General features: G+C 46.7%; 1 long non-coding RNA gene across 2 annotated transcripts; it reads left to right on the forward strand.

Annotated features, from left to right (window-relative positions):
• The first annotated feature begins 23,813 nt into the window (after positions 1 to 23,813).
• On the forward strand, positions 23,814 to 27,874 carry LOC135362282 (uncharacterized). Of its 2 annotated transcripts, none has more exons than XR_010406799.1 (3): positions 23,814 to 24,062; positions 24,929 to 25,068; positions 26,375 to 27,874. It is a non-coding gene; the product is annotated as an uncharacterized LOC135362282 (long non-coding RNA). The 2 variants fall into 2 exon arrangements; XR_010406793.1 differs by having other exon boundaries at positions 26,507 to 27,873.
• The last annotated feature ends 25,361 nt before the right edge of the window (positions 27,875 to 53,235 follow it).

Consider the following 53,235-nt stretch of genomic DNA (forward strand, 5'->3'; position numbering starts at 1 on the left):
AGCCTCCTGCTATGCCCAGGGAGTGGCGGGGAGTGAGGAGCATGTCCTGTGGCTGGCAGATTCCTGGGAGGTACTGTCAGTTGTGTTTCACTCTCAGACTTCCTCCGGCCTGTGTGGGAGGCTTGGCCATGCCAGTCAACATGTGTGGCACGGCGGACTGGGTTGCAAAATATATCCGGCATGGCAGTTGGTGAAAGAGTTATGCAATCGCCACCAACTTACGGAAACCACCGTGAGATGCTTTCTGGGAGGAGAGATGCCTGGTTTTGCCACCCTGGCCACAGGCTGGGGTTCCACGCTGGGGGTCTGGAGTGGCCCAGCCTGTGGGGTGTCAAGAACTGTGACAGATCTTCCCTGAAGCCACCTGGGAGCATGTGAGCCACAAGACCCAGCATCACTGGCATCTTCTCCTCTGAAGGGCTCCAGTCCACTCTCTGCTTCACACTCTACAAACTGCAGAGAACAGTCTAATTTGGCTATCAGCTGCCCCTCAGACCCCCAGATCTTCCGCAGGAGGTCCCACCTTACAAAGGGACCGGGCCAACCTTGGGAGGGAGTCTGGAGGGGATGTTTTTGGAGGGAATGGGGAGGAGAATGGAGACCCCATCCTGTAAGGAGTTGAAGTGGCTCACTGTGGACAAGGGGATCTAGCCAGTGACTCTAAGGCTCTGCAGGGCTGTCCCAAGGGGGGAAGCAGGTGGCATTCAGGGGCATCGATGACAAAGCTAGGGCCCATGAGGAAGTCAGAGGGAGACAGAGCTAAATTCCCTATCAAAAAGGACTTCCTCCTGTTCAGAGCTCTCCATGGATGGGATGGAATGACCAAAGGGAGTGGACTCATCATCATGGAAGGAACTAGAGAACCAACTGCCAGATGTCACAAAAGTAGGCTAAGCAGCATCTCTATCCCGTCTTGGAGGTGCCACTCCCCTGCACAGGGCCATCATCGGCCATTCCTGAGAAGTAGAGTAATGGAAGGAATTTTGCAAATCAAGCAGGGAACCGGGTGAGGAGTAGACCCCACAAAACCCCTCCTGCTCCCCTGGGCCCCCACATCTCCCTCCATGGAGAAATGACTGAGAATGGGCTTTGAAGTCGAACCCACCTGAATATGAATCTCAGATCCATTATTTACCCTCTGTGTAACCCCAGGGAAGTCATTTACCTTCTCCAAGCCTGCAGTTGCTCCTGGAGCCTGCAGTTACCCCTCGGATGATTATGTGGGATGAAGGACAGGAGGGCCCTTGGCACGCACACAGTTAGTGTTCAAAAAAAGGAAAGTTGGTTTTATTTCAATCTTACCACCTGGCTGCCTTAAATCCTCAAACTGAAACCATGTTCTTAAGGATCACCACCTCCAAGGATGGCAAAAATTGACATCAGGTTGGAATGTATCCTTCTAGACATTTTCATATGTCCTATGTACATATGTATGTATACTCAGTGAGGAGGGGTTATGTGATAGAAGTTGTATGCTTTGCATATTATTCTGCACCTTGCTTTTTTCACTCAACAATATATCTTGGAGGCATCTTCATGCTACTGAATATAGATCTACCCGGTTCTCCTTAACTGCCTTATTTAGGGAATGATTATAACATGGTTTATTTAGCTCTTCCTCTGTGAATGGACACTGAGTTTACTTCTATTTTTTCACCCTTACAAACAGTAAACATCTTCACTGATGTCTTCTAGGTTATATAAACAAAGGTTCCATTTCCAAAGAAGTGGAACCCTGATGTCGGAGAGTATGTGCATTTGTAATTTTAATATATATGGACGGGTGAAAATTCATTAATAAATGAACACAATTTTCAATTCAGTTACTTTAACCCCAGAGACAAATTTCAGGCATTGTGATTTTTCTTACATATTTAAATTGCAGTTAAAAGTTGTATACAAAAGGAATACATGCTTCTTGTAAAATAGATACCCAGGTGTGGGTTTTTTTGTTTCATTTTGTTTTTTTGTTTGTTTGTTTGTTTTTTAAGTGCAAGTCCCTTTCCTCCCTATCCCATCCCTTCTCCCAATTGTGAATAGCTGGTATATATACTTCAGATCATTTGTTTTGCATTTACAAACACACAAGCAGCACAAACAGCACAAAAAAACAGACTTTTTTTTATATGAATGAGATATAGATAGACAGATGGATATACAACTTGATTTTCCACTTTACTGACATATCTTGGACATCTTTCCATGTCAGCATATGCATATCTGGATCTTTACTTTTAATGGTTGCATAGAATTTTATTGTAAGAGGCATCATAATAAACTTACCTCGTCCCCAATTGATGGACATTTTGGTTGTTTTCAGTCATTTGCTATCATAAATGAAGCTGTAGTGAATACCCTGGTACACACATCTTTGTGTGCTCTGAAAATACATTGAACTAAAATAAGCAAAATTAATCTTAGAAGTGTTTGAAGACAGGTGTTAGAAGACAGGAAATTGGTTACCCTTGGCAAAGGCCAGTGGCTAGAAAGGGACACAAGAGTTTCCAGGGTGCTGGCAATGTTCAGTTCCTTGATCTGGGTGCTAGTTGCACGCGTGGAACTGTTCAGTTTGTGAAAATTCAGCAAGATGTACATTAATGGGGCACCTGGGTGGCACAGTCAGTTAAGCAACCCACTCGGTTTCAGCTTAGGTCATGATCTCAGGGTCGTGAGATCCAGCCTCGCATTGGGCTCTGTGATCAGCTCAGAGTCTGCTTAAGACTCTTTTTGCCCCTCCCCAATATGCACACTCGTTTTCTCTCTCTCTAAAATTAAAAAAAATGTACACTTACAAGTCATCCGTTTTTCGGTATGTTATACTACAACTTAAAATTTTACTTTAAAAATAAGTGAAAAAAGGATATATTTATGTTTTGCTTAGAAAAGCAAGATAGGACTGAAGCTCTGTCACAAGTTAAATCCTAATTTGTGCATAACTTGCAAACTGAACACAGTGAAATAATTTGCTTACAGATGTTGGACAAGTAATTAGGAGATGCATAGGCTGAGATGGGGCTGAATTTTTCCAGGGATTTAAGAAGCCCAGGGGGTTAAGAAAAGCTTTCCCGAGAAAGTTATGTTTAAACTGAACCCTGAAGGATAATGAGATGTTACTACTGTCTGTTTTTTCTCTTGGGTTTTCAGTCACCTGTATTCTCATATGTCTGGCAATTTTTAATTGAGTGCCAGACATTGCATGTGAAAAATCATAGATAATATAAGGTTCTGGGTGACATTATTCTTCTTCAGAAAGAATTTGCATTTGCTTCTGGAGAACAGCTAGGAACACTTCCAATCCCAGATCATCTTAATCCAACCATGGAGATGATTCAAAACTAAGCATCAGTCCCTGTGAAGGATGGTCTATTTCTGGTTCACTCATTTTTTTTTTAATATTTTACTTATTTATTTGAGAGAGAGAGAGCAAACAAGAACACAAGAGCAGGGGGAGGGAGAAGCAGACTCCCCGCTGAGCAGGGAACCTGATGCGGGGTTCAATCCCAGGACCCTGGGATCATGACCTGAGCCAAAGGCAGCCACTTAACCAACTGAGCCACCTAGGTGCCCCTGGGTCACTCTTATTTTTAACAGCATTTCAGTTGAGATATAATTCACGTATCACACAGTTTGCCCATTCAAAGTGTAAAAGTCAATGTTTTTTAGAGTATTCACGCATACATGCAATCATCAGTACAGTTTTAGAACATTCTCACAGCCCCTAAAGAAATCCCAAAGGATTTAGCTATCACCTCTCTTATTACTCCTACTCCCCCCAGCCCTAAGCAACTACTAATCTACTGTCTCCATAGATTTACCTATTTGGATATTTGATATGAATGGAACTATATTATGTATGATCTCCTTTCTTTCACTTAGCACAAATGTTTTCGAGGTTCATTTGTGTTGTAACATGTATCAGTACTTCATTCTTTTTTATGGCTGAATGCTATTCCATTGTATGGATAGACCACGTTTTATTTATTCATTCATCAGTTAATGAATACCTGGATTGTTTCTACCTTTTGGCTATTATAAGTAGTGCTTCTATAAACATTTGTATTCAAGTTTTTTGTGTGAATATGTACTTTCATTTCTCTTGGGTAGATACCTAAGAGTAGAATTTCTGAGTCGTATGGTATTTAACCATTTGAAGAACTGTTAGACTGTTTTCCATTTTATATCCACATCAGCAGTGTATGAGAGTTTCCACTCTCCACATGCTATTGTCTGATTTTTTTTTTATTATAGCCATCCTAATGGGGGTGAGGTGGTATCTCGTCATTTTAATTTGCATTTCCCTGGTGACCAATAATGTTGAACATCTTATTGGACATTGGTATAGCTTCTTGGGAAAAATGCCTACTCAAATCCTTTGATCATTTTTTTAATGGGTTGTCTTTTTACTAACAAGTTATAAGATTTCTTTATATATTCTAGATACAAATTCCTAATCAGATACATGATTTGTAAATATTTTCTCCCATCCTATGGGTTGTCTTTTCACTTTCTTGATAGTGTACTTCAAAACATAAAATTTTTAAATTTTGATGAGTTCAATATAAATGGTTTTTGTTTTCACCATCGCTCATGTTTTTGGTGTCACATCTTAGAATCTATTGCCAAATGTGGAGCCATGAAGATTTATCCATATGTTTCTTCTAATAGTTTTCTTGTTTTAAGTCTTATATTTAGGTTGTTGATTGATTTTGAGTTGGTTTTTGCATATGGTGTGATATAAGGGTCCAAATTCATTCTTTTACATGTGGCTATCCAGTTGTTTAGTACCATTTGTTGAAAAAACTATTCTTTTTCCACTTTGGCAACCTTGTCTGAAAACAATTAAGCATAGACACATGGGTTCAATTCTAGACTCTCAATTCTTTTTTTTAAATTTTTTTATTGTTATGTTAATCCCCATACATTACATCATTAGTTTTAGATGTAGTGTTCCATGATTCATTGTTTGTGCATAACACCCAGTGCTCCATGCAGAATGTGCCCTCCTCCATACCCATCACCAGGAGAACCCATAGACTCTCAATTCTACTCCACTGCTCTATATGCACCTATCCTTATGCCACTACTACACTGTCTTGATTACTATTGCTTTGTAGTAAGTTTTGAAATCAGAAAATGAGTCCTCCTACTTTGTTCTTACTTTTCAGGATTATTTTGGCTATTCTTGATCCCTTGCAATTCCATATGAATTTTAGAATCGGTTTTTCAATTTTTACCAAGAAGTCTTCTGAGATTCTGATGGGGATTGCATTGAATCTGTAGATCAGTTTAGAGTATTGTCATCTAAATAATATTAAGTCTTCCAATCCATGAGCATGAAATGTCTCTCCATTTACTTGGAATTTACTTATTGTCTTTCAAAATGTTTTGTAGTTTTCAAGGCATAATTTCTTACTTCTTTTGTTAAATTTATGACTGAGTATTTTATTCTGTTTGGTGGTATTGTCAATTGAATTGTTTTCTTCATTACATTTTCATATTGTTCTTTGCAAGTGTATAGAAATACAATTGATTTTTATATATTAATCTCACATCCTGCAACCATGCTGAATTTGTTTATTATCTCTAATAGTCTTTTAGTGCTTTCCTTAGGGTTTTCTATATAAAATGTCATATCTGTGAATAGAAATAATTTTCCTTCTTCCTTTCCAATATAAGTGCATTTTATTTCTTTTAATTATCTAATTGCTCTGGCTAGAACCTCTAGAACAATCTTGAATAGAAGTGGCAATAGTGGACATTCTTGTCTTGTTCTTATCCCCAGAGGGAAAGTATCCAGTCTTTCACTATCACGTATTATGTTAGTGATGGGGTTTTTGTAGATGCCCTTTATCAGGTTCACAAAGTACTTTTCTATTCCAAGGTTGTTTAGTGTTTTTATCATAAAATGGTGTTGCATTTTGTCAAGTGATTTTTCTGCATCTATTGAGAGGATTGTGTGTATTTTATCCCTCATTCTATTGATAAGTTTTATTACACTGATTGATTATCAGATGTTAAACCAAATTTGCATTCTTGGATAAATCCCACATGATCTGGTACATAATTCTTTTATACATGTTGCTGGATTCTGTTTGTTAGCATTTTGCTTAGGATGCTTGCACTGATATTCATAAGAGATATTGGTCTGTAGTTTTGTTTTCATGTATTGTTTTTCATTTTGATATTATGCTGGCCTCATAGAGTGAGTTGGAGAGTATTCCCTCCTCTTCTACTTTTTGGAAGACTTTGTAAGGAAGGGGCACTAATTTTCTAAATGTTTGGTAGAATTCACCAGTGAAACCATCGGGCCCTGGCTGCTTTTTTTTGTGGGTAGTTGTTTTAATTACTAATTCAATCTCTTCGCTTATTAGAGATCTATTCAGATGGTCTATTCCTTCTTGAGTCAGTTTTGGTGCTTTGTGTCTTTCTAGAAATTTGTTCATCTAAGTTGTCTTATTAGCATGAAATTGCTCATCATATGCCTTTATAATCCTTTTTATTTTTGTAAGGTCAGTAGTAATGTCACTTTCATTTCTGATTCTAGTCATTTGAGTCTTCTCTCATTTTTTCTCTTGGTCAATCTAGTTAAAAGTTTGCTAGTTTTCTTGATCTTTTCAAAAAACCAGGTTTTGGTTTTGCTGATAGTCTATTGTTTTTCTATTCTTCATTTTCTTAATTTCTACTTTAATCTTCATTATATCATTCCTTTTTCTTTTTTTAGAAGATTTTATTTATTTATTTGAGAGAGAGAGAGAGTGCACAAGCAGGGGGGAGAGGTGGAGGGAGAAGCAGACTCCCTGCCAAGCAGGGAGCCCAATGTGGGACTCGATCCCAGGACACTGGGATCATGACCTGAGCCTAAGGCAGACACCTCCTCATTCCTTTTTCTTGATTTAGGTTTCATTACCTTTATTTTCCCAGTGTCTTAAGATGGCAGGTTAGATTATTGATTTGAGATCTTTCTTCTTTTTTGATATAGGTATTTTTGAGATAACATATATTTCCCTCTAAGACTACTTTGGCTGTCTTGATATGCTGTGTCTTTGTTTTTCTTCATCTAAAAATATTTTCTAATTTCTCTTTGATTTCTTCTTTGTCCCATTGGTGATAGAGGAGAGTAGTGCTTAAATTCCACATATTTGTGAGTTTCTTAAATTATTTTCTGCTATTGATTTCTAACTTCATTCCACTGTGGCTTACTTCATGTTATTTCTATCCTTTAAAATTTACTGAAGTTTGTTTTATGACCTAGCATATGGGCTCTACTGAAGGATGTTCATGTGCACTTGAGAAGAATGTGTATTCTGCTGTTTGGGGGAGTATTCTATAGATGTGTTTTAGGTTTAGTTGGTGTATAGTGTTGTTGTCTTCTGGGCTTTTTGTTTATCTTCTGCCTAGTTGTTTTATCCACTATTGATAGTGGGATATTGAAATCTCTAATAACCATTATTGTTGAATTGCTTACAACTCCCTTCATTTATGTCAGTGTCTCTTCCTGATGGATTGACCCTTTTACTGTTATAAAATGTCCCTCTCTATCTTTAGGAACTTCTTTTGTTCTAAGTCTATTTTGTCTGATATTTGACAGTGCAGAGCCAGTGCAGATTTCTTGTGGTTGCTGTCTGCATGATACATCTTTTTCCATCCTTGTGCTTTCAATCTATCTGTATCTCCAAATCTAAAGCGTGTCTCCTGTAGACAGCATAGAGTTGGAGCTTGGGTTTTTTTTTTTTTAATTCAATCTGATAATCTCTGCCTTTTACTGGATTGTTTAATTCATTCACACTTAATGTTATTACTAATATAGCCAGATTCACATCTACCATTTTACTTTTTATTTTCTGTGTCTCATATCTTTTTGTTCCTGTATTCTTCCTGCTTTTGTTTGCATTAACAATATTTCCTAAGGTAACATTTAAATTTCTTTAGTGACATTTTTACTATATGTTTTTGAGATATTTCCTTAGTGGTTGCTCTAGGACTTACCATCAGCTTTTGATTTATACTAACTTAATTCCAGTGAGATATAGAAATGTTAATTTCTATAAAATACTATTCCCTTTTCCTTCTTTTTTGGTATTATGTTACATATTATATCTATAAAGTTTCTAAACTCAACATTACCTTGTTATAATTATTACTTTATACAATGTCATGTCTCTTAAAGAAACTGAGAAGAGGGGCGCCTGGCTGGCTCAGTTGTTAAGCGTCTGCCTTTGGCTCGGTTCATGATCTCGGGGTCCTGGGATCGAGCCCCGCATCAGGTTCCCTGCTCTGTAGGAGGTCTGCCTCTCCCTCTCCCAATTCCCCTGCTTGTGTTCCCTCTCTTGCTGTGTCTTTCTCTGTCAAATAAATAAACAAAAATTTAAAAAAAAAAAAAAAGAAACTGAGAAGAAAGATCAAATATATATTTATAGGTTTAGTTGCATTACTCTTCTTATTTATCATTTCTAGCTCCCTTTTTTTGTTCCTGTGGATTAAGTTACCATCTGGAGGCATTGCCTTACCCCAAATATAGCTTTGTTCCACCCATCTTCTTTGTGCTATATATTATATTTTAAGATGATATAGGCCCAACAATACATTATTATATACATATTGTTTTATACAATAGCTTTTTAAATAAGAGAAGAAAAAGAAGAAATCTCATTTATACTGTTTCTTATAATTACATAATTATTTTTGTCAGTGATCTTTGTTTTTTGTGTGGATTCAAAATATTATCCAGGGTAACTTGCTTTCAGTCTCAAGAAGCTCCTTTAGTATTTCTTTCTTTTTTTTTTTTTTTTAATTTATTTATTTGACACAGAGAGAGACAGAGATAGAGCACAAGCAGGGGGAGCGGCAGAGGGAGAGGAAGAAGAAGGCTCTCTGCTGAGCAGGGAGCCCAAAGCGGGGCTCGATCCCGGGACCCTGGGATCATGACCTGAGCTGAAGGCAGACACTCAACCAACTGAGCTACCCAGGCATCCCTCCTTTAGTATTTCTTGTAAAGCAGGTCTACTGGCAAAAAAAAATTCTGATTTTGTTTATCTGATAACGTCTTTACCTCATTTTTACTTTCAAAAGATAGCTTTGCTGGATATAGGATTCTTGGTTAACAATTTTTTCTCTGTCAGTTTGAATATGTTATCCCACTGCCTTCTGGCCTCCTTTGATGAGAAACCAGACGTTATTCTTATTGGGATTCCTTTGTAAGTGATGTCATTTTTCTCTTGCTGCTTTCAAGGCTTTCTCCTTGTCTTCAACTTTTTTTTCAGGCTTATTTATCTTTTTTAGTAATCTCTACACCCAAGGTGGCGCTTGAACTCATGACCCTGAGATCAAGAGCCACACACTCTTCTGACTGAGCCAGCCAGGCACCCCATCCTTGTCTTTGACTTTCAACATTTTTGCTGTATAATATGTCTGTTGTAGATCTCTGCATTTTCCTACTTGGAGTTTGTTGAGCTTCCTGGACATATAGATTAATATATTTTCAATAAATACGGGAAGTTTTCAACCCTTACTTCTTCAAATATTTTTTTCTGCTCCTTTCTCTCTCCCCTCCCCATCTGGTACTCCCATTATATGCATGTTGGTGTGCTTACATGGTTTTTCTGAGCTCTGTTTATTTTTCTTCATTCTTTTTTCTCCCTGTTCATTAGATCACATTATCTCTTTCAATCTATCCTCATGTTCACTGATTCTTTCTTCTGCCAGTTCAAATCTATTATTGAGTTCTTGTGAATTTTTTCATCTTATTTGTACTTTTCTCCAGAATTTTACTCTTTTACTCCAGAATTTTCATTTATTTTTTAAAAATTATTTCTCTTTATTGATATCCTCTACTTAATGCAACATGCAACATTATCATCATAATTTCCTTTACTTCTTTAATCATGGTTTTCTTTAGTTTCACGAACATACTTATAATGGACCCTTTGAAATCTTTGTTAAATCCAATATCTGATGACTTTCACAGGTAGTTTCTGTTGCTTTCCTTTTTCCTAGTGTATGGGTCATATTTTCTTGTTTCTTTGCATGAGTCATAATTTTTTGTTGGAAACTTGACATTTTAGATGATATATTACAGCAATTCTGGGTACTGGTCTCTGTGTACTGGTCTCCCTACTGTCCCAGACTTGATATTGTTATTCATCTGTTTTTTGGAGTTTGTTTTGTTTTGTTTTTTGGGGGTGAGGTTGTTTTGTTTTTGTTTTTGTGTTTGTGTTTTTAGTGTTGGGCTGAATTATATTAGTGAAGTCATCTCTTACCGCCATCCTGCAGCGTGAGGCCTCTGATGTTGCTCCTCAGGGGTTGCAGCCTTGAGGATACCCACAGTCACCCTGGGATAAAAATCATGTGGGCAGATTTCATTTTGATTGTTTCTTTCCCTCACCACATCCAGCTGTCAAGCTTCACTAATTGGGGTTGATTGTTTTATTGTTTCCATCAATGCCTTGGGGCATAATTGCTCCACAAATTGATCCAATCAAATGCAACCTTCTTTGAAGGAAATAATGTGTAGTAAAGAATTTAACTACTTGCCCCAAAATACATCTGGCCTTTAGCTCCAACCTCTCGGAGAATCAATTATTGCCTTGACAAGGAAATGGAGCCAAATTCCAGACAGACTTCTCTGGGTGTCCCTTCTCTCCCATATTTTAACTCTGCAATCCCTCATTGCCATGGTAACTCTTCAGAGAGATGGTTTTTAGATACTTAGTTCATATTTTCTAGCTATTCTCAGAGGAAGGGTTGGTCTGGAACAATATAATCTACCAGTGATAGAAACTTAAACTGCAGTGGTTAACAATGAAGATGGAGAGGAAAATGTGAGGGGAAGAATCATTTAGGAGGTAGGATCAATAGGACCTATTGATTGGTTGATTGGATTTGAGAAGAGGGAAGAGATCAGGACAATATGGGTGTTTCTGGATCTAGTAATTTCATGGTTGGTGGGGCCCTTCACAGAGACAGGACAGGGATCCAGGAAGAGGAACCATATGATGAAAAGGGGAGATAATGAATTCAATATTGGTATTCTGAATTTAAAATGCTTGTGTGACATTCTAATGTCCAGGAGGCAATGCAATATTGAGGTCTGAAGTGCAAGACAGAAGCCTAGTGGGGACAGAGAGATTTGAAAGTTATCAACAAAGAGGTGAGAACTGAAACCATGGGAGTGGAGAAGAGGGTCAAAAGAGAAGAGGAATCAGGGAAGATCCTTGGAAGACTTTTCAGTGATGGAAGGAACAGTCGGCTCAGAGAATGAACAGCCAAAAAATCAGAAGGAATTTAGAAGAGTACAGGGGATAGAAAAGAATCAAAGGAGGAGGGAAGGATCCACACATCAGATGGTCCAAGCAAATGAGAGAGGTATTTTCTTTTTTTTTTTTTTTTTTTTTTTTTTTTAAGGTTTTATTTATTTATTTGACAGAGAGAGAGAGATAGCGAGAGCAGGAACACAAGCAGGGGGAGTGGGAGAGGGAGAAGCAGGCTTCCCGCCGAGCAGGGAGCCCGATGTGGGACTCGATCCCAGGACCCTGGGATCATGACCTGAGCTGAAGGCAGACGCTTAACGACTGAGCCACCCAGGCGCCCGAGAGAGGTATTTTCCAAAGAAGTCTCAGTGATAGTGGAGGCAGAAGCCAGATTTCTAAGGCTCAGGGAGTAAGCAGGTAGTAAAGAAGTGGAAGACAGAAGTGTAGACAACTCTTTTCAGAAGTTCCTAAGAGGTGTTTGTTGAAGATCTCTATTCTGCTGGGTCTACCTAATGTAGAAAGTGTGTGTGCAGCATTCCTGCAGTCTACACTGGCTGTTTTGGCTCTCCCACCTCCCATTGCCCTATTAGGCCCTTGAGAGAATTTCCATGATGATGGCCTCATTGTTGAATCCAACATTTGTTTTTTTCCCTCAATGTACCTATTCATTCAGCATCATCTAACACTGTTAATCATTCATCTCTACCTCTGGTCCAAGATAACATTTGTGGTGGTTTTAAAATATGAGTGCACATCCTTTGACACTCTCCCCCTTAACCCTTTCCCCAGGAGTATGGGAAGGCTTTTGGCCAGTTCTATTAATAGATACTATGGAATCTTAAATGCTAGGTCATAAAAGGTCATACAGCTTTCTGCCTTGTTGCTGGAACCCTTGGTCCCAGAGCCCTGAGCCACCATGTAAGAAGTCCAACCATCCTGAGAAGTCCAACTATCTCTCTGCCACACTGGAGAGGCCATGTATAGATGATCTAGTAGACAATCATACCTGAGCCCATATTTCAGTCTTTTCAGCCCAGGTGCAAGACGCATGAATGAAAAAACCCTCTGGGAAATGGATCCTCCAGCCCCAACTGTTCCAGCCCTGCAGCTGTCAGAGTTACCCCCCAGCCATTCAAGTCATCCCAATTGAGGACCTAGATATCCAGAAGCAGAAAAGGCCCACTGTGCCTATCCAAATGCAAATGCATGGCCCACAACATCCATGTGCATAGTAGAATAGTTGTTTCACATTACTATATTTTGGGATGGTTTGTTACACAGCAATAAATAACTGGAACACCATTTTTTTCTCCTTTCTGTTCTTCTATTCATTCTTTTTCTCCTAATCCTACACACCTACACAGATTATGTTCCCATCAGCCAGAGTGGGAAGTTCTCCCAACTCAGTAATGGAGCCTAATTAGCCCTAGACTAAAGGCTGTTCTGAACCTAACAAAGCTTAAAAACGTGCCTCAAAAGAACTAAATTCTATCCCAAACAAAGCTCCAAAATATTTAAAGAAATACAAAATAAACAAAATCAAATACTCAAGAACATAATATTTACAATGCCTGTCATCCAGTCAAAAATTACCAGGCACACAAAGAAGCAAAAAAAAAAAATAATAATAATAATAAGGAGAAAAAGTAATCAATAAAAACAGACCCAGAAATAACACAGATGACAGAATGATTTGACAATGGCATTAATAGGATATTGAGGGGTGCCTGGGTGGCTCAGTTGGTTAAGCATCTGCCTTTGGCTCAGGTCATGATCCCAGGCTCCTGGGATCAAGCCCCGCATCCGGGAGGCTGCTGCTTCTTCTTCCTCTGCCCCCCTCCCCCACTCGTGCTCTCTTTCTCTCTCAAATAAATAAATAAGTAATCTTTTTAAAAAACAAAATATTTATAATAGTTGACTACTATAAATATACTCAATATATTCAAGAAGGGAGAGGAAAACATGAACATGATGTAGATAGAAATTAATATAAAAAAGACCAAAGTCGGGAGGCCTGGGTGGTGCAGTCAGCTAACATCTAACTCTTGATTGCAGCTCCAGTCATGATCTCTCGGTCGTGAGATTGAGCCCTGCATTGGGCTCTACACTCAGCTCAGAGTCTGCTTGAAGATTCTCTCTCTCCATCTGCCCCTCCCCCTGCCTGTGTTCGCTCTCTCTCTCTCCCATACAAATAAATAAATAAATAAAATCCTTTTTAAAGAAACCAAAATCAAACTTCTATGAATGAACAATATCCTGGATAGGATTAACAGCACATTAGACACTGCAGAAGAAAAAGAAGGCAGGAAAAGAAGATAAGTGAATGAAAAGCAGATGAGACAGATAGAAATCAACTAAACTATGTATGGTGATTAACATAACATAATAAAATAAAATTTTTTAAAAAAAATCTTAGATTTAAATTCAGCCATGTCAATAATCATATTAAATGTAAACATTTTACATTCTAATTAGAAGGCAAAGATTATCAGATTGGGTAAAAAGGCAAGACCTAGGTCCTCTATAAGTAGCCCACTTTAAATATAAAAGCCATGAATAGATGCAAAGTAAAAGAATGGAAATATATATATACACAACACTCACACACACTTTTTTGAAAAGCTGGGTGGTTATACTAATATCATACAAAGTAGATTTCAGAACAAAGACTATTATCAGAAATTCAAAAGAAGATTTCATAATGACAAAGGGGTTAATTGATCAAAAAAACATAAAGATCCTAAATGTTAATGCACCTAATAACACAGCTTCAAAATACATGAAGCAAAAATCGATGAGCTAAAAGGAGAAAATGACAAATCCACAGTTATGGTTGCAGATTTCAACATACTTCTCTCAATAACTGATAGAACAAGGTGGACAGAAAATCAGTATGGATATGGAACAGGGGTCAGCAAACAGATCAGCCTCACTTTTGTAAATAAAGTTTTCTTGGAATACAGCCATGCACGTTTATTTACAGACAGTTGATAACTGCTTTCATGCTACGATGGCAAAGTCGAGTAGTTGCAACAGAGATGGTATGGCCTGCAAGACCAAAAACATTACATCTCCTGATATAAAAGACTTGAATGACATTACCAAATTGACCTAATTAACATTTTTAGAACATTCCACACAAGGACATCTGAATACACATTTTTTTCCAAGTACACATGGAACATTTACTGAAACAGATTTATTCTGCATGATAATACAAGTCTTAATACATTTACAAGGATTCAAATATTTTCTCTGCCCACAATAGAATTAAATTAGAAGTCAATAACTAACTAAACAATACACTTCCAAATAACCCAGGAGTCAAAGAAGAAACTACAAAGGAAATTAGAAAATATTTGAATAACAGAAATGAAAATATGACGTATCAGAATTTGAGGCATGCAGATCAAATAAGACTTTCCTAGGCTGCTCGTGTATTTTAGCTCAGGGACACCATGATCACTTAGCCACCACTAAAGATTTCTATGGGCCAAGCATCCTGCTTATTGCTCTGGCCCAGCTGCCCACCTTATCTCTGGTGTTTAGGTGCCACCATCCCTACTCTCCTGCTTCCTTGAATCATTCAACTTCCCCAAAACTTAGTGGCTTAAACACCAACCTTTCACTTTGCTCACAATTCTGTGATCAGCTGAGTAGTTCTTGTGGTCTGAGTGGGCTCGCTGAGCCTTTCATGTGCCTGTAGTCAGCTGGTGGCTGGATGACCTAGGACATCCTCACTCACATATCTGGCAATTGGCTGGCTGTTGGCCAGAGAGACAGGGACAAATGGGCCACATGTCTCTCATCATTCAGCAGGCTAGCCCAGAATTTTTAACCAGAGGCCAGGTTCCAAAGCAGGAGGAAAGGGCAGACAAGCTCCAAAGTGCATTTTTCAAGCTCCGGCTTGGGCCACCCTTATTACTGTTCCATTGTCCAAAGCAGATTAAACACTGGAACCCAGATACAAGATGTAGAGAACCAGACTTCCACCTGGGAAGAGCTGCAGAGTGCTGTGGATATAGTGGGAAGAATTTGTGGCCATTTCTACAATCCATGCAGGGAGCTCATTTCAAAGGGGATGTCTCCCACTGTCATCACCATCCTGCAGAGAATAACCATGACACGGCCTTTCAAAATTCTGATGCTCCCCTCACCAATGTATTACTCAAAGCCCTGGTCAAGAAAATGTCCTGTGGACACCCCTCCCCAGGGATCATTGTTAGGGGCCAGATGAGTATTTGCTGAAATCTCAATCATTGCCACACAGCTCTAGCTTCAAAGGAGTCTGGAAAAGGTTCTTTTCTCGCTTCCCAACCTCTGCAGTATAGGAAAGGATGCCAGAAGGTGGATGCTCAACACAGATGTTGAGCATCAGTCCCTCATACCCACTCATGCCAAGGTGCCTCATGAGGAGGGACAGCTCCTACCCCTTGGCCTCGAATTCCAGCTCCTTTAAGCCATATCACCAGAGGCCTCCCACCTTCTGGCTCAGGCCAGCCACAGCTATAGCCCAAACCAACCCCAACAGGGGCAAGGCAGCCCCCATGCCTTGGCCAGACCCCTCCACCCCCCCCCCACCCCAGCACACACTCCTGAGGCCCAGAACCTACAATAATAATCACCTTAGTCACCAGCCCTACTGCATGCCTGGGACTGTGCTCTGCACTCTAGATATATCATCTCCCTCAATCCCCAAAACCCCCTCAGGTGGGGGGAACACTCCATTTTATAGGGGATAAAGCCAAGGCTCAAAGGGATGAAGTCACTTCCTCAAAGTCACCTATGATAGAGTAAGCAAGCTGGGATTTGAACCCAAATCAAAGAGATATGAAAGCCTCCCCACTGCACTGCACAGCTTACCTGGCTTGCATTTCCTACCTCTGCAGTCCCTACACAGAGGACCAGGACGTCAAGGGAGGACCATGCTGACCCACTGCCTCAGTGCCCAAGCCATGGATGCCTTCGCTGGGTCCTGTAATCAGCCCTCTGCAGAGGCCCTACCAAACCCCCCTCTGCTGCCCACAAACATGCCTTGGGTGAGAGGGACACATTCCTCCCTCCAAATTCCTAGAGGAAAAACAAGTGTGTAATGGTTGGAAATATGCTATAACAACCAGACATCCCTGTAGTCAGCTATATAAATGTGGGGACATTGCCAGTTCTATTTCCCCTCGCTTGCAGAACAGACTTTTCCTAAGGAGAATCCCTTAGGATAGAAGGGGGAGGGGGGCTGACGTCACCCCTCACACCAGCACCAAGACTATATCATGTGACCCATGCCTGGCCAATCAAAGTTCACATGACTGGTTCAGAGGTGGACATATGACCCAATCTGAGCCAATGGTCAGTCATCCCTGTGTTGTTGGGTTTTTTTCTGGAACTAATGGGAAGAGGAAGTTTTCATTCCACTGGAATTGCTGAGCTTGTTCATGATGAGCCTAAAGCCACTGGAACTATCTGGCTGATATAAGGAGAAAGCCTCCAGGGAAAGAAGCCAACACAGAGGCCCTGGAGCCAGCCATTCCTGAAACTGGAAAAGTTTTCTTTTTTCTTTCTTTTCTTTTCTTTTTTTTTAAAGATTTTATTTATTTATTCATTAGAGACAGAGAGAGAGAGAGAGGCAGAGGAAGAAGCAGGCTCCCAAGGAGCAGGGAGCCCGATGCGGGACTCGATCCCAGGACCCTGAGATCATGACCTGAGCCGAAGGCAGACGCTTAACCATCTGAGCCACCCAGGCGCCCTCTTTTTTCTTTTTCTTTTTTTTAAAGGAATGAGTTATATCTCCAATGTTACTTGTCCTGAAATTTTTAAAAAGATTTTATTTATTTATTTGACAGAGAGAAAGAGAGCGAGAGTGCACAAGCAGGGAGAGCGGCAGGCAGACGTAGAGGGAGAAGCAGGCTCCCCACTGAGCAGGGAGCACAATGCGGGGCTCGATCCCAGGATCCTGGGATCATGACCTGAGCTGAAGGCAGCTGCTTAAGTGACTGAGCCACCCAAGTGCCCCTGGAAGAGTTTTCAATTACATAAATCAATAATTTCTCTTTTTTCCTTAAGGCATTGCATTGAGTTGGGCTTCGGTCACATGCAGTCAAATGATCCTGTTGAACACAATAAACTATGAAAGTCAAGTCAGGCTTCCATTTGTTTTGCAAGGCATAAACTTGGCCCCTTTCTCATCAAGTAAGCAAATAAAATCCTCCATACCCAGAACCATCATTCCAGTCATTCTGGCGCCTTCCCAGGGCCTTGCCCAACCTTTTCCTGACCTGAGCACCCCCCCCCAACACACACACACAACATGGCAGTTCCCCAGCAGCAATGCTGGCCCCGCCCACCTCCCTTGATACCCAGTCTGGCGCTGGCGTTGCCCTTCCATGAAGACCAGGTCTCCCTGAAGAGGGACACAGGCTTAGGGTGTGGGGCTGAGCACAAATAGCCTTAGGCTGATGGTCACCAAACTGTGGATCATGCACCTATCTGGAAAACACTTTCTTTTTTTTTTTTTTTTTTAAAGATTTTTATTTATTTATTGAGAGAGAGAGAGAGAGAGAATGATAGAGAGAGAGCATGAGAGGGAGGAGGGTCAGAGGGAGAAGCAGACTCCCTGCCGAGCAGGGAGCCCGATGCGGGACTCGATCCCAGGACTCCAGGATCATGACCTGAGCTGAAGGCAGTCGCTTAACCAACTGAGCCACCCAGGCGCCCCTGGAAAACACTTTCAAGCAAGCATCCCAACATCTATATGTTTATTTACATATTGTGCAACACTATTCGCATTTTATGTATTAATAAAGCTTCACTAATTCCTCATTTTAGATGACATTTAAATAAAAATTCTCCAATTCTCTTCCCTTGTCTTTCACCCCCTCTTTGGAGACCTCAGGAGGAGGGGGTGCTGGCCGGATTCTCCTTCCCATCCCCCAAGTTGTTTTCCAAACTTTCAATATTGTGAGTAAAAGGAGGGGCCCTGCCAGGGGAGGGCTGGCTGAATTACCCCATGGAAATATTGGCGCCCTGGGCTGGGGGCAGGGTGGGCCCAGTTTCCAGGAAGGGTTTGGGCAGGAAGCCAGGCAGGAAGGGGCTGGGAGTTTCTGGAAGGGCAGCCTGGAGAGGCCTGGCAGGCTAGCCCATGGGCCTCACTGCACAGCATTTTCAGAGATGGGGAATCCTTGGCACTTCCGGGCACATGCCAGGGCACCACAGGTGGGGGAGGGAGGGCAGGAGAGTTCCTGCTTGAGAACAGAGACAGAGGTCATAGGTGCCTCCTCAGTGGGCTTCCAGGGGGGGTGGCCATGGACAGACAGGAGAAGGTGGGCAGACTCGGAGGGGCAGTGACAGGGGGCACTTGGGTCTCCTTCTGAGCCTGGCCCCACCCACCCACAGCCTGGGTGGGATCCTTATAAGACATGTACTTTCGGCCAAGAGGGTCCTTGGAGCAGAAGGGGACAGAGAGGAGGGCCAGAGGGGCTTTAATTGGTTAGGGGAGGGGGGTGGGAGGGTGGCGTTGTCAGGGTGGAAAGATCCCCAAAGAATCCTGTTGTTGGGTGGGGAAGAAGCTCCTCCATGGGGGGTCCCTCTCTCATATTTCTTGGTCCTCGTGACATCCAGCCCAGGAGGTACCTCCTTGATATATTAGTTAGGTTATAGGACAGAAACCCAAAGTAAGAATGGCATTAACAATATAGAAGTTTGTTACTCTGTCATTACTAGTCTGGGCAGAGCCTTTCTGGGCTGATGTGGCAGCTCCATGGTGTCAGAGGCCCAGGCTCCCTCTGCCTTATCGTTCCACTGTCCCTGCGTGGTCCCAGATGGACCATCTCCACAGCGGCCTTCCAGGCAGCAGGATGGAGGGAGGGCAGAAGATAGTTCACAGCCTATCCCGTGAGCACACCCAGCTAAAGGGATGTGGGGATGTGACTTCAGAAGGTGGTCACGCGCCTCACCGAGAGCTCTGTGACCATGGAAAGAGGAAAGAAGATACCGGCAGCCTACCCCATGTACCTACAATACTCGAGGTCACATAGGAACAAACTTCTTCCACAGTGTCCTCCAAGCAAGAATTTCGTTTACCTCTGAGGGGAAGCAAACACAGGGATGGTCCTTACAGGACCACATGCAGGGTGCAGAAAGAGCCCCCCAGTTTCCCCAGCACGGGCCTATCTGCCCACGAGAGGAAACAACTCCCCAGCAGACCCTTTGGCCTCTTGTCCCCGGGCCTGGCCCCCCCACGCCAGCCCCAAGCACAAGGAACACCAGATATAAGCCTCTGGAATCCATCTCCTCTTAGCATCTGAGGCTGAGTGGCCCCCGTGTTCCATTCTTCATCCAGTTGTTCATGCGACATCTACTGAGCACCTCCCAAGCCCCGGTCTGCCTTCAGGGGTCCCACCACTCCCAGACCCTGTGCTCCCCACCCCCACCCCACAGCAACTGGTTTAGGGTAGAAACCTAGCCAAGCTGCTCCAACCAGGGCAAAGATCAGGACTTTGGCAGGCAATGCTCAGACAAAGACTTGAACCCGGGAGGACAAGAGCCCTGGAGGGGCTGGGGCCGATCGTTACACTGTGGGAAACACGTTCCTGAGGGGCGCCCCCATGGAGAAGAAAACAGAGGCATGATGTCTGAGCCCCTTGAAGCAAGGGCTCCCCCAGACAGGAATATCCAAGTAAGTCAGCTGTTGCCTGCAGCCCGAGCGTGCCGGCTGGCAGAGAAAGCACAGAAGGTGACCGGTAAGAGGAAGGAGAAGAGCAAAAGTAGTCTGGGGCAGGCTGCCGGCTGCAGTCTCGGGAACAACCTCAGCCCTTGCACCGCTTCTCCCCTCTCCTCATCATCGGCGACTCCCCACAGGGAAGCAGACACTTCTCTACTTCAGGCCGAGAGCCTCCATCAGAGCCACCAGGGTGGCAGGGGCATGGGTCGGGGCGGGGGGGGGGTACGGTGTGATAGGACACAGGTCAGGGTCCTTGTTCAGGCCTCGAGGTCCAGGCCACCTCAGTGGGCAGCCTGGCAGGTGTCCCCTCCTTACACCTTCTCCTTGGAGTTTAAGCTGACCTCTCGTCCAGGAGAGGTCCTCCCTCTCAGCTGCAGGAAAGAGGGCTGATGCCCCAGTGGCAGGAAGCAGTTCAAAATAGCCTGGGGGAGCAGTTGGAAAGGCTGTCCAAGCAGGAAATGCTTCGGGAGTGGGGAGGAGGGCTGCGGGTTCCCTCGGCAACGTGGTCCTCTTGGAGGCCCTTCCCCGGGCCCAAGGGGCCCCTGCGTCATGGGCACACAGTCCCACACAAGGACAGGTTCGTCGGTGACCGCGCACACTCATCAGTAGGAACTGCGGTGTGCACTCTGAGAAAAAGCTCAGGCTGTCACTAGGGCATATGAGAGGGGCCCGGGCCGACACAGCAGTGGGGACGCCTCCCTGAGCCGGGCCCAAAGGCCCTGGGGTCAGGGGTCGTTGCGGCAGACACCACGCGGTGCGTCCCCACGGTCTGTTCCCACCTGCTCTGTGGCCCACACTGTAAACACGGATGTTGGCACCTAAGAACTGCATTTCCCAGACTCCCTTACAGCGAGGGTCAAATTAGATTCCACCAATCAGGGGCACTCATGTGTGATTGGGAAGGCGAACAGGCCTTTGGGGTTTTCTGCTGGTAAGTGTGGTCGCGGAGATGTTGGGTCTCTGCAGTGATGCTCCAGGCTCCAGCTTCATGGGGCTCGACCAGCAGCTGTAGCAGCTGAAGCGGCTTCTGATTCCTGGAGCACAGCTGAAAGGCTCTGTTCCAGTGGTAGTTATGGTCGCCTATTCCACGATGGTAGCACAGCTGGGGCCGGGTTCTGCCCCGTGTTTTTCTGAGATCATCCTGGAGGCTCCACCAGCTTCTCCAAAGTAGCACCCAAGTCCCTGTATTAAATCTCCTCTCCTGCTTAAAATACCTAAAGTGACTTCTGTATCTATAACTGAGACACTAGGCAGGGAACAAAAGAATGGTCCAGATGAAGTGCCTGCCACGAGTGGGGCAGCCTTCTGCAGACAGAGAAGGGAAGTGGAGAGGCAGGGGGCCTAGATAGGAGCTACTACACGGTGTGACAAGAGCCTGAACTAAGGCAGGGACGGTGGGATGGAGCAGAAGGGAAGGGGAGGGGTGAAGAATAAGCCAGACTTAGTAACTGTGGGCATGAAGGTCTCTCCTTGGACCAATGAGATTCCATGACTCTTAGGAAGCAAATAAAGCAGTATGGTGCCACGGGGAGAGCATGGGCCTTGGGGACGCCAGGTAAGACAGCTAAAGACCCCCGACCTCATGTGGCTTATCTTCCGGCAAGGGACACAGATCAACAAGTGGATAAAATTATTTCCAAAAGTGACAAGTGCTGCCAAAAAGAGGGTAGCACTGGAATAAAAAGGGACAGGTTGGTGAAGAGAGGCCTCTCAGAGGAGGTGACAACTGGGTTGATAACTGAAGGATGAGGAGGCAGCCATGGGAGGATCTGAAGGAAGGACCGTCCAAGCAAAGGGAATAGGCAGTGCAAAGTTCTCAGCTCAGGAAGGGACATGACATGTCCAGGGAGCACACAGAGGCAGGACGGCTATGATAGATAAGCAAGAGAAAAAGGAGGAGACGGGGTCCCAGAGGAAGGCTGGAGAGGACATGAAAACTCTCAGTCAACCAGAACCTTTCATTAACCAGAATGTCCCACCCTCCACGTTCAAGCATTAATTTGGCAAATGAGTGAGTAATGTGTTAAAACTCGGATGTCCTAAGTTCTGGCTCCCTCAAGGGCCACCAGGAACCAGACAAATAGTAAGAAAGATGTGCAGTAGAGGAGGGGACCAAAATCAAATAAAGAACTACTGGCTACCAAACACCAGACAGAGAGGGCTAAACATCTCTCTCAGATGGAAGGAAGAAAAGGGACGGATGGGGGTGAAGGGAGAAATCTTCCAGAGGATTCCAGGTCAGATGCCAGATGAAGCAGGACTTTTCTGGTGGCAGGTGATGACCTAACCTCAACTGGCCTAACTAAAACGAGCATTATTGACATAAGTAGCTGAAAAACCCAGATGTGGATTAAGCCCAAATTTCTAAACACCATCACTGTTCCCAGTTCTTTCAGCTTAGCTCACCTTCTCTGGTGGCTTCACTCTCCTTCTGGTGGAGAGATGGCTGCCGTAGTTCCAGCCCCTACATCTATCTGCTCAGCCTACAGGCCATCAGAACCAGGAATGTCTCCGGTTGACTTGGATCAGGACCATCTCTGAGCCTATTGCGGTGGGCAGGGGAATGCAGGGCACTGGCTAGCCATGGCTGGGGGGGCCCACCCCAGAGCCAGCAGGCGGCAGCCCTAGGCAATCACATGGGCCCAGAGTGGGGGAGGGGAGGGTTCATTCCTAGGGTGAATGGGGTGAATTATCGAAAGAAGAGGGAATGGATGCTGGTCCACCAAGGACTTCCAACAAGAGCCACCAAAACTACACTACTACTACTACTACTACTACTAATCATCATCATCATCATCCTTACCCACTGAGCACTGGCTCCGCCTCTGAACCAGCCGAGTACTTTACATATATTACCTCAGGCAGTGCTCACAACCCCTTAAGGCAGGTGCTCTTCATTCCCTCAGCAAGAGTTGCTTATCAAGCACCTTCTAATGACCTTGCCTCCGTCCCAGGTGTCAGGGACACGGCCGTGAACAAAGCAGCAAGCCTCCCCACCTTCAACCTTCCATGCTGACATTCTAGCAAGAAGGAGCTACATAAGCAAAGTTCATGAAGGCTGGAAATGCCTGGGAGACACTGAAGCAGGAAGGGAAGCGGGGAGGGTTTAAACAAAGAAGGTGACATTTGAGGAGAACCTCAAAGGATGTGAGGAAGCAAACCTGGGTGGTACCTGAGGGGAGCACCTCCCAAGAAGAGGCAGCAACCATTGCAAGGGCCCTGGGGCAGGCCTGTGCCTGTGTGTATGAGGAGCAGGAAGAAGCCCCTGTGGAGGCGGGGTAGTGAGGGTGAATGGTAGGAAAGAAGAGAAAGGAGGAGAGGAGAAAGGACGGGAGGCTTTCCCTCTGGATGACACAGGAGCCTTGGGAGAGTTTTGAGCAAAGGGGAGACTGATTAAAGTGGGATCCTGCCACCTGCTGTGGGGAGAAGAGGTTGTGGTTGGAACACAAGGGACCCGTAGGCGGGAGGTGGGGACCCCAGGGAGGGCTGGGACTGGGTGGCAGCAAGGGGTCAGGCAAAGAGGCCAGATTTCATGCACTGTGAAGGCAGAGTGGGCAGGGGTTGTGGGCAGATTGGATAAGGGGGTGAGCGAAAGAGATGCCCATATACAGATGAGAAAACCGGAATAGGAGCTTAAGAAACTTGATCTGGGCTCTGAGTCCACCTTCGCAGGCTATGTGCAATCAGGGCACCTGCCTGGCTGTGGGGGCACCCAGAGGAAGGGGCTGCCTATTTCTAATTAGCTGGCAGTAGCCCTGTCTGCCTGTGAGAGGCAGGGTCCTGCGGCCTGACCCCACCGAGGACAGCAGCCTGCTCACAGGCAACCACTGACTATTCCTTTTGTCCCTTCTGGCTGGTGGTCCAGGCGGGCTGGGCCCAGCGGGGAGCCAAGGAGTAGAGGTTGCCCAGGCTCTCTGGAGAGAAACAGAGGGACAGAAAGCAGGGGCTGGTGTGTTTTTCAGGAAGGAAATCTTCGCTGCTGTAACAGTCTGGGAGTCTCGGCTCAGCCCAGCAGTCCAGCCCCGCCAGGAAGCGCCCCCTCCCGCCACGCTCGCTGGTCCCAGGCAAACACTTTAGAGGACAGGAAGGGGAGAGGTGAGGTGAGTATCAAAGCAGCTGTGGAATTCGGGGGCGGGCCGAGCAAGGGGGTCCTTGCCATCTTAAGTGCTGATGGTGACTTCCAAGACCCCAGACCGTGAGCAGCCTGTGGGCTGGGGATGGGTGGGGGGTGGGGCGGCCGGTCCCAGGGCCTGGCCCCACAATGCATCGCATTACCCCGGCCGGAATTCCTGCAGGACGCTTTGTTCTAGATGGCAGCCCTGCTAGGGCCATCAGGCCTGGGCCGTGGCCTGGGTGGCAGGCCAGAAAGAGGCCTCAGGAAGCCCTCAGCCGGTTATGGGGCTGGGCACTGCCCCACGGTCCTGCCAGCCCTTCTCCAGGCACCCTCCACCCCACCGGCGCCACAGCCCCCCTGGACCCCCCGCCCTGGAGCCGCCTGGAAACTGGGCCTGTTCCAGCCGGACAGGCTGTATTAACTCCAGCTGGGGGGCTTCGCTGAGGCCACCCCAGTTTCCTGCGGCATGCCCGCTGTCTACGACCGAGTCCACCCGTCCTGCTTCCCCATCCTCACCAAGCCTCCCCCTCTTCCTGCCCTGCCCCCCTCTCCCCCATGGCAACCTGCCCTGTGAGCATTCCCTGGATGGTTCACAGTGGAAAGTCTGCAGAACTGCTCCAGGCTGTGTGACATCAGGAAAGCAACTTAACCTCTCTGTGCTTCAGCTTCCTCTGCTTTACAGAAGGCTACAGGCTCCCGTGTAGATGCAGTAAAGCAGGGGCATCCAGGGGAGGAGAAACACTCAGCTTTGGGGAACTGATTCAGAATTATGCAATCAGAAAAATCCCGGGGAAAAGCATGTTAATTTCAGCCCTGAGTTTCAGCGTTACTTTGATTTGTGGCATTTTTTAGAACAAACATACACGGCACTTACTCAGTGCCGGGCACCGTTCTAAGCTCTTCGCCCGGACCGAGCTACCAGCAATGGCCGCAGCTTCACGCTTTGATGAGGAGGAGACTGAAGCACAGACGGGTGGACAAGAAGCCCAGAGGTGGGAAGTTGCAGAATTAGGATTCAACCGTGGTGTCCTGGCTCCAGGCCCGTGCTCATGAACAACACTTCGTACCCCCAAGTTCTTAGGGCCACGGAGGCCTCAAGCCTTCCCTTCCGCTGCCAACCGCAGAGGAGTAAAGCCCCCATGTTTGCAGAGAGAGAAGGTTACTCTTCAGAACTGTGTAAGGCGGAGGGGGGGGGGTGTAAAGGTGCCTGAGTGACAGTGTGTGTAGGTGAGTGCACGTGTGAGTGTGTGTGCGTTTGAGTGGGTTGTGGGTAGAAGTGTGTGGCGTGAGTGTGAGTGTGTGGTGTGTGTATGGGTGGATGTATGGACGTGCGGACATGTGGGTGTGCGTAGATGTGTGAGCGAGTATATTGTGCGCGCACCACGCATGTGTGCACGGCAGCCTGGGGAGCTCCTGAGAAGAGCTGGCGAGGAAAGAGGGAGTAGGGCAGGGGTGAGACTTTGGATGTGCCTGAGAAAATTAAAGAGCGATTAGTCAAAGCTGAATTGTTTTTCTAAACTCCTAATGCAAACAACATGTGGGGCAGCGCCCAGATGGTGCCCGGGAGCCCCTGACAGGGTCCTCAGGAAACAGGTGCTCTTGGAATGTTTCCTGCCGCTGGGCTGGGGCGGGCGACTGAGGTCGCCATGTTCTTTATTACCGTCAGGCAGGGCCCAGCTGCAGGCCCGTCCAGCTGGGTGGAAACCCACGGCCGCCGGTCACAACAATGCAGGCCTCAGCTGGGATGGGCCCCCCAGCTCTGCCAGGCCCGGCGTTGCCAGCCCGTATGAGGTGTGTCCTGGGCCAGGGTGATGGGGTGCGGGAGCCATGCTCTCTTGACTCCACGCAATTGCTTGCGAGACAGTGTGAGCATCTTTAATCTGGAAAGCTATTGCCAATTATTCGCTCTAAGTGTTGTACCAATGCATAGTACCAGCAGCAGTGAATGCTAGGAACTGTTTTCCTACACCTTCTACAAGCCTGGAGTATTCTCAATCTTTTTCATTCTTGTTAGTCTGATAGAGCAGGATGATATCTCCCAAGAAGAGGGGCACAATGATGCCTGTGTTTTAGCAAGATCATTAGGGGTGGCTAAATTGATGATAGACTGGGGTATAACTAGGATCCTGTTCAGTCTCACACACCACACAGCATATACTTCAGTGACTTAAATAAGGGTTTATTTATCTTACATAAGGAGAAATCCAAATGCTGTTGTTCAATGGCTGGAGCATGCCTGGGCTGAAATCTCTGTGAATCTCTTTCCTTATGGTCACAAGATGGATGCTGTCATTCCAGCCATTAGAACCACATTCAAGACAAGCAGAGCGAAGAACAAGGACGGGTTGAAGCTGAGTCCATCTCTCTTTATCAGGAAAGAAAAGCCCTCCTCAAAGCTACCCCAGCCAATTATCTGCTTCTATATCATAGGCAGAGGATGGGGATGGATGTTGGGCAACTGACCACTAGTGTCTGCCACGATGGATGCCAGCACCCCGGCTGCCAGACGTTGTTGCCGTGGGTCAGCCTGGGCCCAGCCCCACCTGGCCCCACTCAAGTGAGCCTCCAGCCACCCACCCACAGCCGTGGTTGGTCCTGCAACCAGCGAGAGTTCAGCCTGGAATGATACCAAGAGCTTTCTTCCAGCTCAAGGCAGGCCTCAAAAATTGTCTCCAAGCTTCTGGTGAGGGATACAAGGCAACTTCCTGCCCTGTGTGGGAGCCAGTTGGTTTGGTCTCAGGCTTCTAGAACATTCCATCTGCCTTGATCTCTGACATGGAAAGGAAGTCTAACCCTGTGTCCAGGAGACACACTGGCTCCCACCAGCCCTTTCCCAGTGTGGAATCCTGCCTTGAGCACCCATCCTGGCTGCACCACCTGGCTAACAAGCTTCTTCTCCGACCATCTGCTCTGCCTGTCCATCCCTCTCTCTTTCACGTGGCTTCCTGATACTTCCTGGACAGGTGTTGGCCATTCTGCCCTGGATATGGCTGTCTGCATGAGCTGGGGCTATCTTGCCATTGCCCCAAGCCTCTGGGCCCAGCCACACAGTCCCAGAATGCCATCATTCTTTCAGAAATATTTTTTAATCAGAAGAGTACGGGGGCACCTGGTGGCTCAGTTGGTTAAGCATCCAACTCTTGATTTCAGCTCAGGTCATGACCTCAGGGTCGTGAGATCAAGCCCCACATTAGCCTCCATGCTGAGTGTGAAGGCTGCTTAAGATTCTCTCTCCCTCTCTTTCTGCCCCTCCCCCACCCACTCACCTGCTTGTGCTCTCTCTCTCTCTCTCAAAACAAAAAACGAGTACAGGGGTGCCTGGGTGGCTCAGTCGTTAAGCATCTGCCTTCGGCTCAAGTCATGATCCCAGGGTCCTGGGATCAGGCCCTGCATCGGGCTCCCTGCTCGGTGGGAAGCCTGCTTCTCCCTCTCCCACTCCCCCTGCTTGTGTTCCCTCTCTCGCTGTGTCTCTCTCTGTCAAATAAGTAAATAAAAACTTTTAAAAAAAGAGTACATGGTGGGGAGAGGTGCCTGGCTGGCTCAGTCAGTGGAGTGTGTGACTCTTGATCTCAGGGTCATGAGTTCAAGCCCATGTTGGGTGTAGAGCCTACTTAAAAATAAAAGAGTACATGGGAATTCCATTTTTAGCAAAATGACAGTGAGCGATAGGCAGTCATCATTCTAATAATAGCCGACACTTACATAGCACTTACTACATCTGGACACCATTCTAAACATTTTATATGTTTGTTCACAGTTACCCTCTGTGGTGGGAATATCAGTCTTCCATTTTTCAGATGAGAAAACTGAGGCACAGAAAGGTTAAGTAGGCTGCTCAAGTCACACAGTTATGAGTAGCCTAGTATTTCCTAGAATTGGTTAAAGTATAATAAACATTCCTTTCAATGCACTGCAGATCTTGCAGGAAGAAAAAAAAGAAGGGGGGGAGGGAGGAAGGAAGGAAGGAAGGGAAATTCCTAAGGGTCAAAAGGGAAGGAGCATCAAAAAAGTGAAGTAAAACTCCCACCTCTTCAGTGTGGACTGTGCCCAGTGACTTCCTTCCAAAGAGTTCAGTGTGGGAAGGGGGAGAAAGAGTAACTTCACAGTGAAGACACCTAACGAGCATGACCTCAGCCAGGTGCTCAAGGTCAGGCACCGAGAGCGATATGTTACGTTTTGACGCATGCACCTGTGATACGATGTGATGATAAAGGCACTCCCTCGGTGGTCTTCCTCCCCAAACCTCTAACGCCAGTTAAACCACGGGCAAAACGTCAGACAAATCCCAACTGAGAGACGCCTTATGAAACACCTGACCAGGACCCGACAAAACTCTCAAGGTCACCAAAAAACAAGGAAAATCTGAGTGACTGTCATCGTCTAGAGGAGCTTCAGGAGACATGATAACTAAATGTCATAATCTCCTGGATGGGGTCCTGAGACAGAAAAAGGACATTAGATAAAAACTAAATAGATCTGAATAAAGTACAGGTTTTAGTCAATAATAATATGTCAACATTGGTTCATTCATCATGACAAATGTACCACACCAATGTCATATGTTAACTGTAGGGGAAACTGGGACTCCTTGTCACTTTTCTGTAAGTCTCAAGTTACTCTAAAATAAAAAGTTGATCTAAAAATAGGGACATCTGGATGGCTCAGTCGGTCAAGCATCTGACTCTTGATTTCAGCTCAGGTCATGAGCTCAGGGTCGTGAGATCGAGCCCCACATTAGGCTTCATGCTAGGCATGGAGCCTGCTTAAGATTCTCTCTCTCCCTCTCCCTCTGCACCCCCACCCCTGCTCTCTCTCTCAATAATAATAATAATAATAATAATAATAATAATAATAATAATAAATGAAGGGGCAACTGGAAAAGAACACAGTACTCAGAAATTCTGCAGGGACAGATGATGGCCAGAGCTGTCAATCTAACCAAAGCTTGGGTCCTCACAGCCCCGCGGGGACAGCCTGTGGGGGTCAGGAGGTGACAATGGAATCCCCAACCCTCTCTGGGACCCTTGAAGAGCTCCCACCTCAATGAAATGATGATGGCTGGTAGAAAAGTCCCCTGAGTGACAAAGGTAACCAAGAGAATTGCTATCAGTGTCAGGACCCTAAACAGAAAACATCTTTCCACGAGAATTCTAACCACCTTTCCAGCAACACTAGAGTTAGGGGTTAAAGTTTAGTCAACTCTCCCCAGGCCAATCAATTAATATAAAAAGCAGTCCTGGGCTGGTAATGTTCTTCAGGCAGAAGCAACACAGTATCTTCCAAGAGAGACCCACTCCCAACCTAGGCTGTGCAGATACCACGGATACAAGTCAGCCAAGGATGCACCTCTAACCCCAGTTCCAAAACACACGGGGAACCGGCTATCAGAAGACGCAATAGACGACAGGACTAGAGTCCTAAAACTGCAGAGAGAATCATCAGACCCAAACTGTGATGGCATGTTGCAAACCAAGTTATAAAAGAAGTAATCTGAAATATAAGAGGAAAAGAAACTATTTTTTCAAAAAAGTACATTTGAAAAAGAACCAAGTAGAACCCCAAAACATTAAAAATAAAATATTTGCAATGAAAAAAATGGAGGGATGAGAGTCAAACAGGACGCAGAGACGCAGATTAGAGAAGGACAAACAGAGCTGATGAGGCGTCCAGGCGCTGGCTCAGAGGCCAGGAGATGGAAGCTACGGGAAAGAGGGCGAGGGTCAGAGGAGAGAATGAAATGCCCAACACACAACATAGGAGTGCCAGGGAGAGAGACAAGAGACCTGGGGGGAGGAAGCATTCAGAGAGATGATGGCTAAGAATCGTCCAGGATTGATGGAAAACATGAATTCTCAACATCGACAAGCAGAAGTCCTGAACAGGAGAAATGAAAGGAAAGCAACTGCTGGATGCACGGTCGCAAAACTGCAGAACACTGCAGACAGAGGCGGTGTCCGACCCTAGGACACGAGGGACACTTGTTCCCCAGCTGCCCAGAGGGCTGGGCTGGCCGCTGAGGGCGCACAGCTGGGTCCCTCTCTAGGAATTGCTGTCAGCCTCGTGGTGCTGCCTCCTCCCCTAAGGCCCCCTTCCTGCCCCAGGACCCCGGTGGCCTGGAATGACTGGTGCCCAGCGCCAGAGCTCTTGGGGGGGGGGGGGCGCTCCTGAGGCCTCTGTCGGGAGACCCTGCGCTCTCCACGCCTCGCAGGTGTGCTCCCGGAGAAGGCTCCCCAGCACACCTCCTGCGCACCCCATCCTCCTCAGTCTGTTCTCGGGGGAAATCAGATGCCAACAAGATTTTCATCAATGTATTCAGATGGTTAACAAGTAACACGTCAAGTACCCCAGGAAGTAGGTTGTAGCTGCCAGGGGCTAGGGGGAGGAGGGAATGGGGGGATTCCTATTTAATGGTGACAGAGTTTCAGTTTGGGAAGATGAAAAAGTTCTGGAGACGGATGGTGGGGATGGCTGCACAACAGGGCAATGGACTTAATGTCATTGAACCGTACATTTATTTTTGTCAGTTCTTTTTTTTTTTTTAAGATTTTTTTTATTTATTTGACAGAGAGATAGAGAGTACAAGTAGGCAGAGCGGCAGGCAGAGGGAGAGAGAGAAGCAGGCTCTCCGCTGAGCAGGGAGCCCAACGTGGCTCAATCCCAGGACCCCGGGATCATGACCTGAGCCGAAGGCAGACGCTTAACTGACTGAGCCACCCAGGCGCCCCTATTTTTGTCAGTTCTAAAAGTTTATTAAATAAAAAGGCTAACTCCAGCTGAGAAAAAAATTACTATTAACATTTTGCTATCGACACAGTACTTTCATATGAATTAGCTCACTGGCTGCCAAAATTAAATGCTAATATATTATATAGTATATAATTATATGCTGACTAGCCAGCATGATGACATGTTCTGTGCCTCCAGTGACAAAAATTCCACACTGATTACAATGTCATATTTTGTACACAAGCAAAGTACTTACATCTTTTTGAAAACATGATTTTCCCCCTCCATTATGTCAAGGCAGTACAGAAGAAAAAGAATTCATTCTTCATTTGGCCAGTGACGAGATGGAGTTTATAAAAGCCACTCATATGGAATGTACGAAAATCACTCAGACGCTTAGCCGGCTAGCCCAAACAACACACGGGATTTTTGACTGTCTTTTATCTCTGTAACAGCTTCTCTTTTGAACTGTACATTTAAAATTAATTAAGGGACACCTGGGTGGCTCAGTCAGTTAAGCATCTGCCTTCGGCTCAGGTCATGATCCCAGGGTCCTGGGATGGAGTCCCACATCGGCCTCTTGCTCAGCAGGGAGCCTGCTTCCCCCTCTGCCTGCCTGGCCCCCCGTTCGTGCTCTCTCTCTGACAAATAAATAAATAATCTTATAAATTAGATAAAATTAATTTTTAAAAATTTTATACTACATATATTTTACTAAAATAAAAAAGTCAAGATATAAAATGCAATCAATATCCATACTGATATCAATGAATGATTGAAAAAATTACTAAGTGGAGGAAGGAGACAAATCCCCCATGAAGAAGTAAGTTATGAAGATATCCCACACAAAAGGAGGGACAACACAACTTGCCCCTTCAGTGTGGACTGCGCCTTGTGACTTCCTTCCAAAGAGCTCAGTGTGGAAAAGGGGAGAAAGAGTAACTTCACAGTGGAGACACCCTACAAGCATGACCTCAGCTCAAGGTCAACACCCACAGTGATACATCATGTTGACAGCGTGCTCCCGTGATCTGACATGATGAGAATGACCCTTTACCTCTGGGGTCTTCCTCCCCAAACTCATTAACATCTTCCAATAAAATTGCAAAGCTAGCACAGAGAGATCCCAGACTTCCCCACCCAGTTCCCCTTATTAGTAGTATTTTCCATTAGTGTGGTACCTTTGTTACAGTTAATGAACCAACTTTGACATTATTTTAATTAATAATTATTAACTATTTATTAACTAATTAATTATTAATATTACTAACTCAAACCCATACTTTACTCAGAGTCCTTAGTTTTTACCTAATGTCCTTTTTCTGTCCCAGGGTGCCATGTGGTATTTAGTCATCTCCTTCGGCTCCTTTTGGCTACGACAGTTTCTCACTTTCCTTGCTAATAATAAGGGAAACTGTGGGGAGGCTTAATTTTTCCATCCATCTAAAACTGTCTTAGAATATAAAGTCTATTAATTTTTTCTAAAGGCTAGTAGCACAAGGCTTATAATGAAAAGCAATGACCCCTGATTGACCTCGGGCTCCCCTCAAGCAAACAGTGGTAATTCGTTCTGATTTTAGTTTCCTATTATGCTCGTCCCCATACACCTAAATCCGAAGCCTAGAACTGCCATCACTTCATTTATCAGCTCAAACGGTGGTCTACCCGCTTCCTGGGACAGCGAGGTTTCAGCTGGCTCCTCCCCGTTTTTGATGTGTTTGAGTTTTCAGACCTCCCCAGTCCTCACACCACCTTCACAATCGTTGCTTTCTTTGTCTAACACCTGTATTATCATTTACTATTTATCCTTTCGATGGACTTGCTTTTTAAAATGAAAGTATTTTAGTATTTTAGTCTGTTTTACTCGCTTCCTTATTCCTAGTCCTTGAATAGCACCTGGCATATCATATGTGTTCAGCCAACACTTATTGAAAAAAAGGGAAAAAAGAATATGCTAAGTGGGTGCATATATGGTGGAGGTCGGGGATGTCTTACAGGGAGGCGGCAGGAATGGGTGCCGACTCTTTTCTTTGGTTCTTCAAATGCTTCCTTGCCCTGTGTAGTTTCCTGCCTTACATAGGCTTAATCCCTCCACACACAAAAATAAGTAAACAAACAAACAATAAAATGAAAGTATTTTAAAAGAAAGCTTTTTTCTTTTTTAAAGATCTTATTGATTTATTTAAGAGAAAGCAAAAGTGAGAGAGATCACAGAGGGAGAGGGAAAAGCAGACTCGCCACTGAGCAGGGAGCCTGACAAGGGGCTCAATCCCAGGACCCCAAGATCATGACCTGAGCTGAAGGTAGACGCTTAATTGACTGAGCCACCGAGGCACCCCTAAAAGAAAGCTTTTTTGTCCCTATCACTTTTTACATCTTATGCTAAGGTACATTTAAACAAATATCTACGCCCATTGGCATACCACTTAAAACCCTCTTCCATACCCCCAGAGGAACTCTTCCAGCATGTTCAACTTTAATGTACTTAAACCTCAACTCTCCCTCAGTGTATTTTAAGAGTTCTGAGTGGAAGCCTCTTCTCTCCCCTACCTTCCTACCCACCTCTCCCTCAGATTTCCTAGCCTGGTTGACGGTCCATCTTTCCCATTGTTCAGGGAAGTCTACTCAGGGGAGTGACTCCGTATCTACTTGGAGGTCTAATGAGCACTGCAAATCTAAACCACCCAAAAGAGCAGAGTCAGCAGGAGAATAAATGTGTGTGGAGTCAGGGGAGAGGTCGGAGCCATTGGAGACTGATTCCGAGCAGGCAGCCAAGGTGAGAAGCAGGAGGAAGTTTGTGTTCCAGAGCTGATAAACCTGCTTGCTGAAAATAGAAAGATAGATTAGATAGATAGATAGATAGATAGATAGATAGATAGATAGATAGATGATAGACATATAGATAGGTAGATGATAGATAGATAAATAGATAGATAGATGCACTGATTTGTCGTGTTTTCCAATTTCCATGGTGTAAACACTCCCACCATGGCCCATTTCAAGCTACCAATGAGATGTCGCTGAACAGGTTGTTGGCACACAATCAACTCTTGCAAGCTGATAGGAGCTGGCTCAGGCTCACCACTGCCTGAGCACCAAGTGAAGAAAGAGTTACAAGAAAGAATTAGAAGAATGAGTGATCAACCATATTAAATGCTGTTGACATGTCACATTAGATAAGGACTTCTGCAGTGATGTGTATAACACGTTTTTTCTTTTTTTAGTGATCTCTTCACCCAACATGGGGCTCGAACTCACGACCCTGAAATCAAGAGTCACATGCTCCACCAACTGAGCCAGCCAGGTGCCCCTGATGTGTATAACATTTTGCCACACAAAAATGTTAAACCTCTTTCGGACAAGATGCAAAAATAATATGACTTCATACCCTGTTGGTAAAGTCAAGCTCTCCTAGTGCAACTTAAAAACTAGAGAGCAAAATAGAATCAACTGTCTAGCTCATTTATTTTCAAACTTTCCTTTTTCTTAATATATGTGTTAAGGCTATAATTTTCCCTCCAAGCATGGCTTTAACTGCATTCCACACATTTTAACATGTGATATTTTAATCATCATCCATTCAAAACATATTTTTAATTGCCATCATGTTTTTTTCTTTTGGCCCTTAGGGTTTTTGTGGTTTTTGAGTATTGCTTAATTTCCAAACATGTGAGGATTTGTTTTAGATATCTTTTTAAGATTTTTTTTTAGATATCTTTATTTCTAACTTAATTATCTTGTAGTCAGAGAAATAGTCTGTATTATTTCAATTCTTTGAAGCTTTTTGAGATTTGCTTTCCAGTACAAGTACATTTTTGGTAAATTTCCAGTGTGTGCTTGAAAAGAATGTCTGTTCTAAAGTAGTTTGTGTTCAATGTCTTATATGTGTCCAGGAGGTCAAATTTGCTGACCATGTTATTTGAATCTTCTATATCCTTACTGATTCTTTTCCTGCTTATTTTATAAGTTACTGAGAGAGGTAAGAGTCATATTAATACCTCCCACTGAAATTGTGGATTTGTCCATTTCTCCTCATCAGTTTTCCATTGTCTATTGTTTCTTCTGTGCCTAGCTACTTTTATTGTGTACTTGATATTAAAATCTTTTTTTAGGGGCACCTGGGTGGCTTAGTTAGTTAAGCATCTGCCTTCAGCTCAGGTCATGATCTCAGGGTCCTGGGATTGAGCCCCGCATCAAGATCCCAGCTCAGCAGAGAGCCTGCTTCTCCCTCTGCTTCTGCTGCTCCCCTTGCTTGTGCACTCACGCTCTCTCTGTCTGTCAAATAAATAAATAAATAATAAAATAAAATCTTTTTTTGAAGGTTTATTTATTTATGTGAGAGAGAAAGAGAGTGCAGGGGGAGGGGCAAAGGGAGAGGGATCGAGAGAGCCTCAAGCAAGCTCTGAGCTGAGCATGGAGCCCCATGTGGGGCTTGATCTCAAGACTCTGACATCACTACCTGAGCCAAAACCAAGAGTCAGACACTTAACCAACTGTGCCACCCAGGTGCCCATTGATATTAAAATCTTAAACATTGTTTATAGAAATAATTTGGGGTCTAGAGTGTTATTATGTTCCTCCAGAAAGATAATAAAATCTTTCTCCCAAAAGGCACGTAAAGGGATTAAACATCTCCAGAAAGGCACTGCTAGTTCCTTAGGCACTAAATCTTAAGTCGAGTTTTAGGGTTTGAGATTCTTTGACACTGAGCCAGGAATAGTCTACATCCACCTCCATTTGTCCCTTACTCCCAGAGCATACTCCTTCAGGATCCTGACTTAGAGCGCAAGCTGTAGATCAGCTCTCACCAACTTTTCTCTTCCTAACTCCACCAACTGTCAAGAGCAGCGACTCAGGTCTTAGCCACCTCTTCTGAAATCGGCAAACACCCTCCTGGAAAAAGTGGTCCCAAATGCTGAACTCACCTTTCTGATTTTTTTTAATTTATATTGGGTGCTGGCCCAGTAATGCTTCACAGTATTGGTAGCTCTCCAATGATTTCAAGCAGGCATTTTGTTCTGTTTTGGGTGGCCCAGTTTTTCTAATTGTCCTCTGTGAAAAGGTGGGGGGACAAATCACTTAGTCATCTTTACAAAAATCAGAACTCTTACCTCCTTTTTCAAAGGAAAAAGCCATGACTTTCTATTTCATAGTTGTACCCTATCCTAATTCCCAAAGAGATCTCTTACATGATGTAATAGCCCCATTGATGAGAATTTGAGGGAAAGGCATTGCTCTTAAGGACTCCTAATGGCATCTAGAACAGAGCTGGCAACTACCAAAATGCTGATACATGATTTTATTTACATACACACACACACACACACACATTTTAAGTCAGTATCATCTTCAATTCCAACAAACCACAGCTACCATTTAACCCCCTGAGCATGTAGGCAAGATGGAAACAGCTCTGCCACTTGGTGACAGCATGTCTTAATTGTAGGCAAGATAGCTAAATTGGAAACAAAAGTTCTGAAAGCAGGTCACTGGGAAGGACTGTGTCACTATAAGAAGTTTGAGAGCCAAACCTCTGCCTCAAAATATGACAGGGAAAGAACGATATAGAAGATGGATTCTGGATATCTGCTGACAAAGAAAGACTCATCACCACCTCTGGCCAGCACCTTCTCTTCCTTATACTCTAAGCTCCAGCTCAGTCCATCTACCCACTATCTTCATCCCGTAGGGAGGAAACAATTTATTTGTAATTGAAACTGTAGGATCTCAGGAGAAATCTTGGTCAATATTTGAGCCACTTCCTTACATTCAGCCTCATTCAAGGTCCCTCTTCTTAACTGTATTGTCCTAACCCACTTTCCCACTGATGTAAAAACTGTTTCTAGTTCTTGTCCTAACAATCAGAGAAATTTTGTGTTGGAATCGCTATTGGGAAATGTCTAGTGACCCTTCATGTTAAAAAAGAAGGAAGGGGAAATTCAGAGAGTTTGACCGGCTTGCCCAAAGTCACAGCCGTTGGACATAGAGCCAGGGTAGAACTTTGGCCTCTCAACTTCCTGCCACTCTCCACATTGCCGCTTGCTCACACCGCTTTGTACCAGTCCAGGGGCTCTGGGACCCTGAATCGTGGGTCCTGGGGCTGGGAACTGCCTTCCCAGAGGTGATTTAAGTAGGGTCTGCAGGGGTTTGGAGCACCGGGCTGGCAAGAGCAGAGGGAAGGTTTCAGACGCTTCCGGAGTTGATGAGCACCTTACACTCACAGTCAGCCTGCTGTCTGGCATCCTGGTGCCGCCTGCCAACGCTGCAAAGGGGATGCAGCTGGACATCGGGCGCCCGGCCAGCCAAGCAACCTGCAAGCCGACAGACTGATTCCCTCTTGAGCAAGACCTTTGCAGCCAGACAGACCCAGATCCAAATCCTAGCTCTGCCATTTAACTAGATGTGTGACTCCCGGGAAAGCCACTTTACCTCCCCAACACCCCCTTTCCTCCTCTGTACCGTGGAGACCATATGGAGAGAATCCATGTGGTGAGAATAACAAGGTATTCTATGGAAATCACCTAGAACTGTGCGTGGCACATAGTAAGTGCTCAGTAAATGTTAGCTGTGGTAGCAGAAAAGGAAAATTGAAAAAGGTTTCATGGCACATGGAAAGGATTTGGCAAAGCCTGAAATAATCATCTATCGAGGGTATTTCTCAGTGATTGCCAATGTCACTAGGACCACGACCTCGTGCTAAGCAGGTGTCATGGCTCCACTGCAGAGATGAAGATCCTGACACTCAGAGAGACTCAGTGACTTTCCAGGGTGCAACCAGAGTCTCGTTCCAAATGACACCTTACATGTTTTCTCTCGTTTAACCCTCTCAACAACCTGGGCTGATTCATACTGTTAGTTTCACCGACAGGCACAGAAAACACAAGTACTTTGCCTAGGGTTAAACTCCTGAGCAGTGGCAGAGTCAGGACTCAAACTCAGGACCCGCTGGCTCCAAAGTCCTTGCCCTGCTGCCTGGACGGGTCCATTGCAGGTACCACGAAGCATTTTGCAGGTCACGACAGAGATGTGTGCCGGTGCGCTGGAGAATCAGCGTGACTCAAGTCGAGGGTTGGCCAAGGGAAGGGAGAGAAGCTGGAACCCGACATTTGGATAGAACCTCAAAGGCCTTGTGGCCCCAGCCTCCCTTCACCATGTACGTTTCCCATCTCAACTGCTCATCTCTGCTCCATGACGGGGGACTCACTTGCCAGCCTGTTCCGTTTTTGAACAGCCTGAATGCATCAGGAAGCCTTTAGCTGAGGAGAAATAAACCACCTGTTGCTCGCTGGTCCTAGTTCAGCCGCCCTGAGCTACACAGATTTTGCTTTTACATGAAATAATGATAACAACAGTAAAAACATGACGGCGACTAGTTATTTGAGTAGGTACAATGCACCATGCTGTGGGTTTTTTTAAGGATTTTATTTGTTTATTTGAGAGAGTGAACACGAGCGGGGGAGCAGAGTGAGAGGGAGAAGCAGACTCCCTCCTGAGCAGGGAGCCCAACATGGGGCTTGATCCCAGGACCCCAAGATCATGACCTGAGCCGAAGGTAGATGCTTAACCGACTGAGCCACCCAGGCGCCCCCATGCTGTGGGGTTTTTGCTGTATTCTCTCATTTAGTGTTCGAAACTCGCCACCGTGCCCATCCCCCCACTCCAACAAAGACAGGAAGTTCCCAATTTATGAACTGATTGTGTTCCTAAAATTCCTTCGTAAGGCTGTTGTTTGGACGGTGGAACCGCTTTCCCACATAAACAATGTCACCGACGACAGACGGCCGTGGGTGCCCCAAGGAGCCCCTCAGAGCCAGGCTCGCCCATCGCCCCCCGATGGGACCACCAGGCAGCTACAGTGAAAGAGGACTAAGTTCAGCTACAGAAGCAATCATTATTTAGTGCAGGGAAAAACCAACGTCGGGAAAAAGATGTTTGTTCATCTCCCATGCCAGCTGTCTGAGGAAGCGCGGCCTGGAAGCCTGCAGCCAACCTTCCAGGCTGGGCGGGCATGGCCTGGGAACTGGCTTCAAAGCCAGTTCACCTCCTACTGACGGTGCCAGACAGCGACAGCCCAAGAATTCCACCCAAAGAATGGCCCCGGGTGGTGGAGACAGGGTGGAGCCCGGAGGAGTCAGCCCGGCCTGGCTCTGCCGCTCACAGCACGTGCGGCCCTGGGTCCCAGGTGGAAAGTGGGGACGTCACAGTCCTTCCGGACAGGCAGGAATGCTTTGAAGAAACAGTGTGTGGCACATAGTAGGTGCTCAATAAATGCTCACTCGGACCGTTAAAAATCATCAAAGTTCTACAGAGGCCACGCAGGGAGGAGAAAAGAAGAAAGGAATAGGGCAAAGAGAGGCCCCACATGTCCCGGGCATTGGGCAGAGCCCATAATCTGAGGAGGCGGGTTTCTCTGATCTCAGAGACCGCCCAGCAATGACCTGAAAACAAGAAGAGGGGAAGCCAGAACTGAAACAGAAGTCTCAGAGAGACCCAGGATGTTAGAACAAGACAAGAGGTGCTCTTGGGTCAGCAAGGACAGCCTGGAAACCGGCTGGTGGCCTGGGAGACGAGGTGGTAACTTCAGGCAACAGCTGACATCAGGCAGAAGCAGCCTGAACAGGAGCTTAGCCCAGTGTTTCTCAAACTAGGGCCAGCAGGCACAGGAACCTGGCTCTGCCCCTGGCTAGTGCTAGCTTTTAGCTTCCAGAAGTCATTCCCATAATCATTTGTATGGCTGCCTTCTAACCAAGGGCAGCCACGATATTCCAGTACAGCGATCGGGTTTGTCATTTGCCGATAGCCATTGAACACAACTCCACGGCCATAGGATACTAAGAACGAAGGCGGGCATAAGATGCAAAGGATGTGTCCATGTCAAGAGAAGGGCAAGCAACATTTGTGCATGTCATAAAAAACGAAGGCTCTGCAGTAGTTCCAGTGAGAAAAGTGTAGGAAAATTGAGTCATCACAAGTGGCTGAAGAACATGCCAGATTCCACGGAGTCTGCACCGAGGCAGCCGACACCCTCTTCTATTCCAACCAGGTGCTGCAAGACAACATCACCCACAGCTGGGAGGTAATGTTGTCCATTTGAATTTCATTCATCTTGTCATGTTGACTATATTTAAATGCATCCGTTTGTTTTGGTTTTATTGCTGTAGCAGGGCAGATGTTTAGTTTTGGATGTGCACAATTTGATAATGTTAAAATAAAGCTAAAGTCACCATAACCAAGAGGTGGAAGGATGAATGGGTGAAGTGTGGTCTAACCACACCATGGAGTACTATTCAGCCTTAAAAAAGGAAGGAAATTCTGGTACACACTACAGAATGGGAGAACTGTGGAGGCATTATGCAGAGTGAAAGAAGCCAAACACAAAAGGACAAATCCTGCATGATCCCCTTACACGAGGTCCCTAGAGGAGTCAAATGCACAGGGACAGGAAGTGGGATGGTGGCTACCAGGGGCTGCGGGAGGGTGGGAGTTCACGTTTAATGGGGACAGAATCTCAGGTAGAGAAGACGAAAATGTTCTGGAAACGGATGGTGCGGATGGCTGCACAATAATGTGAATATACCTAAGGCCGCTGAACCTCACTCTTCAAAATGGTTAAGATGGCAAATTCTATGTTGGGTGTATTTCAGCACATTAAGAATGAATAAATAAAATAAAGCTAAAGTCAACACTGGGAATGGGTGAGATTTTCTTCTATGGCTGTTAGAAGATGGCCACACATAAGATTTCTGGGGTTATCTCAGAGTAAGATAACCTGGGCCCTAGGGCTCATCCTTCCGGGGAGGATTTTTGGGCCTAGAAAATAGATTGCTCTCCTACCACTGTCTCTGTCTCAGCCAGACCACACAAGAAAGGCAGCTCTCCATGCCTAGACCAGGAGAGCTGGTGAGTCAATGAATCATCTACCAGCCGTTTACATACCTGCCTGAGCACGGCAATCACCTGGGCCACTGTCAAAATGAAGATTCCTGGGCCCTGCCCGGGGCCTGCTGAATCTGACTCTCCCGGGGTAAGGCCTGGAATCTGTATTTTCCACCAGCTCCCCGATTCCCTCTGAACACCCAGCCTACTGGGGTGTCAGGTCAGGGGAAAGAGGCCTAGAAGAACCCAGCTTTGCAGTCTCCAAGTCTGTGTGACTTTGAGCAGGCCATCTGGCCTTCTGGGTCTCAGTGTCCCCTCTCTGAGTCAGGCACAGAAAGGCTTGTCATGGAGGGCTCAGTATGAGGATTGGTGATAATATCCACAAGGTACCTGGCGCATAAGGGATGCTCGATAAATGGTAGGTGCAGTTAGAGTTCAAGAGCCAGGAGAAGCCGACCCAGTTGGCACCAGCAGAGAGGTGAGAGCTGAGAATAGCCGAGCTGTTCAGCCCTTTCCTCCGGAGCAGCTCCCTCACAGATGGCTCTATCCAAAATGCACATGTGTTTCCTGGAGGAGGGAGCACCTTTAACCAGGGATGCGGACATGGGTTGTCACTTTAGCTCTGAAAAAAGGGACAGAAGTCGTCAAGGGGAAATTCCCTTGAAATCAGAATTAGTGCTGTGGGAAACCCCTCTCCTCTTTCTCCCCCGCCACTCTCATCCCCATTCCCAGAATTGGCTCTGCCTGAGCCTTACCCCCGAGGGCAGCCTCTCCCAGGAAAAAAAGCGCTGCTCACCTGCTCTGCAAATCCTGCTGTGTGTTTTGAGAAAATCACTTGCCCTCTCTGAGCCTGAGATCCCCATCTCTAACTAGGGGGAGGAGGCTAACAACCATTCATCCATTCCAGAGATTTTTATTGAGCACCTACTAGGTTGGGCCCTTGACCCAGGGCAGGGAGACCCCAGTGAACACGAGAAGACTGACAGTCCAATGGGAGAGCCAGGCTTTCCTCAAACCATCCACAAATATCCAATTGCAAAATAAAATTTCTGCCTTAGAAAGCTGTGGTGAGGCAACGGTTCTTCCAACAACTTTTCAGCGGCAGAATCTTTTGTTCAAATAAAGTCTTATACAAAAAACGAGCAGGGAAAATAGATCCAAGGGAAGCTGCTCAGAGGTCTCCGGGAAGATCTCCAGGACCCTAGGGCTTCAAGGAGTGCAGCTAGAAACCAGCACGTGGGAGGGATAGGGGAGGAAATGTCTGCAGGTGGCCAAGCAGAGTCCTGGCCCACTGCGGGTACTCGAGAAATGGCAGATCTGATCCCTGATGTTGTCATCTCTCTCTCTAGGAGACAAGAAGGCACCATTTCAAATGGTGGTGGGGGTGGAGGCGGTGGGGGCTGGGGCTAGGCTCAGCCCTGGACTCCTGTGTCCTGCAGCTGGCAGATCCCCTGTCCATCCTGGCTGAGGGTGCCCCGGGGGCTGCTAGTCTGAGGGTCACTGGGAGGTGGGGACACACTGATTCTGGGCGCGCTGACTCTGGAAACCAGCTCGCTGCTAAGGCCGATTATCTGATGGAACGCTTCCTTCATCAGTGCTAATATCCATGTACTGAAACAATGAAAGGGTTTCCTATCAGTTCCAAATAGGACGTGAAAAACTCTCAGTGCTAAGAGTAGAGGATGCTAGAATAGGCAATGGGAAACGCCTGAGTCACCGGAGGGCCGCTTTGATTCCAACGGCCCAATCGTTGAAAAGGAAAAGAGAGAGAGAGTGGTTCATTAATGGTCAGAGGGAGGGGACAGGAAGGACTGGCCCTTTACATGGGACCTCCCCACAGGGCCGAGAGCAGGAGAAGCCTGGCCGTGGGGACGACACCCAGAGACAGCAACGAGCTCACGGCTTCTTCTGCCCCCACCCAGCCTCAGCCTCAGCCTCAGAACATGGTCAGGAGCCACACTCCATGGGCAGGTCTGATTTCCTACAAATAAAAGCTTGCAAGGAGGAATTTTCAGGACATATTTTTCTCCCAGCATGTGCTTATACCCAGGGGCTGGACGGCCACAGGCTGGCCCAGGGCAAGCAAGCCTGTTCACCCCTCTGCCTTGTACTGGGGCTCCAGGCAGCTGTCTTGCCCTCCCTGGGGCTCAGATTTTCTGCAGGGAAAAATGGGAGAGTCACACATACAGAGAGCTCCTCAGGCCCCATTTCTGCCCAAAACCGTTCAGAGTGGATCTCCAGCTCCCCTCGGGTTGGACACGAGACCCTTTCTTTTCCCTTCTCTAAGAAAGCACTGGTCCATTACGCTTCAGGAGACAAAATGTGAAGAGGTCCCAGGCAAAGCAGAATGGTTACTAACTTCATGGCTGGTACGTGTGCTCATGCCTGTACTCCAAAAGTAAACTGTCTGTTACGGTCCAGCCACAGCCCCGGTTATGAGGCTTAGAAGGTAAAAAAGGAGACTTCTGTCCCTGAGCCTATGGGAACCTCACAACCTTGCACTTCACTCCAAGGAGCCTACCTCCAGCCTATGATGGCCCAGGAAACGATTCAGACCAGAGTCTTGCTTACCTAACGATTATCTTCGGGGTCAGAAATTATTGTAATTAATCACTTTCCTAAAGGTCCTCACTTGCCGTGAGGCTACACCGTACCCATCTTTAAGCTTCCCGAGTGAGACTGCAATGTTTGAACCTCCGCATGAGCATGACTTGGGTGCCTGCCTCAGCTCACAACCTGGAGCCCCGCGGGGAGGAGCATGATCGTGCTCTATTCCTGCTCGGTGTTAAACAACAGCTTTTAGGAGAAACCTTTTGGTGATGTGCTGGTAAGCGTACAGGTCTTGTGCGTAGTAGGGGCTTTATGAATATGCATCAAGTGAAACTGAACCTAAGGAAGCTTATTCGGCATGTGTTATCTGGGGGTCTCCTTCCCCAGGAAATGCATGTCTTGGGGAAGGCTCCTTGGGCTCAGTTCCAGAGGGAGCTGGAGACTCCTCAGAGAAAGGGGCCCAGCTCAGCCCCAAGCTTAGAACAATGCCAAGAGCTCAACACACTGCAGGTGTGTGTGTGCTGGGAACTTCTTCCTGAAGCCTCTGAGGTCAGGGGCTGGGGCCCAGAGGGCTGGCTGCATTTATTGTCCATTGTCCCTGGCAGGGACAGGAAGCACTTTCTGTTCCCAATTGCTTGGGTGGATTAATTTACAGTGGGGAGCTCAGGGTTGGCGCGCAAGCACCTGTTTTCCCCTCCAAGAGGCCAGCTTCCGGCCTCAGAGGGTTTTCAGGAGGGGTCCCCCTCTGCACAGACACAGCCTCCTCCAGAATCCCTCTGGCTGTTGCTTCTGCCACGTTCCCCCATTGCCCTGTGGGGCACCAGACACTGACTGGGCTGCAGCTGAGGCCCTGGGAGCCCAGAGGCCTGCACTGCCCTCTGAGCTGCCCACTCTCAGGGGAAAGTTTAGTCCCATGGGGTACACACCACACTGGTCCGACAGCCAAACCTCAGTAACAGCGCCTTCCCTTTTATTGAGGTTCCAATCTCTCTGCCCAGGCCAGTTAGGTGACATATACATGCTCCTCTCATTTTCATGTTGATGGGGATTGTGGGTCCCATTTTACAGATAAAGAGACTGAGGCTCAGAGAGGCTAGCTACATAGATCATAAATAGCAGTGGTGGGGTTCAAACTCAAGTCCGTTCCAGGTCCCAGAGCTCTCTCTCAAACACTAATGTCCACAGGAGCCAGGCAAAGTGCACAGCTGGGGGAAGCTGGCCAACCCTGCAATGACAAGGAGCAGCGGGAGTGGGGACACCCGTGCCAACTCGGGGGGACAGATGCTGCTCCCCGCTCCAGCCTGTTGATTGTTGTCTTGAAAGAAGGTGGGCCACGTGTGGCCAGATTTCTACGTGGAACCTCCACATTTTCCCACGTTAGTAACTTGTACAATAAATGTCTCAACACTGGATAAGTGAGAGGAAGCCTGTCTGTGGGTGACCCATTCCTGCAGGCTCCACTGTGCACTTCTGCTCTGTGCCACGGAGCGCCTACTGTATGCAGGCACTGCCAGGCGCTTCCCCCACAGTGATCCGTTCCCTCTCTCTGTGTCCTCCCTCTGCGGCATCACTACAAGGAGCCTGGGGCCGTCAAGGGAAACCAGTTGGACATGGGCACCCCACCATTCCCGGCTTGCTCACTGCATCCCTGCCTCCCTACATCAGATTCTCATCACTGTCCATCTAGGAGGCAGAGGAAGAGTTTTGGAGTCTGGTGGAGGATGGGGACGCGGGCCTAATTTCTGTAGGTCATTTTCATTTTCCTACGATGGCCCTGAGACCGTCACCCAGAGCCCCCGCCCCTTGCACACCAACCACTAGCTAGCACTGCTCGAATTGGCCAGCTTGCTCCATTTCGCCTTGAGCACACCATCACATTTTCCCATCGTAAGCTCGGCTCCCTGATTCCGGTGGCCCAACACGGTCCCACATCCCCTCTCTCTGCCCCCCGCCCCCCTGCCCAGCAGCCTGCCATTTGGAGGGCTGCGGCCGCTCCGCTCGCCCTGCTTCCTCCTCCCGCAGACGGGGTGGCCCCGGATCCAGGTTCGCCTGCCGTCCCCGAGTGACAGGGCTGCCCTTTGTGGAGGGGGAGATTAGAGGCAGGCTGGGGGCCGCGCAGCCCTCGCTGGGATGACAGGAGACGTCAGCCCCGCACGCACGCAGCACAGGCCAGAGCGAGGAAAGCCTTGACAGGCCTGGAGGGGATCCAAGAGGGAGCATGAGGGAGGGGGGCCCTCTCCTCACACACAAAGGCCGGGCCTGTCTTCACACCTGCGGGATGAACAGAACCCAGGGGCTGGGGGAGCGGTGGGGGCCACGGGGGCATGAATAATTCACTCTGAAAGAAGCATGTCACAGGGAGATAGCTCAGCCAGACACTTCAAATAAAGGCAAGTAGCCACAGTGACAGGGGACATTCTTTGCCACCGATGCGCTGCTGGGACCTAAGTGCTGAGATGTCATGAAAGAAAAGCGCCTTGAACCCTTCATAGTTATTTTTATTAAAAAAAAAAAAATGGGAGAGAGAAAAAAAAAAAGTACCACCACCGAAGCAGGGATGAGCCGGTGAGCCCTGAGAAAGGGCAGATAAAGAATTCTGGCACCTTAATTTTACCTTTGTTAGGAAGATCAGCGCTTCCCGGACACCCTGAGGAGTGCCTGGAGAACCAGGTCTGCTCATTTTTCCTGCCTCTGCATCTTCAGCCACCCTGGTCCCCCTGCCTGGGTGCCCTCCCGCCCCCTACCCAAACTTCCAGAACCAGCTCTGAGGACTTCTTCGTGTGAGGACCACCCTGGTCAGACACCCCAAATTCTTGCTCCCTCTTCCCCAAAGGTCCTCACTGGGTACTCAGCATGTGACCTTATCTTTTGACATATTGACCCCAGCCACCCAGCCAAGCTCTCGGGGCAAGGATCCTGTCAAGTTCCATTCCATGTCCCCCAACTTGAGCACAGTGTCCTGTATCCAGTGGCCACATGAGGCAATGAGGCCACAAATAATAATATTCTAGTGAAAAACTGATCCCCTCAATGTCTGTCCATTCATAAAGGAGTAATTAAACAAATTATGATAGAGCCTAATATGGGACTCCTCTGGGGCCACTCGGAAGAGTGAGGCTGACCTATGTATGGTCACGTGAATGGAGGTCATGGAATTCAGCGGGAAAAGTTTTAGCATGGCATATAAAACACAGGAAAATGTGGGGAGCTTCTCCCCAAACCATGTACTGGGGCTACCTCCTCAGACTCTGGATTTAGAGGGAGAAGGAGGGCTGAGGGATTTTCACTTTTTTTATACATACTTGGGTATATTTTAATTTTTTACATTGACTTTGTATTACTTTCGTGACTTAAAAGAATTCTTAGGAGAGGTGCGGGGGGAATGGGGTAACTGGATGATGGGCATTAAGGAGGGCACCTGATGTGATGAGCACTGGGTGTTATACCCAACAATGTTGAACTCTACATCTGAAACTAATGATGTACTATATACTGGCTAATTGAATTTAAATAAAATTAATTAATTAATCAATTAAAATAAGACAAAAAGAATTCTTAATCCACACGGTTTAGCCAGAGCTGAACCTTTCCCAGGCAGGGGTTCCAAGACATGTCTTTGCTCAAGGAAGAAAGAAGAGGAATCAGGAGATGGCTGCCACAGCTCCAGGACTGAAGGGAGGATGGCAGGGGACAGGTCACCACTGGTCTTGGCTGCCAGCGCCCTTTCCAAGGACAGTAAAAGCTTTGCCTGAAATTCTCATGGAAGATAGCTGCTTGCGTCTCATTGGCCAGAACAGGTCACATGGTCACACGAGCCTCAAGGGAGGCTGGGAAGATGAGTCAAGATTGCGGGGCCCCTGGGTGGCTCAGTTGGTTAAGCGACTGCCTTCGGCTCAGGTCATGATCCTGGAGTCCCGGGATCGAGTCCCGCATCGGGCTCCCTGCTCGGCGGGGAGACTGCTTCTCCCTCTGACCCTCCTCCCTCTCATGCTCTCTGTCTCTCATTCTCTCTGTCTCAAATAAATAAATAAAATCTTTAAAAAAAAAAAGATTGCCATGCAAAGCTTAGACAAGAACGAATTTCATCTAGCCCTAACAGCCTTCCCTCCATGTATTTTTCCTCCTGTTTCAAGTCTATTGCAACTTCTTTCTTGAAACAAGGGGTTTCCCTCCAAAGGCAAAAGTTCACAGCTAATGCCTGTCCCTGCTCACAAAAACGTCCTCCAGCTACACCCTGTGAACCGGTTTCTGTTGACATTATTCAGCAATATTTCTTTTTTATTATTACTCAGAATTCTGCATTTCAGTCTTGCCTCCAGGAGAGGAGAGACTGCTTGCCTGAGAATGTAGCCAATAAGGAAGAAACCAGAAACCAAAAGCTGGGGAAACTTGGAGTCCTTCTGACCCAGAAACCCCCCACAACCCAGTCAGCCATGCCTAAAACTACCTCTGGCTTTTTTTTTTTTTAAGTTTTATTTATTTAAGTAATCTCTACACCCAACATGGGGCTCAAACCCACGGCCCCAAGATCAAGAGTTGCACGCTCCTCCAGCTGAGCCAGCCAGGCACCCCTAACTCTGGCTTTCTAAATGAGTGAACCAATAAATTACTTTTTCTCCTCTTTATGTCAGTTTGGGTTGAGTTTCTGTTTCTTTCTTTTTTTAAGATTTTATTTATTTTTGAGAGAGATGAGTGGGGGGGGCAGAGAAAGAGGGAAAAGCAGACTCCCCGTTGTGCAGGAAGCCCAACATGGGGGCTCAATCCAAGGACCCTGGGATCATGATCTGAGCCAAAGGCAGATGCTTAACCGACCGAGCCACCTAGGCACCCCTGAGTTTCTGTTTCTTAAAACCAAAAAAAGTCCTGACAATCCTAGAAACAATCTAGAGCTGAGTTTAATCATGTGCTCTAAACAATTTCATCCTGGTTGGGAGTGTGTATGTGGTGGATGTTCATATGTCTGTGTAAAACCCAGATGTCCACCCAGGCCACGCTTGGCCTTGGGAACTCAGTAGGATTGTGTCACATCATGAACCCTCTGTCCATGGTCCACCCAGTGCTCTCCACAAGATTTCTACAGGTCCCCTGGGGGTTCCTATTCTCTTGACCATCCATGACTCCACATTGACTCTTGTTCTCACTCATCCCTCTATGTCTTGTGTCTTCCCTCCTCTCCACACTGACCTGGAAATGAAACTGCGCCCTTTCCTTAAACCCCCTGTACTCCCAAAACTGCTCTCTTAAGATACCGGGATCATGGATTTTACTGAAGCTTTAGGGCAGTTTAAATGGCAGCAATGTAAATCTCAGTCATATAAGGACATCTTAATCAAGAATATTTAATAAGAGGGGTGCCTCGGTGGTTCAGTTGGTTAAACATCCTGACTCTTGGTATCAGCTCAGGTCTTGATCGCAGGTCGTGAGTTCAAGCCCTGCATTGGTCTCCATGTTAGGTGTGGAGACTACTTGAAAAAAAAGAAAAATTCATAAGAGTAATTAAGAATCCAGCAACAACCCCATCACCAAGCATTTCTTGTTGCATGTTTTTCCATGGGTCCCAGCTACCCCATCCCCTCTCCTCTCTTCCAGCTCCCTGCCCTCCCAAATTCCAGCTCATTTTGTAGCACAACAGCATAGCTCTATTTTCTCATCTCCTTCCAAACCACAACTCTTGCGCTCCCAGCACAGAGGTATTTTCCTGAGTAAAGAGGGTCCCTCCCTAAGAAGAGCTCTGGTGCTGGCTATCTATATTTACTATCTGTCTCGGGGCCTTATTTTTCTCTCTTAAGTACCACAGTGCACTACATGTTTAGGGATCGAGTGTAAAGAACACAGTTCCTGAAACAGGAAATAAACCAATTTGTGCAGGAGAAATAAAAGCCCGTAGATGCCTAATCTGAACGAACAGATAGATTCACATACCAAAGAAGATCTCTGGGCAAAGGGTCACCGGCTTTATTCTCTTTGGCATTCTCCCACAATGCCAGCAGGCTACACAAAAGTGGCGGTGACCTGGCCCCTCTTAGTAAGCATTGAGACATTCAGAGCAACTTACAACTTAAGGCTCTAAACTTTAGAGGAATAAGGTTGGGAGCAAGAGCCATCTTAGTGGGGGCGCCTGGGTGGCTCAGTCATTAAGCGTCTGCCTTTGGCTCAGGTCATGATCCCAGGGTCCTGGGATTGAGTCCCACCTCAGGGCCCCTGCTCAGCGGGGAGTCTGCTTCTCCCTCTCTCACTCCCCCTGCTTGTGTTCCCTCTCTCGCTGTGTCTCTATCTGTCAAATAAATAAATAAAATCTTTAAAAAAAAAAAAGAGCCATCTTAGTGAAAGATGGTGGAACTTCCTTGCCAGCCTTCTCCCCAGTTGACCTGTGACTGACTGCATTACAGTCAGGTGTAATCTACAGGTCTGAGGCTGTAGAAATGTTGTCTGTAGAGCATTGGAGAACTCTGAGGACATCCCAGGTGCCTTCTTGCGGGTCTCCCCACTCACACTGCCCACCCTAGCATCCCCTCAAGCCCCTGCTCCAGAACGTGCTCTTGTCTTTTCTCAACAAGACAACAGCCTAATTTGGCTTTTCTGACTCCAGCCTCGCCCCCGCCCTCCCCAAATCCGCATGGCAGCAGTTTTTCTAAAGCACAAATCTGATCCTGTTTAAAATATACAAATGAGGGACGCCTGGGTGGCTCAGTCGTTAAGCGTCTGCCTTCGGCTCAGGTCATAATCCCAGGGTCCTGGGATCGAGCCCCGCATCGAGCCCCGCATCGGGCTCCCTGCTCGGCGGGAAGCCTGCTTCTCCCTCTCCCACTCCCCCTGCTTGTGTTCCCTCTCTTGCTGTGTCTCTCTCTGTCAAATAAATAAATAAAATCTTTTTAAAAAATAAATAAATAAATAAAATATACAAATGAGGGGTGCCTGGGTGACTTAGTCAGTTGAGTGTCTGACTCTTGGTTTCACCTCAGGTCATGGTCTCGGGGTCCTGGGATCCAGCTCCATGTCAAGGTCCACGCTCAGAGGGGAGTCTACTTGGAATTCCCTCTCTCTCTCTCTCTCCCTCTGCCCCTCCCCCCACCGCTCTCTCTCTAAAATAAATAAATAAATCTTTTTAAAATTAAAAAATAAAATAAAATACACATGTGAAACAAAGTTCCAGGATGAGTCTCCTTCCTGACCTGCCCGCACCAACTGCCCCAGTCCCTCCTGTCTCAAAGTGCCCAGCTTGCAGGCGGCAGTAGGCTCTGCATCCCTGCGGTCCTCCCACCTCAGAGGCCAAAGTCACTGCTAAAGCAAAGTGTCCTTCAAGAGGTTCCTGCAGGGTCTTTCTTAAATCTTTTCACTCAAATGCTGCACCCTTGCTTCATCCTCCCCTGACCTTGGACCTTTGTGTCCAACTCTAGCCATGTCATCTTATCATTCAACACAACCCACGCACAACTTGCCTTTTCACTTGCTTCAGGAGGCTTTCTGATGCCTTGTCTCATGCACCAGAGAGACCTCCCTGACTCCCTGATCATACGTTGCAATCGCTTGCGGAGCTTTTAAAGCCATCCTGGCTGAATTCCTCTAGGGCGGGGTATTTTAGGAAACTCTCCAAGGTGATTCCGATGTGCGTGCAGGGTGGAAGCCCCTGATGGAAGAGCAGGGTGTGCTCAGGGCGGCACTGGCTAATTAATTCCTCTGTCTGAAGCATGCAGTTAGCAAATCAATACTCACAAAATGAAGCACAGCCTGGACTGTTTGCATTTTTTGTCCTCAGTAACTAACTCTCTGTGGGCATATTCAAATCAATGGATTGAATCAATGAGACCCTTGTGGTCCGTGGACAGGGCAGCATCAGCATCACCCAGGAGCTTATTAGAAGTGGACGACCTCAGGCTCCCCAACCAGATCCACTGAACAGAACCTGTATTTTAACAAGATCCCCAGGTCATTTAAACATGTTAAAGTCCAAGCAGCCCTGCTCTGAACTTGAAAATACTGAAGGACAAGCACGTGTACATTCCTTATACCAGGTCGATGCTCACAGGAGCAGGCAGGAGTGAGGTGGCCCACGTGAGGCACTAAGGAACATGGGGGACTGTGGCTAAGGAAGCGCACCACAGCCGCGGCCCACACCCATTCTTGCCAGTTAGGATCCAAACCCCCGGGACTGCCAGAGAATCCTCTTCTTCAGGAGAATCCTGAACTCCAGGTTTTCTTTAGGTGAAATATACTCCCCTTATTTATTTATTTATTTATTTATTTATTTACTTATTTATTTGACAGAGAAAGACACAGTGAGAGAGGGAACACAAGCAGGGGGAGTGGGAGAGGGAGAAGGAGGTTTCCCGCTGAAAAGGGAGCCCGACATGGGGCCCAATCCCAGGACCCTGGGACCATGACCTGAGCCAAAGGCAACACCTAATGACTGAGCCACCCAGGTGCCCCCCACTCCCCTTTTCAATGTTTCCCTAGCTCATGTTCCTAACACTTTCTGCTGCATTTATTTTTTCTTATCTGCTCCGTCTAGAATACACAGATGGTTGTCTCTTGTGCGCACTGTTGTGTCCCAGGGACTTAGAACTATCTCTGGCAGGTAGTAGGTGCCAACAAATGGATGTGGAAAGAATTTACTGGGCAGGACAAGCCAGAGCATATCTGTGGCTGACCAGTAGCTGGCCGCACCATAGCTTTGCCCGAAGGAAGCTAGGCCACAGTCCTCTAGCAATGGCCCCTGGGCTGGGAGACTCTGAGGCCAAGAACTTCATCCTCAGGAGGATCAAGAAACCATCCTTCTCCCTTCCCTGTGGGATCATAAGCGTGGAAGAGGCCCTGGGAGGGAGGCCTATGGGGAGTTCCCCTATGAGCCTCTGAAGAGTGCTCTTGTGAGAAACCAGCCAGATGGGGTCTGTGAGGTGACTCAGAAGAGGTCGGGGCCATTTTATCTCACCCTCGCTTTCACAAAAAACCTTACATTTAGACTTTTTGATATTATCTCCAAGTAAGGTTACACTTACAAAAGTCTTTTTTCTTAACGGTATTCATCTGTGCAATGTAAACACTTATCAGATCCCTTAGTTGGCCACAATGATGTTCTGTCTTGTCTTCATTGTTTAATATCCTAGAAGGTTTTCTCACTTCTGGAGGGAGGGATCCTGAATACAGATCATAGGGCCCTTAGGGGACACTCTCTTCCTTGTAGCTCTCTTCCCCCTGCTGAACGGGGTGTCCCTGTCAGGGGACTCTTGGGCCTTAATGCTGTCCCCTGGGGCCTGGCCTGGAGCCCCTCAGAGAGCCTTGAGAGAACTGAATGCAAGCCAAGTCTCCTTTTGGGGGGAAGCCTTTCCCCAAGTCACTGTTCCTTCAGAAGCCATCAGGGCTGGTCTGGACATAGACGAGAGGGCCGGGCAGTACCCTCCAGGGCCTGAGCTCCTGGCCCGCAGCTGCACTGGAGATGGGGCATCTCTTCCCTGAGCAATGGCTGCCCCCATGAGGGCAAAGACAGCAACCAGGCCTATTCCTGTGCAGGGGAAGCTGGCCAAGGCGGGGGCGCTCAGGGAAGAGGAGTGGAGGAAGTCTGGGGTGGGGAGCTGTGTACAGCCCACCGGGATGTGTGGGCCCCAGAGGTTCCTGCAGGATTTATGAAGGAAGACCCAGCCAGACTGCCCATGTGAGGGGAGGCCTGTAGTGGGAAAAGGTGAGCCTTGGGGGGGCCCTACATGGGGACAGGGAAGGGGCCAAGTCAGCTATGTGAGAAGGTTTACATTTTTGGTATTTGTTGCTCGTCTTTTTGTCTTTTTACCTTTATTATCAAAAACGAGCTTTTGGGGCGCTTGTGTGGCTCAGTCTTTAGGCGTCTGCCTTCGGCTCAGGTCATGATCTCAGGGTCCTGGGATCGAGCCCTGCATCGGGCTCCCTGCTCGGTGGGAAGCCTGCTTCTCCCTCTCCCACTCCCCCTGCTAAATAAAATCTTTAAAAAAAAAAAAAAAACTCAAGCTTTTACAATACTAAACAGAGGGCTACAATGA

The sequence above is a fragment of the Mirounga angustirostris genome, unplaced genomic scaffold (genome assembly GCF_029215605.1).
Source record: "Mirounga angustirostris isolate CCGP_5_RB_7025 unplaced genomic scaffold, mMirAng1.0.hap1 SCAF_1, whole genome shotgun sequence".
NCBI classification, from domain to species: domain Eukaryota; kingdom Metazoa; phylum Chordata; class Mammalia; order Carnivora; family Phocidae; genus Mirounga; species Mirounga angustirostris.